The sequence below is a fragment of the Euprymna scolopes genome, chromosome 16, assembly GCF_053919585.1.
Source record: "Euprymna scolopes isolate OS-2025 chromosome 16, ASM5391958v1, whole genome shotgun sequence".
Classification (NCBI taxonomy): domain Eukaryota; kingdom Metazoa; phylum Mollusca; class Cephalopoda; order Sepiida; family Sepiolidae; genus Euprymna; species Euprymna scolopes.
This window is the reverse complement of record NC_136497.1, coordinates 20,333,826-20,390,600: the sequence shown is the minus strand read 5'-3', so window position 1 is coordinate 20,390,600 and position 56,775 is coordinate 20,333,826. Positions and strand designations below refer to the sequence as shown.

Below are 56,775 nucleotides of genomic sequence, written 5' to 3'. Positions count from 1 at the left end.
TGCCTTACCACGCAATACTGACGCTAGTTTATGAGATAACTCGATATTGTTCATTTAATCAAATGAAATAAAAAATTCAATATTTTTAACTGATTACAAAAGTAAAAGATTGGTTGGATGTCAGTTTCTCTAATAATTAATTTCACAGATTGAAAGACCTTATCCTCGTTCACCAGACTTTAGTCCTCTTAATTTCATTTTATATTGTATGCTGAAGGAGTAAGTGTACTCAACAAATTTACAGATCCAATACATGTGACACAAGGAAAATGAAAAAGCCAAAATCGAATTTATTGCATCGGGTTGACAAGTGCTTTGCGAAACATAAATATTCGCATTGCAAATGACGAAACGATATTGAAGATTATCTATACTCCTATAATTTTTTTTTGTGTGTGAATTCATATTAAACCCCTTTTTGTCTATTTATTTCAAAAGAAAATACAAGTTTCTTATATATGGGTCGTGGAATTGAATTCATTTGCAAAAGATCAAGCTAATTTGCATATTCTTTTAAACATTCATTTTAATTAATTTCCAATTTTTTTTTAGTTTTCTTATTCATTTTTAGTTAACTACTAGACCACCCGTGACCCGTTGGGTCAGTACGTTATATTAGCTATGGAATTCATGTATGAGCGTGACACTTGTGGCATAAAGAAAATAGTTTTTTTTTACATAACAGAGGCATTTCTATGAAAGTATATTAAAATGAAAAAAGAATATAGATAAATTTCTATGAGTCGTTCTGTTTATTATAATTGTTATTTTTTTTTAAATTACAGTTACTGAATTATAAGTGGTTGGTCATACTTATAGGTAAATATGCACTGAACAGGTATCATAATCCTTATTATAGTGAAATTCAAATTTTGATATATCATCTTTTAAATGAAATTGTTAGTTGAAAGTACAGAATAATAAAAAAAACACTCTCCACATGTTAATAATGGCTTTTTAAATAGAAAATGAAAATAAAATGTAACTTTTTTCATTTAATTTAAGCAAACATTCAGTACCCATTGTGTAAAGGAAAACACTATTTAATGTAATAGAAATGTGTGCATTTACCGATTCAGCTTTCCGTTTGGAAATGTAAGCAGACGACTTTAAAAAACATGGGAAGAAGAAAAAGAAATTTTTTTGTAATAACGCCCTCTAGTAAAAAGGTCTGCATTAGTTAAGGGGGATAACTCTATCCAGTTTTACATAGCCCCCTTTTTCTCTCTCTCACACATACACGTAACTATTTCTCGCGTACGTAACGAAAACAGAGGGAGTAGGAGTGTTGAAATCTATTAGAGGGAAAGTGAGAGGTGTTTTCTTTCCATAAATTGTATAGGGTAATATTTCATATTATTAATAGATTCATAGATAAATAGATTTTATAATATATATTATAATTATCTATGAATCTATGTATTATTTGTATATATAAATAACTATTTGATCAAATTAAATGAAATTGTTTGTATTTAAAGCGATATAAAAATTCCGGAATTGGAATAACGGATTGAAGACGTTGCTATTTACGTATGCGCAACCGGATGTTGAAAACCGGAAATCTGATTGCAAACATACAAGATCCATAGACTTTTAGTATTATATAGATTACAGGTAATTATATTTATGCAGAGATTCTACTTGCTAAATATTTGCATAAAAAGATTATGGCAAACACAAACCTCTTACTATATATATTTATGTATGCGTACATATATTTGTTTAAAAAAGTTTTCCTACCAAACTCCTCTGTCAGTTTTTAGCATACAGACATGAAACAATATATAAGATATTCGAACCCATGCGAGATTTTACATTTGGGTTTTAGTTGGGGAAAATCGGTGCAAAAGTGTGAAAATTTAAAAAAAAAATGGAATTTTACAGGTGAAGGTCGAACGACGGCATTACGAATATGCATGCATAACGTAATAGCTATTGATTCATGTTTTAATTTTTAACCTTGCAGTAAACATGTCTTCATAGGTCAGGCATAACGTCAAAGGAAAAATTAAATCGTAAGCTAAACGTTTTGGTTTCGATTCTCGATTGTGCTGCATGTGTAGTTTTTTAAAAAAACTTTTTAAATCATTATTATATATTGAGTCCAATATAATCTATATATCTATAAAAGTGAAAGTGTATGTGTGTGTGTCTGTCTGTATACATTTCCCTACACAATAACTCTGTCTGTCTACAGACTCGAAATTTGATATACAGGGTAGTGAAGAATGGGAAAATCTTTGTAATCCGTTTTCGGCCAGAAATTTGGCTGTTAAGGGGTCAAAGTTCAACGATTTGACCTTTGAGAACTACCAAACTCATCCGCCAATTTTGGATAGAAACAATTTAAATTGTAAATATAGGTTCCTTGGACATGGATCTAACTTAGTAACTTGATTTGAGCCCAAAATAATAAATGTCAAGAGGTCATGATACGGATCAAAGTTTTTAAAAATTTGACCTGTGCGGTCTTTACCAAATTACTCAGACAATTTCTGGTCTAAACATTTGAAATTTTATATAAAGGGTATTCAGAGATAGGGCAAGATTTTTAATCGGTTTGGGTCGAAAATTTGAGCTACAAATATATAAATCTATGTATGCATGTCTGCCTAAAACTTTCGACCTAGGAGACGGATTTTCATAAGATCAGTATCGTTTTGAAGCTCGACCCTTCAAACGACAAATACCGAAAAATTGGCTAAAAACATTAATATCTTCATCCTACAACTGGGCACTTTTTTTACAGGGAGGGGTCGCTTTTTTCACCGATATTTTCGAAAGTCATCCCCTCTTTTCGATTGTCTAGCCTTAATTTAAACCTACGTCACTTCCGGTTTGGCGGTGGTCGTAACAGCAAAGACGTCAGATTTTTCCCCGTTCTTTTCCTCCTTCGGGGTACGGGTTCGAGCCTGCTTTCCTACTACCACCTTTTTTTTGCTCAACACACACCTCCAAGCACCCGGGCAACGCCGGGCTGAAATGTTAATATAATATAATATAATATAACATAATAAATACGAAATCTGCATTAATGAAAAAAAATATCTAAGTTAAGCGTATTTTAAGACCGGAAAATGCCAGGCGGCCTGTTATTATTTGGATAAAAACTCTATAAAAACGGTTCCAGGTGAGCATTTTCTGAATATAGCGGTTTCAATCCTACCCAAAGCAGGCCAGAGTATTAGTTGGCCAAAAACGTGGTGAGACAACAGCTATGGAAGGCAGTAATTACTGAGAATACAGTTACAAGAATCAGCATTCCTATCCCGACGTGGTTAATCATCTGAAGAAGGTCAGCGGATGAGTTGGCCGAAACGTGGTGAAACAGCAACTATAAATATGAGGATAATATTCCGCAAAATGTATTTTTACCTAAACTTTACGGACACCTGTACAACAATCTTTGGTTTACGTCATATCAACTCTTTTCGGGCAATTTAATGCAGAATCACAATTTTGGAGACAGATTTAATGTTTAATTCTACTTTTATATTCAAATATTTATTCCTGATGGTTAGTTTGGTTGCTGTTACGGCATATCTACTCTTTTCGAGTTATTTTTAAAAAAAATTTTAAAAATTAATTTTCACCCCAAACAAGGCATAGTGGCACTTTAAAGCAGGGGGCTACTATCAGGGACTTAATTAGCAGGGCCATTATGAAGGGAAATGAGTAGAAAGATGTTTGTTAACATTACATTTGAACTTTTGCATATCAGTGCAGTTGGGAAAGCAGAATCCCGGAAGGGAGTTCTTAAGACCCACAGTTCTGGGGAAGAAACTATTGGAGTAAAAGGCTTTCTTGCACCTAGGGATCTCTACTGTAAAGGGATGAGACTTAGTAGCTTGTCGGGTTTGTCGGGGGTATTTATGTCGAGGAGGTACAAGTGTTTGCAGTTCGTCAGAGCATTCACCATTAAAGTATTTGTAGAACAGGCAGAGGGATGCAACATCTCGTCGATGGGACAGAGGCTGAAGCCTAGATGACAGTTCAGGACCTATCAGGTTGGCGACCCTCTTTTGAACCCTGTCCAGGAGCGAGAGACAAGCAGCAGATGCACCAGCCCATATATGACAACAGTACTCCATACATGGGCGAATGGTGGCCTTATAGAGATATAGGATACTGTTAGGCGTAAGTAGTTTTCTAGCACGGTAGAGGGAGTCAACCTTCCTTGCAGCAGCCTTGGCAATGCTCTCAAGGTATCTATTCCAGTTCATATTCCCTGTAAACGTTAGGCCGAGGAGTTTAAAAGAAGTATTTTCAGACAATGTGTTCTTGGCCATTGCTATTGGTGGTAGAGGAGGTTTCTTGTAGTTATTGAAGGAAACAAGCTTAGTCTTAGCAGCATTGAATGTGACCATCCATTTCTGTCCCCATTATACTACTAATTGGAGGTCATACTCTCGTGTTTCTGCCATGTCCTTGGATATGTATTCATTTGTTTTCCCCTCATATCTGTTATAGAGAGTGGTGTCATCGGCAAATATACCCATCTTTTTATCAGGGAGGTCATTTATGAATATCAGGAATAATAGAGGTTCAAGGATAGACCCCTGAGGTACTTCCGCATTTATGTCATATTTTTAGATGCACGACCGTCGATGATAACTTTGATTTTTCTCTTACTTAAGAAGGATTTAATTACATTATGAATTCTTCCAGTGATTTCATATGATCTAATTTTTCTTAGAAGACCATCGTGCCATATCCTGTCAAAAGCCTTAGATATATAAAGGGCTACTGCTCTACCCTCCCTTGTTTTATCCAATGAACGGTATATACGTTCAGAAACTACAGTTAAGATATCTGCTGTTGAACGGGCTTGCCTGAATCCATATTGTTTGTCAGTCAGGAGTTTAGCAGCTGTTAGGTGCTGGACTAGGGCTTGATTAACTAAAGACTCAAATATTTTGGCGAAAAGCGGGAGGAGGCTAATGGGGCGATAATTTAGTGGGTCAGTTCTTTCACCAGAATTCTTGAAGACTGGTACCACAGAGGCGGTTTTCCAGCAGTCGGGAAAACAAGATTCGTTAAGGCATTTATTGTAAAGTTTGGAGAGAACTGGAGCAACCTCGGCAGAGCACTTTTCAATAGCACAGCCGGGATGAGATCTGGTCCACATACTTTTGAGGTGTCTAGGTTTTTTATAATAGCATGTGCCTGAGAAGGGGTGATTTTTAAATCGTCTAGTGTGGCGTCTGTTCGCAGAGGAAAATCAGGGAGGGAGTGGTGTACCGAGTTCAGTGTGGAGTTTGAGGCAAACTGACTGGCAAGCAGATTAGCCTTATCAGTTGCCGTGCAAGCAACCTCATGATTGTTTGATAGTGGGGGAATAGTTGACTGTCCATTATTTACTACGCTGTTGTAGATTTTCCAAAAATCCCGGGTGCCTAATTTTTGTGCTTCGAAGCGTTTTCTGGTGGTTTCATAGTAATCTGTCTTAGCTGTCTCTATCACTCTCTTACAATTATTTCTAGCTTCTATAAACTTCTGTTTATTTGAGCTGGACTTATGTCGGTTGAATCTGCGGAACGCATGCTGCCTTTGACATATGGCAGCTGCACAAGCAGAAGTAAACAATTTAATGTCGAATCCCAGAATTTTTGGAAAATTTCTTACGCTTCAATTTTTTTTATTTCTTCTATTTTAAGGACAACGATGTTATTAAATATGTAAATAAATGTTCTATGCGTTTGGAGAAAACATGTACTAAAAATAATATGATTATATTTAAACGATATCACTTTACTACAAAAATATGAAGAAAAAATAGACCTATTTTATATTGAGCCGTGAGTGGGCCAAACAAAATACAGGAATAATAATAATAAAAAAGAAAACAAAACAAAAATTATAGAATTTTATATTTATATTATATCCTGAGCGGGTCAAATAAAAATCACTCGAGGGTTCACGGGCCAATGGTTGCAGATCCCTGACATATAAGATACTGCCAAGTCTGCTGCAAAGAAGATGGCATATCACATCTGTCAGTATCGTTTATCTCTATAAGGCAATCATTCGCTTATGCATTGAGTATTGTATCTACATGTGGGATTATGCACTAAACAACAAGTCTCTCTCTCTCTCTCTCTCTCTCTCTCTCTCTCTCTCTCTCAGACAGTGTGAAAAAAGAGCTTCTGACTTTTTTTTCAGTTTTCTTATTTTGTTCAAGCTGTAGATGGGGCATCCTACAATATGCCAAACATTCACCCGCTATCTCATATATTCCAACCTAGAGATCGTTTAAATATTCAAACCGTCCCTGTAAATGTAATTGTTTCAATCCTTCTTGCACTTGGTTAACCGGGTATGTTTATCAACTAGTTTTTAAGATCCTTTTTCATTCGTTCATTTGCTTCTATAATTGCTTGAATAATCGAGATCTTTCTAAGATTCGAGTTCCTTTTCATGTCGTACATGAGACTTTGCTATTTCGTTATCATGGGAGACACCAACTTCTACTAAGGTTGTCCCTTTCTCCTTCTAGTCCAATATCATTGTGTAAAGTTTAATAGCTCTGTTTTCTAGGTACGTATCTGTAAGAATTGCATAGTAATAGTGGATCGGGTATGACTTATTTTCAAATGTCCTTTCTGGTTTATTTTCACCACAGGTCATACATTATTAACTAATTAAATGTGCTTTGATGAATTTTTCTGCACTTATATTCCTCAACGTAAATACTCCGATTAACCTGACAAGTAGTAAAAATTCCACCCCTTCACTGTAAAGGTTCTCAAATGGCTGGAAAATTTCTTCTCTAATAGCTTAATTTCTCGAACCGCTTACTTTTGGAATTCCTTTCCTGCTCTTTGTTTTTCTAAAAGTACCAAAATGCAGAAACTTATATGTAAAGTTAACAAATATCTCGCTGCACAACTCCCCATTTAGGATATCCCCATAAATCTCGTCCATAATTCACAGCATTCCTGGTTCGGGTATTATATGCCTTAATAAATTAAAGCTGAATAAAATGAATAAAAAAAATAAATTCGAGTCTGATGGTAAAGGACACCGGTCTTGTTACGAGGTCTCCACGAAACCATCTTCCTGTTTTATTAATCATCTATAGAAGTAAAAAAGAAATCGCGATTTCTAGGAATGTGTCTCCTTTTATCTCTCTAAGGGAGTGGCCATCATAAATTCCCACATGCCAGTTCTTGGTGGGAGCGACCTCTAACCTGTGTACAAAAGCAACTGCTATTACGTTTGAACAGAAAAGAAAGGCGTTCAAAAAAAAAAAAAAAAAAAGCACCCTTTAATCTGATTCTCCATTCTAACGTTTCTTTAGGTAATTCTTGCATCTTAGACATTTTAGATGCTTATTTTTTACTGTTTAGGGGAAATACCTCGAGGGGGAAGGAGGAGGAGGGGCTACCCTTACAAATCTGGGCGTTGTTAAGCGGAAACGTAACTTTTTAGATTTAAATGTGGCATTTTTTTGTTGTTTTGTTTTGTTTTGTTTGTTCGAACAGGTGGTGTTCGCTGACTGGATCAGCCAGAATATATTTTGAGCGTATTTATTTTTTTAAATAGTTACATTCGCATTATTTATGAACGTTTTGCTTCAATGCTATGACGTCAGTGGAAACAAATAAAAGTGTGATTTGCAAAAATTGCAGTTTCATGCTTACAAATTTCTTTTGTGATTTTTTTTTAAAGAGATAAAATTTCATTTTGTTTTGATTTGTTAAGCTATAAAAGCTAAGTGGTCAATTATAGTCATGGGCAACACAAAGGTTCCATTTTCATTAACTGTTAAAAAGTAGTATTAGGGCGCTTCCCCATTTTTATGATTACTCAACTTGTCCTTGATTCTCCCATTTTAATGTTGAGTGTTTAGCAAAGAGGTAATCAGATACTATTTTTAACCCTTTGGTAGGACTCGACCGAGGATTGAACCCCGGTTATCTCGACTTATTAGCGAACACTTTTACGATTATTTCAAATGGGCCGTTGTTTTGGATTTGTTAAGTTTGTTGAAAAAGAATACTCTTGATGGGCCTTAAATTGTATGGACAGATTTTCTATTCGAAGACGATTCTTGTAATATATAACAGTGATTAGAGCCGGTAGTTTTGCAGTTTGATTAGCTTCAGGTGTAGATCTTCGGCGGAAGACACTTTTTTCAAATATTGCCTGTTGACTATTTAGTTTTTTATTTTTCTTCATTTTTCTGGTAGTATTAACCTCGAGGAGTCAGACTCTTGTAAAAAGAGAAAGAATACAACCGATGTTATTGATGGTTGTTGGTGCACATTTTAAATAGGAGTTTGGTATTTGAAAACATTTTATTAAATTAATGTTCTCAAAGATGTGACCAAACTGCAGTTTAAAATTCGCGACAAAAACCGTCAATAACACCGAAAAGATCAGTGTCTCTCTCCACAAGGTTATGGTCATCTGGGTTTATATTATAAGGAGAATGAAGAAAAAACACTTAAAAAACCAGTCATCTCTGAAAACGTGTCTTAAGCCGAAAGTCTTTAAAAAAAATTAGATTACTCATTTAATAAAATCTATATAATTATAAAACTCAAATGACCTTGTAACGAGAGATGTAACCCACTTTCCGGTTTAAGACATCCGGTTGGGCATGCGCGCATAAACATTAACCCATAACAACGTAAAAAAATAAACACAAATCGCTTCTTTTGAAGATTTTGACCTGCACACTGAAATATTAACGTTATTATTTCGAAATTATTATTTAACATTTAAATTTAAGCCTCTCCTTGCTGGTCGCATTTCTACTTTTCTAACCTCTTTTAGTCGTTTTTATCTTGTTTATCGCTTTAGATTCTTTCTTTAGTTTGTTGATTTGGGTTTCCAGCCTCAATTCCCATCCAGGTTTTGTGGGTCCTTTTTCTTTAAACTTAATACTTATTTTCTTGGCACCTGCATAGATTAAATTGTTTAGATCTGTAATGGTCTCTATTGGGATGTATAGGAGGAGTTTGTTCACCTTCTTTGTTTCAGTTTTTAGTTTTTTCCACTTTTGGTTACTTAAGGATGGGAGCTTTGTTTTTTCCTCGTTCATAAGTTTCTCGATGGTTTCTATTTCAGCTAATTCAGTTTCGTTAGGTTCTGTTGTTTCATAGGTCTCGGTCTCCATGTTCTTGAATCAAAGATTTGCAGCTCTTCTTTCTCTGGAGTTCTTATGTTTGGGTCTTCCTCGAGGTGTGTTTCTTCGATTGTTCCATTATTTATATTTTGTTGTATTTCATTCAGTTCTAGTTTTGAAAGGCAGCCTCTCTTAAGGATAAGTTTCGCTTGGTCTGTGATTCTTTGTTCTGATGTATGGTAGTTACTGGCCATACCCCATAACTCTTTCACCCGTTTGCGATATCCTGGGTCTTTAGGGTGACTTCTGTAATAGCATTTTATTACCAGTCTGTTCTCTCTTTTTGTCAATTTCTTCCTTCGGTTTTTGGGTCGTTGTTGATTGCTTTGGTTCTTCTATGTTTTTTTCTGTCATGTTTTGGTACCTGAACTAAGAGAGGATACTTACGTATTCTGTGTCGGTGTTATTGTTTCTGAAATTAGAAGAGGGGCCAGGCAGGATGACGATCGAATCCCCCATGCTGGCCATCGAGGAGCACCTACCGTTCATGACACCCAGATCTTTCATCTGGGTACCACACTGCGTACTTTTTGTAAGTTGCATATTTCATATTGTGATGTTTATGGCAACACCAAGTCCAGAATTTTTTTATCTGCGGTTCTGTCACAGAGATAGTGTTACCTGTCACATAGGTGAGAGGCATTGTGCACTATCATACATACGTAAAGAACACAAAACGACGGCACGAAGACGAGAAAAAAAAAGTATTTTACTTAGTATAAGTTGTAAGTCCAACGTTGTTTTCTCTAGGGAAGTTTGAAGATAGATCTCCCTTGCTCAATGGTGCATAGCCGTTAGTAATAGCGAGAATTAGTGGTATGAGTCTCAGCCAAAGTCTCCCTCGCACATTGGTAGAAAGTTTTCCTTTTTATATTATCGTGAGAGTAACTTACTAATACACAAATTCAGTAGTAAAGTAAGTGTCAGAGAAAAACTTCTGTACGGTTAAATTAAAGTTACTATAGGAGGTGAAGGTGAGTTGGGTTCTTATACCTTATAAGAAATATTGGTGTCAATGTTACATATATAACCAAATTCATGGCAGTATACAAGGCTATTTAAACATTATTTCTATGGGAGGTTTTAGACTTTTTTTTGCTTTCATGTTTTGTTAGATTAATTTTATACAAAGATGTTACACAAGTTATATTAATAAGAGACAATTTAAAATGCATTAAATAAAATACGTAAACTATATCTTACTTGCTTATTCGGATAGACCAAACAACAGAGAAAAACATCTGCCTGTATAGTTTGAAATATGATCGATCCTAGAATGATTTTTTTTTTGTTTCCCAAGAGGTTCTGGCGTTTTTCTACAAATAATGTAGTAGTTGAGAGTAACACTTCCAAATTATTATTTATTATTCTTATGAAAAAGTAAGATTTATTATTTTGCGATCTAATGTATATACGCATGTAATTTGTTTTGAACATGCACGTGTATGCAAATTAAATAACGACACTGAAAAGAAATAACTTTCTATTAACATTCACGCATATTAAACAGTGTTTTATTCAACATATATTGGGAGGAGACGGGATAAATACATTAGAAAGAGAGATAAGTAGATAGATAGGTTGTTATGTTAATACATATAAATAAAATATGTATGTGTGTGTCTGTGTGAAAATATTTAACCGGTAAACTCTTAAACTTACCACTAAAGTTAACAAGAAATATAAATCATACACCAAAAATGGTTTATAACGAGTAAAATCTTTGTTTGCATGGATTAATAACGCGTACAGTTGGCAAATTGAAATGTTTTAACTTGCCGGCATATTTCTATTACTTTTACGCATGCTCAAATTCATTCATAGCTTGAAGTGTTTTAATTTTAAATATTTCGTGTCTATCTGCTCATAGCTCAAACTGTAGAAAACATAGCTGAAGTTTGATTTTGATGACACCCAAGTCATTCTTTTAACTTTTAAAATCAGTCCTATTTATAATATTCAGTAGGAGATTGGCTCTGTAATACTAAATACGAAGTCCGCATGAATTAAAATATATTTAAGCGTATTTTAAATAGAGTTTGAAAATATGGAGACAGACAAAGAGACAAAAACATTGCCGTTTGTATATTAGATAATATATAATATACAGCACATACGCAAATTTGTTTAGATAAATAATATATATATATTTACTATTATATAAATGTCACATTGTGTGCGCGTGAGAGCTCCCTCCCCATAGGTTCCGAAACGGTTGAGCTTATCTTTTGCAAATTTCACATAAAAGTAATTTATATGTCTAGCAGTGTTCTTAGATATGTTTTGTACAGAAATTCATCTGATAAGTATCGAAAATCGAAAAATAATCCGATCTAAAAATAATCTTTCTTCTCTTATAGATAAAAATAATTTTTCCAGATGAATATTTGACGTTACACCGGTGTAAGCTTGGCTGGTGTAACGTAAAATATTCCTCTGTGGAAATTTTTCTTTTTATCTATAAGAGAAAAAAAACTATTTCCAAGAACGTCGAGCCCAGATATCAGCTGATGTGATATTGTAAACAAACACAGACGGAATTTGATGAACGACATTATCATTATTATTATTTAGAATTGCAATTAGTCCCCCGGGCAAATTATTCCTCATAATATGTAATATTTAATAGAGGATTGGTTCTATAATAATACAAACGCAATCTGCATAAATTAAGATATCATGTTTTTATCGTATTGTACGAGTGGACAACGTCGGGCGGAGCTAGTATATATATATATATATATATATATATATATATATATATATATATATATATATATATATTAATATGTATAAATAAAAAATCAATACGAAAAATATATAAATGTTTATATCTTTTCTGTATTTATTTCCTGTATGTTGACGTATAGGAATACAAAAAGTCTTTTGAAAAAAAAAACAAGAATGTGTCCTTCAAAAGCACATAATTTTCGACGATCCTTCAATCTTCCTCAGTGTGAATATATATATATATATATATATATATACATATGACTCGTTCCAAAAGTAATGCTTCCTATTTTTAACTAAAAAAAAAAAACAGTAGAAGAGCTTAGAAAAAGGGGGTGGCACCATTAAGACGAGCGACTTCTGTGATCTAGAATTAAGCGATGGAGTAGTGACTGTGCATGAGCGTCCGGAGCGCGCATTGTCACTAACATCTCTGTTGTCACTCTGAAATAGACGAAACCATCTCCTAAATGTGCATCACTTGCATCGGCTTCGAAAACGTTCAACATACGCTGGTGAATATAAATCTATTCAATTTTTTCTACATGAAGGAATTCAATGACACATTTCTGCTTCTGACGCACATCCATGAAACGGATTGTTTTCTTCGAGTCTCACACCGTCAATATCTGCTACAGAGAGGTAAACCTTTCAGATCATGAATGCATAAGTTTAGTCATAATATGAATGCAATTTGTAATTCTCTTTGATTCATTTGCGCTGAATAAAAAATAGAAGGCATTGCCTTTGGAACGCCCCCCCCCACATATATATATATATACACACACACATATATATATATATATATATATATATATATATATATATATATATATATATATATATATATATAACATTGCCCTAGAATTTGCCGAGGCATACACTGATATATCCTCGGAAGAAATCAACATCATTAAAAAATGTAGAAAATCAGTTCTAATAACCATTGGATAAAAACTAAAATGAAAAATTCGTTTGATTTGGCGATGGGTGCCAGGGATTTTGAAGAGGCATCAGATCTTGTGGGATTATTCATTCTATATACCCTCACAAGCATATTTGATACTACGGATATCGGCCTATACAGAGATGACGGACTAGCTATAATAAAAAAACTCCAACAAAGTCAAGTGAGATAACTTTAAGAAAATCATACACAAGGAAATGAAAAAAATAGGCATAAAAGCAGATGTATCAGCTAACATAAAAATAATAAACTTCCTGGACGTCACGTTAAATTTGATAAAAACACATATGAACCATACTTAAAAGATAACGCTACTCCAATATACGTAAACCCTAAGTCCAATCACCCACCATCAATTATAAAACAGATTCCTAACTCGATCGTAAGTAGACTCAGTAATAACTCAAGCGATGAAAATGGATTTAACAGGTCAACCAATATCTATGAAACAGCCCTAAAAAATAGTGGATACAAAAATATCGATATCAAATATAAGCAACAAAACACCAATAACTATAATAAAAGTAAAAATAGAAGAAAAAGAACTATAATTTGGTATACGGCCCCATACAATCAAATGTTAAAAACAAAACTTGGCAAGAAATTTCTAGATCTTATTGAAAAACACTTTCGCGCAACCAACCCCTTACACAAGATTCTCAATAAAAATACCTTAAAGTTATCCTACAGTTGTTGCGGAAATTTAGAGATGATAATTAAAGCACATAATAACAAAATATTAAATAAAAACAATGTAAACGACAACAAAATAACCAATAAAAAAGTAGACACCATGACAAAAATAAAACTAACACTAGTAGAAATAATAATAATAATAATAATAATAATCATAATAATAATAATAATAATAATAATAATAATAATAATAATAAACCAACCCCGGACAAGAACAACAATACTATAAATAAAAATACTAATAACGGACAAGATAAATGAAACTGTAGACACCGCACACTTTGCCCACTTCAAAATAAATGTCTAACCAAAAGCGTAGTTTACCAGGCCACAATATTTGCGAAAGAAAACCCGAATAACAAGAAATATTAAGTAGGTATGACTTCCTTAAATTTCGAAACTCGATATTATGACCACAAAAGTACATTCAACAATAAAAAAAAACACCGTATGAAAACAACACTAGCGAATAAATACTGGGAACTCAAGGAAAGCGAACATTCGCCGGTAGTCGAATGGAAAATAATAAGACAAGCTACCACGTGTAGGGACCTAGACGACCCATGTAGATTATGCCTTCATGAAAAACTTGCTATCCTGTACTTTAAAGAACCCCAACATCTATTAAACTGTAGAAGAGAAATAGCAAACAACTGTGTTCACAAGATAAAATTTACTCTAGGATAGCGATACAAAATAGTCAGTTTTAAAACTAACAAAAACAATAGAAAATAAACAAATAAATAAATTAAATAAACATGAATATACATAAACGATCACACATATATGTATGTATATATATGTATATATATGTGCATATATGCATGTACATATATATATATATTTATATATAAACTAACATAAAAAAACACTAACCTAGATTTAAAACAAATCAAGAAACTAAATATCCAGTCTAAATAGAGCACATACAAAGGAACAGGTCAACCAGAGGTCAAATAGGCCTTTGTCCGATAAGTGCATGCTCATTGGCTGATGGGAAGAGCGCGGTGGATACTAGACAGCTGATTGACTAACTAAAATCTCAATAGAAGATGCGTATATAAAAACGACAAACAACCACAAAATTCGCGCAAAAGCATGAAGAGTCTAGAGTGGATGAAACGCGGAATATTCAGTGTAGCTTAATCGCCATATATATTTTATAACTTACAATATATATATATATATATATATATATATATATATATATATATATATATATATAGTCATCCACATACATTATTGTTTCGTTGTATCACAACTCATCAGTGCGGCTAGACTAGAACCTTTCCTTGTCCGGAGATTGAACCCAAAATTATCGCGTTGATAGTCGACACTTATATATATATAGCATACACGCACACACACATATATATAGAGAGAGACAGACAGACAGAGAGGGGGCAGAGAGAGAAAGAGAAGAAAGTGTGACAGATCAACAACACCGAATTCCATCAAGCAACACCTAATATCGGGGACACAGAAGGATTTGTTTGCACAATCTACAACTGTCACAGGCTTAATTCATTTTCTATTTTTTTTTTCTCAAATCACGTAATGCAGCTGGTAACTTTCCGACCATAATCTTTACAATAACTTATTATTGACCTACAAACATCGTGTAAATGATAAAATATTGCAATATATAGAAATACATCAACTTCATGTATATATATATATACGATGTTTGTAGGTCAAATATATATATATATATATATATATATATATATATATATAAAGAAGGAGAGAGAGAGAGAGAGGGGTGAGAGAGAGAGAGAGAGAAAGATATAGAGACAGAGAGAGGCGACTGTTTTGCCGTTTCACATCTAATCAGTGTAGCTTAACACGATGAGTTTTTCAAGCTAAGATTCGAAACCTGATCGCTTGCATATTAATCGTATGCTATGATACTCACCAAACACACACACACACACACATACAGACACACACAAACAGGCACACACGCATATATATTGTTTTATTGTCAGAATAAAGTTTTCGAACTCAATGGATATTAGACGGTTTTAAAATGTATTTTAAAGTTATTAGATATTGAAGCGATTTCCGAAAAAAAAGAAGCAGAATTTAATCTCATATCAATAATTAATTAAAATAATTAAAATACCAGATTAAAGGAAAGTGCTTTGAGAACGAATTCTATCTATTTTCAAGGAGACGTTGATAAACGAAATCAGAATTATTATTATCATCTATATCTTAATACGATAGCGTGTCTGTCATTTCGAGTCTCACGCTTACATCTTTTTTCTTCCGAGTGATTGTCGTTCAATTACTATGACTAGGGCTATGAGAACAGCATATTTTTTTTACTTGTTTTAATTCTCAGGTATATATCCATTGATATATTTTGTTTTTTATGCAGAGTAATGTGATCCGTGGTTGATTAATTGTGTCTGTGTCAGATATATAAGAGAGTAAAAACAACGAAAAGAATATGCTGTTGTCATAGGCATATGTCTTATAATAAATACTTTTGTCAAAAACTCTTCAAAAGTTTTGGTTTTGCTTTCGATTATAGCGGATGGCACTACAGTTATCTATTTTTTTATAAATAATTTTACCAAGAATTCTTTATAACGTTTAGTTTCTATTCAAGCTGATGCACCCAAGTCATATGAATATATATTTTGTTTATTTTTGAGTCACAACTTTATAATATATAAGAAGCGATAGAAGATTGACTCTATAATGATATATATTAAATCTGCATAAATTAAAACATTATATTTAAACGAACACCAACATAAGAAATCAATGAATGATGCTCAACAACGCCACCAACAACGATAACAGCAACAGCAACATAGACTGTTGGACCTTCATGGCATACACTTAATGAATTAGTCAGACATAGACTGAAGCTTATTTATGCAGTGGCGTTTACTGGTTAAAATTTTATTCTATTGTATGTATGTGTCTGTGTTTCACATATGATAAAACAGTTCATTAACATTCAGTTTCTGTAACGCACAGGCAAACAACATACCTCTTTCCGTTGTGTCTTCGTCTCCTCTCATAATTCAAGCTGATCTCCCTCCGAGGAAAACCAAACATAATAGCAGGTTATATCAAATATAACTTTATTCTTGACTTCCTATCGGAGCTGGAAACGTTGTAATTTTCTACATAATGTTAAATTCGCGTTTCTCCCAGCTTCCAAAACGCGGAGATGATATCTTTCGTGTTGACTTGCCCTTCTTTTCCAGTCTCTCTCCCAACTCTAAACTAAACTCATTACGTGTATTACGAAGCTATCTTGATGTGTCATTAACTCCACGTGACCAAGACACAAATCGGATGATCTACCTTCGTCATGTATTTTGTTTATGTTCTAACATTCTTTTTCACCAAGTAAACATTTTTGGGTGCCAATTTAACGTAAATAATTTTATCTGTCAATATTTATTTCGCTTTGAGAACATTCCTTCAGGCATTCTATTTTTTACAAATATTATATGCTCATTCCATGTCAAATCGACAGGTGGTAAGACCATATCCGACACGGATTTTGATATTTCCCAATATCGTCAAGTTTGATATCTTTGTAAAGTTATTTTGATGCTGATTAATATTTACATAAAGACCATGGTCAAAAAGTTAAAAAAAAAATCCATTGATGAAACTGAATTTACTTCATTTGTTTTTGGGTACTTGTGCACTTTTTAAAACATGCTGAAAGAATAACGTTATTTCGGAAGCCATTCTTAACATGTGGAGAGGAGGGTGTTTTGTAACTAATGTGCACTTTCACCTAACAATTTAATAATAAAAAAGAACATATCGTAAAACTTTAAATTAAGCTTTTTCTTTCATAATCTTTATTTCTAAAATATATGATGTATTTTTCATCTCATTTTTTAAAAGTTTATAAGATGTTCCTGTTTCAGTTATTGGATCAACTGAGCTAAGAATATTAGAATATTTCAAAATTGATATATTTGGATGTGATGGATAATAGAAAGATGGAGAGGGTTCATTTGGTTGTAATAATGTCACTTTCACTTTCAATTTAAACAGACTATTCTTATTAGCATATTCTTGTGATATTTTCCTTAAACCTTTTTTGTATTTCTTCTTATGAATTTTAAAGGGGTTGCAGCATCCTTTTTCAAGACTATTCTTACTGGATGAATCCATTTGGACAAAACACTTGAAAACGGATTATATCTAAGAAAGGATAATTATTAAACCTTAGTCCAAAAGTCTGAAAAAAAAATCTGATTGAAATGCAAGAGAAGTTTGCTGCAAGTGAAAAAAGATCACAAAAAAATGTAATTTTTAATCATCAAAAACCTAGACACCTCAAAAGCATGCGAACCAAATCTCATCCAGGCTATGCTAGTAAAACAATGCTCTGCCTAGTTTGCCACAGTCCTCTCTAAATTTTACAACAAAGAATCTTCCTTTCCTGACTGCCAAAAGAATTGACCCATTAAATTATCGCCCTACTTGCCCCCTCTTTCCCCCAAAATATTTGAGGCCATAATCAACCAATCTCTAGTCCACCACCTCACAGATACTAAACTTCTGACCAACCAACAATATGGATTTAAACAAGCCCGGTCTACAGCTGATATCCTAACTGTAATCTCTGAGCCATACACTGGATAAAGCAGGGTAGGGTAGGGTAGGGCGGTAGTTAATTAATTTTTTAAAGATTAAAACTCCATTATTTCAAAATGTTCCGTTACAACATAGATTTAAAAAAAAAGCTGTGTTTCAATTTTATTTTAATATTAAGTTATAATATAAACACAACTCTTGCCATCTATTTCATCACCAGATTAAAGACGATTGAAAAAGTATTATTGTGCGGAAAAGAAACTATTTCAAAGATCACTACGGTTTCTAGTTTGTCCCTTTTTACCAAATAAAGTAAGGAAACCCATAATTAACCAAAAGAACAGTCGTAAATATTTAGTAAAACCGTATTTTATAGTTAATATATAAATGTTTATAATATTACTAATCATTAAACTGTGTAAAACTTAAAACCTTATAAAATTATAACAAAGATTATTTATTAGTTGCCGTTTGAAGAAGATAAAGAAAGGTTTTTAAAAAAGCATTAAGTCGCTTCTGCCGTTCCATATTTCGTAAAGTAAACATAAGTCTGAGGTCACGGGATTATGTACAAAATTCTTCAAAAACGTTTGGAGGTCCCTACAAAACACCCTCCCCTCTGCATGTTAAGAATGGCTTTCGAAATAATAACGTTATTTCAGCACAGTACCTAAAATACATAAGTACAAAAAATAGGCAAAGAAACAAATTCATTTCCGTGTTTACAAAATAGGGTATCGATTTACTATAACGTCGTGACTAAAAAGTGAGTACCCCTTACAAATGTCGAAATATTAACTTTTAATTTTTTTCTTTAATAATCTTGCATATAAGTGTCAATTCAATAATACTCCACTGAAAAATAGCAAGAAACCGAACAGAAACATTTTTAGTAGGAATAACGTTCCTACAGGTTCACCATTTTAATAAAAATATCTATTAAAATTCTACATAAAATTAATTAGAATAGAACTTACATTTTTATGGGAACTGGCAAAATGTCAATCTTGTAGCATGAATTTTCGTGTTTTATCTGTTCCAAGTCAAACTCAACTGGCAAAACGATTTCAATAATATTATTTTTTATTGCTTTTTATCTTCACCAATCCCTCTACTATATATATTGAGAACTTATTTTTATAACAGGCAGTAGTCTCAAGTTTTCACTTACTGAAAAAACAAAGTATTTTAATATCTCTTAGCACTTTCTTGTCAGATTTGTTAATGCTGAAGGACTGGGCAGGAAAAAGGTTATGTTTTATGGGTTTTTTTTCACACAACTAAAATAAATCCACGTCATATTTTTATGTTCTTAGCTTTTATTGTCACTAGTACCTTAAAAATAAATGTTCTACAGATTATGTTCTAATACAAACAAAAGAAATGTTTAACATTTTTGGGAATCGTTTTGTCACATGTTTGAAATACTGCTTTTCATTGGTTTGTCACATATAATTTTTCTGATTCCGATACCTAAAAAAGTTCTAGATTCTGATTAAACTGCCTCAACACTAATTATATGACTATTTTCCATAACAAAATCTGTATTGCATTAAAAAAAAATAATAAAATAAAACAAATGAAGAAAATTCAGTTTCATCAACAGATTTTGTTTTCCTTTTTGACCATTGTCTTTAATATAAATATTAATCAGCATCAAACTTGACCATATTGGGAAATATCAAAATGTTTTATATGAAGTCGCAGGTACTACGTTCCGCCATTTTGAATTTGCCCACTTCTTTAAAACGCTTGTAACGATAGTTTTAGTGAAAGGCCAATCATGAAATTTGGAATATATACTGTCATAAAATAAACAGATCTGTCAAAATTTAAAAGAAATTGAATGAACGGTTTCTGAGATAATTCAGGTTAAAAGTTAAGGTCAAGGTAAACTTTTTTAATTTGACATTGAAAAAAAATATTCCCAGATTAAATTATAGATCTATCCAAGTATTTAAAATGATATATGAATAAACTTTGTAGGTCCATAAACAACATAGACATCGTCTTATAAAGTTGGTCACTTCTTCATAAAAATTGACATTTTTGTAAAAGGTCAAGGTCATATCTTAGGAACCCCTTGACCTTGAGATGTTTAACAAGTGCCATTCAATTCCTTTCATGGAGATCTATAAGTGTAGCGCATTTGAAAAAATCCGTGTCAGACATGGTTTGTGCCCCCCCCCCAAATTTCTCGATTTGACATGGAATGAGCCTATAGCGATCAAAATAATAATCATCCAGCTAACTTGGTGTTGCCCGGTCAATATCTAACAATTGTACCAAATAGAATTGAACTTTAGAAATTATTTTGTTTATGAAAATTCCATAGGTGGCATTTTCTTGGAGGTGGTTGAGGCTGAAGTTTTACAACTGTTAATTGTATGCACCAAGATGCACCAAGATGCAAATGAACTGCAGTTTGTTGTACGAACTTCTATAGGCGACATTTTCTTGGAAGAGGTGAACTGTCACTTTGTAAAACTATTTGATAATTAGTGTAGTACTTTATTATTAAGGCTATGACAATAGAATATTCCTTTCATTATTTTGACTCTAGAGTATATATTAGTTAATATCTTACATGTTTTTACATAGAATGATGTGGTTCTCGAGAGTCAAAACAGTGATAAGGATATTCTTTTGTCATAGCCCTATTTATTATATTTAGCAAAGTATTATATAAAAACAAACTCTCATGAATTTAATTAGTATCTATCATATCTGGTCGTATTCGTTTTGGTTCACCTTCCTCTACATACCTACAATGTCATTCCCTTCCCTCTAGCAGGTGCCACACCTGTTACTTGATATTATAAAATGTCTGCCTGAAATGATCGTATACGCGTTTTCAACATTTCTTTAACGATGAGTAACGTGTTCTATTTAAACGAAGAATTACTGAACGCAATGCCCTGATAGTTTTCTGGTATTTGCTATGACACGTGAGCAAATTTTTATAATGAAGACAAGAGAAAAAGAATTTACAACAATTTCGTTTGGAACGTCTTATTTATTTATTTATTTATTTATTTTTCAGATAAATATTTGGGATTCTGAACAAATCTGTATCACAGTAATACGTGTGTACATTTATTTCTACTTACGTTATCACCTTTCACCCTCATAAAATGAGATCTCTCGATGGCTAAAAGTGAAATGCAAAACGCAGATTAATAAGAAATACTCAATGTTGCTATTGTTACACGTTAAGATTTTACCCATTTCAAAAGAGATCATTTGCGAAAATAGAATTAAACGTTATAAATAGAATCATGCCGTCTCGTCGACTAAATTAGTCTAAAACGCCAGTACATCTAATTGCTGAAAGTTGTTTATAAATAATATGTAACCTCTATTTTAGATATTAATAATTGAATGCTATTCTAGCCATTTTGATATAAAAATGGGTGTGTACACATACGTATAATTATTGTATGTATTAACATATAAAAATGTAGGTAGATAACCAGTAATAATATAATAAATATGTGGGATAGCTACAAACTACATACTGTGTCTTTATAAAGTTTCTCATATATACAGTGGCGGCAAAAAGAAAGTCCGCACTTGTATTTTTTTCAAAAACTGCAAATTTATGCTAAATCTAATTTAACTGTTTAAACAACCTATACCTCATTTGATTCGCCTTTTATTCCTCTATAATTTTACCTGTTCATATTTGACTTTTAATTGAAATATTCTAGTGTTCACGTCAATTTTAAAAAGTAACTTCAAATTGACGAGGCATAAAGAAAGTCCGCAGCAACAAATTCGCTAAAAAAACAGCTTAAATTATCGTCCCTAAATCAGTTTAAAATATACACCAACAAGCAACAAAGCATCTATAATCGTAATTGTTGCTGTTCCAAGTTAAACAACGTAACATTTAGTCCATATGCCATGACTTTCTCTTAGTGATCGTCAGGAGCTCATTAATCCTCATTATCCTTCTGGTTTATCCAATCCAGAAATCGGCTGCAGATTGAAATGTGATAAGAAAACGGTACGAAAGACTGTGCAAAAGCACCAAAATACCGGCAGTGTTCGTGTTGCCCCTAAATGTGGTCGTACAAGAATCACTTCTAACAGGGAATACAATGCTATCAAAATCCACAGCCTAAGAAACAGATTTGAAACGGCTCCCCAAATTCAACAACAGTGCAATCTTGTTAAAAAGTGCTCTCTTTCTATTGTCAAGAAGAGATTAAAGGAATTTAATTTGCGAGGATATGTTGCGAGACGCAAGCCAATGATTTCTGTAAAGAACAGAAAACGCCGTCTGGACTTCGTCAGATGCAATGAAGATCATGACTCTTCATATTGGTCAAAAGTGCTTTTTAGCGACGAAAACAAGTTCAATAAGCAAGGCAGTGATGGTACGCAGTCTGTCCGTCGGAGGAAAGACGAAGAATTTAATCCTAGGTGCTCAGTTTCAACGTTGCAAGGTAGTGGAGGTTCAGTTTTGGGCCTATAGTTCGCTTACAACTTATAGTTCGCTTGCAAGGTCGAATTAATTCGACCAAGTACATCAATACATTGACTGAGCATTTTCTACCCTATCTTGGTCTGAATTTGGATGATAATCTAATCTTCATGCCGGATAATGCTCCCATTCACACAGCTGACAATGTCAAGAGGTTCCTTGAAGTGCATGATATTCCATGTTTTGATTGGCCTGCACAATCTCCAGACCTCAATCCTATCGAAAACGTAAGGCATATTTTTATTACATTTTCACCCCAAATAAGGCAAATTGCCACTTTGGTGTAGGGGAATACTATCAGGGGTAGCAACTACTGGGGTACTATGTAGGGATTTAGGCAGAAAGATGTCGGTTCACGTTACACTTGAACTTCTGCATGTACGTACAGTTGGGGAAGCAGGGACCTGGAATAGAATTCCAGAGTCTTGCGGTTCTGGGGAAGAAACTACTGGATCTTTTACATCTAGGGATCTCTACTGTGTGAGCTGGGATTTAGCTGCCTCTCGGGTTTGTCGAGGGTGTCTACGTCGTGGGGGCACAAGTGTCTGCAGTTCGCCAGAGAATTCACCATTAAAATACTTGTAGAACAGGCAGAGGGATGCAACATTTCGTCGATGGGACAGAGGCTGAAGCTTAGATGCCAGTTCAGGGCCTATCAGATTGGCGTCTCTCTTTTGAACCTTGTCTAGGAGCGAGAGACTAGTAGCAGATGCACCAGCTCAAATGTAACAGCAATACTCCATACATTGGCGAATGGTAGCCTTATAGAGGTACAGGATACTTTCAGGTGTTAGTAGTTTTCTAGCACGGTAGAGAGAGCCTACCTTCTTCGCAGCGGCCTTGGCAATGCTTTCAATGTAATTGTTCCAACTCATGTTTCCTGTGAACGTTAGGCCTAGAAGTTTGAAAGATGTACTCTCAGATAAAGAGTCACTAGCCATTGCTATTGGTGGCAGAGAAGGTTTCTTGTAATTATTGAAGAAAACCTGTTTAGTCTTGGTGGCATTGAATGTGCCCATCTATTTTTGTCCCCATTCCACTACAGATTAGAGGTTATCCTCTAGTGTTTCTGCCATTTCTTTAGATATGTGTCCATTTGTTTTCCTGTCGTGCCTGTTATAGAATGTGGTGTCATCAGCATATATACCCATCTCAGAGGCAATTTTGTCGGGGAGGTAATTTATAAATATTAGGAACAATAGAGGTCCAAGGATAGACCATTGAGGCACTCCCGCATTTATATCATATTGTTTAGATGTACGACCGTCTAGGACAACCTGCATTTTTTTTTTATCTAAGAAGGATTTAATTATGTTAAGTATTCTACCAGTTATACCGTATGATTTAATTTTTCTTAGGAGACCTTCATGCCATACCCTGTCAAAAGCCTTAGATATATCTAGAGCTACCGCTCTGCCCTCCTCCGCTTTGTCCAATGAATGGTATATACGTTCAGATATTACAGTGAGGATGTCTGCTGTGGAACGGGCTTGTCTAAATCCATATTTTTGGTCAGTCAGAAGTTTAGCATCTGTAAGGTGATTGACTAGAGCATGGTTAATTATGGTCTCAAATATTTTAGCACAGCTGGGATGAGATCGGGTCCACATATGCTTTTGAAGTGTCAAGCTTTTTTATGATAGCATGCACCTGAGCAGGGGTGATTTTTAGATTGTCTAGCGTGGCAGCTGTCTGCAAAGGAAAGAGGTAGTGTGTGGTTGGAAGAGTCCAGTGTGGAGTTTGAGGCAAGCCGACTGACAAGTATGTTAGTCTTCTCGGTTGCTGAGCAAACAACCTCGTACTTGTTGTATAGTGGGGGGAATTGTTGATTGCCCATTATTTACTACACTGTTGTAGATTTTTCAGAAGTCACGATTTCCTAATTTTTGTTTTTCGATGCGTTTTTTAGTGGTTTCAGTAAATTCCATCTTAGCTGTCGCTATTTCTTTCTTAACGTTACTTCTATCTTCTATATACTTCTATCTGTTTGAACTGGACTTATGTCGGTTAAATCTGCGGAATACATGCTGCCTTTGAGCAATGGCAGTTGCGCAAGTAGAAGTAAACCATTGGGGAGAGTGGGGATTGCTATCAAAATTTCCGCATGGGAGCATGTGCTTCAATTGCCGTTTTGAACCATTCAGTGGTCTCATTTGCGCTCTGTTCAGCAGGAAGAGAAAAATATTTCCACATGGAGCATCTCTGATAAGATCTCTGGTGGCTTCCCATTAAATCTAGCAACAGCTATGCAATGATAAAATTTCAAATTTGGAAGAACTTTGGACAAAAATTAAAGAAAAGTGAGATGCCCTTTCCCTGGAGTATTGCTGCAGTCTAATTCAAGGAATTCCCAAAAGATTTCAAGCTTTCAAATTCCAGAAGGGCTATGCTACTAAACATTAACTAGTTCATTGTGTTCCTGTTATATGTGTGTTGCATTAATGTTCTAAAGTTACATTCAAATAACAATCTTCCATTGTGCGGACTTTCTTTTTGCCTCCTGAATTTGAATTATTGAGTTATATAATTGAGTTTTAAATTTACATGAACACTAGAATATTTCAATTAAAAGTCAAATATGAACAGGTAAAATTATAGAAAATTACAAGGCCAATCAAATCAGGTATGGTTTGTTTAAACAGTTGCATTAAATTTAGCTTAAATTTGCAGTTTTTGAAAAATTTACAAGTGCGGACTTTATCTTGCCTATATATATATATATATATATATATATATATATATATATATATATATATATATATATATATATATATATATATATATATTAAGGGAATTAGAACAACAGTCTTAAGAGCAGAGTTTATTTTAATGTATTAGTAAATGCATTAATACAATTAAAAGAAAACATTGCTAGTTGTAATGTAGATATATAATAAGCTCGATAGGCACAGAAATTCTAGAGCTATTTTTATATTGAGTAAAATGATTGATAATTTATAATTAAAATTAAAAATCGGTTTCAAAAGGAAGAACAAACCAAATTAATAAATTGTACGATCGTTTCGGACACGATGTTTTTATTGAGATGGATTATACGTCTTGAGCAATAATTTTATCATTGTATTTTATAAAACAAAGTCTCCTCATCAGCAAAAAGAGTGGATGGGGGTTTAAAGACACCAAAAATAAAACTAGCATTTTTTAAGTAAGGCAGATATATCTTTTATTCGTCCGCCTTTAAAGTCCGTAAGTATCATTGTCAATCCATTCATTGGGATGTTGTGTCAATTCTTGAATTTATTTCGCCCTTAACTCATCAGAAGAAAAAGCACTTATCAACTAAATAAATGCATATGGACATGATTACAGAATCCGAAATTTGGGAGAAATTTTTTTTTAATCAATTTGTTACATCGTCTTTGAATTTAAACGTTGTTCGAATATATCGACTACAGCTAATCAGCTTCTTACTTCAAATAATAGTATTAAATCAAATTGAATTGATATTTAAATACAGGATATCGGATGAAATCACTAAAAGCGATCATTGTATTATCTTTGTGAGTGCATCTGCGAAGGAATCTAGATATTGATATTAATAAAAACCGACAAAGTATGATATATATATATATATATATATATATATATATATATATATATATATATATATATAAAATAAGCTTAAAAATGGCATTTTAATTATGCAGATTGCATATGTATTATCATAGAATCAATCTTCAATTGATCATTATATATTAAGGGGACTAATTTGCAAACACACACACACGCGCGCGCATATATATATATATATATATATATATGATAATGATAATAGGTTCATCAAATTCCGTCTGTGTTTGTTTACAATATCATGTCAGCTGATATTTGGATTGAGCGCCCTATTGTTGAGAGTTCATCGTAGAAATTCAAGATCTCTTGCTTGTCATTGGCGTTGGTAGGGCTGTAGCAACACATAACAGTAGTAGCAGGATTACCACTGAAGGTAGCAAGAATTATCCTTTGTGTTATCTTCTCAGCACTGTTCAATGATTTCAATGCTCGAGAGCTAAGCAGAAGTTCTACTCCCCTAATGGTACTATTTGTCGAATTTTTCCATGCTGACGATGATACTAGCGTCCAACTGTGACCAATTTCATGGGACTTTATGTCCATGTCGTTGTGGAAGAAATGGTGCTCTTGAATAAACACAATATCAATATCGTGATCTTTGGATGAAGCAACAAGTTCTGATATTTGAGATGTGGGTTGAAGTGCCCGTACATTAAAGGTGGATATTTTGATGGTATGTTTACATTTTGCTATCCTAGGTTTTGGTGCTGTAGTAAACTTGTCAATAGGTGTGGTCATTGCTGGCACACCAAGTAGCGACCCTTGGTTACCCGTGTAGCAGTCGATGCGGTCTGGAATTCTGGTTTGATTTAGAGTCATATTGAATTTTTCGATAGCTCGGATAATAGCACCTGTGTGAGCTACGCCTACAGGCGAATCGCAGTAGTTTCTGAATTAGACTAATTGAACCTGACCGTGGATCTCATAATGATTTTTCCGCTCAGCGTCTTTTGTGCCCTGCCATTGACTGGTTCTTTAGTTCTTCCGCCAAGGCGCATAACTGTCATGCTGCTCCCCATGACGTTACCAGGACCCTTTAGCCAGTTCAGGTTCTACATCAGTCTTTCGCCATGAGTGTTTCTACATGATTACCGTAGACTATATCCCCATTCTGCCACGATTTAAGTCTGAAGTGAGTGTTTCTTTCATCCGACGATATAGCCTATTGAGCTAATCCTATACTGTTGTAACTTCCGCACGAGCTATGACGTAAGGTTGACATTTGCGGAGATTCAAATACTTTTTAGCATCAGGATCGGTATGCTCTCCGCGGCAATTTTGAAGTAATGAAAAAAAAAATCCTTTACTCACATAAGATGATTCTGTTCAACAAAAGACGCAATCGACGTCCAACTAAATTTGAATATATATATATATATATATATATATATATATATATATATATATATATATATATATATATAGTTCTCTTTCCATGATGGAACAAACCGAAATGGAGAGTAACTATTAACTTTTCTCCTTGAAAACAACCTACAATGCATGAATACTCGTTTTCAGAAAAGACCCGGTAAGCTCTGGACCCATCAATCTCCAAATGGAGACAAGGCATAACTGGACTATCTTTTTATGAATAAGAAGTGGATCAATAGTTGTCATAACTGTGAAGCTTATAGCAGTTTCTATGGTGTGTCTACTGATCATAGGATTGGAACCTCTAAGTTGAAGTTAAGTCTACGAGCGAAAAAACTAAAAAATCATCTAGAAAGCCCTACAACTGGTCAACGTTGTCACACGACAATCTGATCAAACAGAGATTCATATTCGAACTTCGAAACAGATTTGATGCTTTACAAGCACAAAAGCAGGAACCAACTGCTAATACCACCTATGAAAACTTCGTTAGATCACACCAAGAAGCAGCAAAGAAGTGCATACCTCTGAAGCCCAAGATAAAGAAAGGAAATATTTTGGATTTACATATATTTATGAAATTTGTTTGCAGTTTCTATATGTTTATGAAAACATTTTGGAATTTCGAAATATATATTCAAACGCGCGTGCGCACACACACGCATATAACATATATTGACCTAATGGATCACAGACGAAAATATTTTGCATAATTTTGTGCTGAACTATAATTAGAACGTTTTAAAATTATGCTTAAATTTATTTATAAGGTTTCTATAATAGCTTATAATCTGCAATTTAAAAAAAGAGAGAAAATCAACAGAAACGAATAATTTCAATATCACTTATTTTATTGACAAAAATAAATAAATAAATCTCAACAAATCGAAAATATACTTTACTAAAATATATCATCCATTCATTCACATTTGTTCTGCATATATATATATATATATATATATATATATATATATATATATATATATATATATATTATCGAAACGCCAGCGGCATGTAAATTTGTCGTTTAAAACGACAAAGGTATGATTATAATCAGTTCTTTCAATTTAGATATATTTGTTGATGCCTCGTTTATAGCCATTCCAGTCAATTCAAGATCTGTTTGCGTCCATATAAAATTTCAAAAACAAATTGGTATATTTTCTTAAGTATGATCCATTATAAATTATAATCCAATCTATATAAAATACATGTTTATAATAGTTGTGTTTTACTATATTTAATGTATATACATTAATATTTTCAAAATTAAGCTTAATTTATTTGCAACGAATGGCCTGTTACACGGTATAAAAGTTTTACGGATATTTCGAGAATAAACCTCCTTTTTTAGTGTTCTCTATTCTTTGGAAGTGAATATTAATATTTTCGAAATATATCCTAATTGGGTGGGAACGTAATAAGAAGACATATTAATTTAATCTACTGCCACCATAAATTCCGATATAGATAATGAAACGAGGTGTGTTCGCCAATTAAGGTATCACCTCTTTCACCGCATCAATCCAGGACAGGTAATACGAGACTTTGGTGAAGACAGCTAACCCAGTATCACATTTCCATCCATATGACACGATACCGACAAGTACTTGACTGCCGTCAACAGCGCTTTTGCACATCAATGGCCCTCCAGAATCACCCTGAAAAAAGAAAATAGAAATTATATTAGTCGGGGTGGGATCAGAAAAACAAGATTGTGAATATAAATTATAGATGATAACGAGATGTACGTCAGAGGTGTGGATAGACGTCACGTTTGGAATGCGGCAGTGGTTGTTTTGATAATTGCAAGACTGAGATTAAAATGTAAATTGTAAATATTCGATTATTTTTTAAGCTATGTATAATAAAACAAACAATAACGGAATTATGAGACCACTTAAAAGAGAATCTGTGAAAACATCAAAAACAATAGCCGATCAAGGTGAGCAAACGTTCCTTTTCGGCCCCCACCCCCACCCATTAGTCGGAGATTGGGAATTTGGCTGTAACTATGAATGGGAAAGGAATGACGACATTCATTCTACATGCAATAAATTGTAAGTGTAGAAAAGAAAGATTTTAGATATGTGCATACTCGGCGTTGTCTGCGAATCTTTGTGCTAGTGTTGGCACGATGAATCGGAATTAGAATCTGGAATCGGAAAAATTGGGATATTTTTGGTATCGGAATTGGAAAAGTTTTAGCCTAATTTCCGATTCCCAAAAACCTTCTTTTACTTATTTACATTTTTTCCCTTTTTTTTTTTTTTTTTTTTTTTTTTTTCTTAAAACTTGATTTTCAATTGCTGGCAAATTTTTGGATACGACACATAATTAGAAAATATTAAGAAATCTGTCAAATAAAAAAGAAAATGATATCTACATTTAAAAGTAGATGAGGATTCTCTCCAAGGAAACGCTACTTCTCAAAAATGAAATTCTACATTTTCGGGTCAATTTTAGAATCGGAATAGGTAACTGTATCGGAATTGGGAATTTATAACAGAATCGGTAATTGTATCGGAATCAGGAAAATATTCGAACTGTCCCATCATTATATTTTACTTTTATTTTGATTTTATTTTATTTTGAAAAGTTAAATGTAATTACTAACTAGACAAACAGCGGGATCCCACCCCTTCAGAGTTGAGATGCCAGAATAGTTTCTACTTAAATAGAATCGTCGCTTTAATTACGAGACTTTGTAGATTTCTTCCTGTTTTCTGCTTTCCTAACATGCAGAAATATGAAGGTAGTGTGATCAGACATCTCGCTTCTCTACATAGTACCCTTATAGATATAGTCCCAAATATTAGTCCCTTGCGTCCAAGTGACAATATGTCTTATTTGGGGCGAATAAAGAATAAACATATATTAGTGTCGTTCGGTCATTAAATTATTAATCGAACCAAATTCCGATGAAACTAATTTTCAGGTAATGCTATTGATAAAATTATTGATGATGGATAAAGTTTTAGTCTTTGAGGATGTACTAACAATATGAAAGATCGGAATGATTTCTAAAAAGTACTTATTGGCTTGTATTAATGTTAAAAGCAGAAATTGCTACTTTTTTGGTGTAAGCAAAGAATCACCTTCAATTTATAACAATATTTCCCATAATGCATCTTGTCTTCAGAAATATGATATTGAAAGTTACATTGATTAAAATTTAATTTTAAGACGTGTTATAAATTAATAATCGGAAGAGTAATTCAAATCAAACAGATCTCATCATAATGATATTTAGATGATAATGTATTTCAGATTAATGGTGATTCTTTTTTTTTTTTTACCCACGTTCACCCCTAAAAGCATATCGCCACTTGGTCGTAAGGGGCTACTATTTGGAACCATGCATAGGAAAGATTAACAAGATGTTGGTTTATGTTACATTTAAACTTCTGCATATCAGTACAGTCATGGAAGCAGGTAGCAGGAAAAGAAATTCCAAAGCCTAGCTGTTCGAGGGAAGAAACTATTAGAGTGGAAAGCTTTCTGGCATTTAGGGACCTCAACAGTAGAGGGGTGTGATTTTGTTGATAAGCGGGTTTGTAGGGAATATGTACGCCGAGAGGGGGGGCACAAGTGTAACGAGTTCATCAGAGCACATTTTATTAAAATACTTGTAAACCGGCACATGGATGCAATATTGCGGAACAAGAAAGTAAATGCATAAACACGTGGGAATATCAAGTGAACATGTCGACACATAAAAAATGGTTACCTTGCAGGTAGTTTTATCGTTAAGAATTCCGCTTCCAGCACAAACATGCTGCGAGAGGACGATTGGAAGGAGACGCGAACATTTCGATTTCGGCATCAATGGTACATCAGCGCGCATAAGAACATTTGCCGTGGGTTGATTATCTGCAAATTCGTATAACAAAGAAATGTACAGTTTTGTAATTCAGTAATCATTAAAAACAATAATCTCGGTTTATATTCAAAAATGTATTCTTTGTAGATGTATTAATAAAGATTAAATTGGAAATCTCATTTCCTCACCGCTCCTTCTCTCTCTCTCTCTCTCTCTCTCTCTCTCTTAACAGTGTATGGTACACACACACACACACACACACACACACACACACACACACACACACACACACACACACACACACAGATATGTATTTCATAGAAATTCATTGAAGCATTAAGAATTTTTTTAAAAATTCAGTTTAACATTATATAATCAATTCTTAATTGATATTGCAATGTCTTAAGTTATAAATTTATTGTATTTTTACTAGAATATCTTGTCTTTTTCTTTTCCAGTTTTAACAACAAGTCCTTTTACTTTTCCATGTTTAAATCTTAATCATATTACTTTTCATGCTCGTATTTTTCTATGCAATCAATGATTTTTCCAGGCTTTGCTTTGAAATAAAATGTTCTCTTCCTGTTTTACTTGTTACCTGTAAATTATTAGCGACAGTACAGCTGAACGGCGGATCAGGACGGCAGTGAATTTTTAGCGACAGGTTTTTATATACTGTTACGTCATAATCTCCACCGTTTCAAACTGATTTGAGGTAGCGTAACAGATTTGGTTGCTATGGTAACCAACAACCAATCAAAAAAAATCTCTCCGTTCCTTACAGATTCTGAGAATTTTTGAAGACAGTAATTTGAGTATAACTTTTGTTTCACTGGACGGAAATTAACTTTTTTTCAAAGTATATCTGAGAAGGTGATCTATGAAATGTAAAAATTGTTTGAAATTTAGTCGAAAAAGGAGTAAGTGGTGAAGCTTTACAGCAGTTCTAAATGGGTAAAACTAACACGTAACCATATATTCAAACACTGCTGTGTTTGAATTATATATATATATATATATATATATATATATATATATATATATATATATATATATATATCTTTTACAGGGAAATAAGGTAAAAAAAAAACAATAAAAGTGCTCGATATGTTAATAGAGCGGTATATAATTTTTTAATTTTTTATTGAGCCCATAATAAATTTACATTACTGTTTCCATTGGATTTTCACCCCAGGAGATGAGGTAGAGTACCAATTTCATCGGAATTTATAGGTGGAATTTATAGGTGGACTATAAATTCCGATGAAATTGGTACTCTACCTCATCTCCTGGAGTGAAAATCCAATGGAAACAGTAATTTAAATTTATTATGGGCTCAATAAAAAATTAAAAAATTATATATATATATATATATATATATATATATATATATATATATATATATATATATATATATATATATATAATTAAAAAGATGATGAATAAAAGTTACATAGAACTTTATTAAATCATTAGGTCAATAAGGACAGAAATGAGAGGAAATTGTAAAAGAACCCCTTTAGGCCATGGCATTTCGAAGGTAAGTGCTTCTCATCGGAAGAGGAGAAAAACGTAATACAATTGATGTTAGCGGGTGATTTTATACGGGTGGTATCAAACTTTATAGCTAAACAATCAGATGTTTGTTCTTCTCACCCGTGATTTTCTTAACCAATCGCCGAGCTTTCCACAGACAAAATGCGGCTGACTTCTATTTCACCTTTCTTGTTTAGTTGTGGATAGTGGTAAGTCTTCTTATATTTTCTTTATATTTAGATATTATATTGGTATAGGTTTTTCAATTTAATTATATATATATATGTACATTTTACTATCATTATTTATTTATTTAATGATTTTATGTATTATTATTCTACTTTATTATTTGCATACAGCTGTTTGCTATTTTGTTTCTGCAATTTAATAGATGTTGAGGTTCTTAAACGTTAAGGATTTCGAATTTCTCATTCAGACATAATCTATACGAGTTGACTGAATTTCTACATGTCCTGACTTATACTATTTTACACTGGACTATTGGCGAGCGTTCACTTTCTTTAAACTCCCGGTAACGGATTACTTGTACTGTTTTTATTCGACGTTAGTGTTAATGAATGTAATTATCTATTCGTAATATCCAGTTTTAAAATTTAGATAAGTCATACTGACGTAATATTTCTTATTATTCGATTTTTCCTTAGCAAATATGGCTTTTGATTAGACATTTATTATGTAGTGGGCAGAATGCATAAGTTCCTTACTTTCTATATTAAGGGACCCACTAATTTTAGAGCTGTGCTTTAAATGTAGCTTGGCATATAAATACATTTTCGTTTATGTATAGGATTCACTTTCCACCTAATAAACCTATGATTGTAGCTTTAAAAGACGGCTTAATCACAATGTAAGCTAAAATAAAATGAAGTTTTATGCAAGGGAAGTAAAAAAGTGGTATCACCTTTGTGTGAAAATATAGATACCTCTTCTTTATAAAAAAATAATAGGAGTTTTTTTTTTAATTGTAACAATAGTTTTATACAAACATAGATGAACAAATATTTTCTAAATTTAAGTTCATGTAACTATTTTAACTTTTTATTTTATAAAGAAGTCACGAGTTTCAAGGCCCGGAGGCCACTCAAGAATAAGAGTTAATTAGTGTACGGTAGTCAATGGGACAATATCGTAGTAATCGCTAGTAGTGGGAATTTGATAAATTGGATTACTTAAAGGGACGACTCATCAAGAACTTGTTTACGTTGGACTTGAAGACAATCATATTCTTGTCTGCTAGAAAGCAGGGAAACGGAAGAGAGTTCCACATGCGTGCATATTATATTATATTATATTATATTATATATAAATAGGTAGAATGAGATGGTGTAAAATAAACCTGAGTTATCACATGCATATTGCTTGCAAAATATCAAATAAATACTTTAATAATATAGTTTGAGTGAGAATGAAAATTGCTTCAGTATCAAAAGGAAGGAATATATGAAATATACAGTTCGTAAACCATACGTCATCTGATTTGATATTAATGGAGTCAAAAATAACTTACATCCAGTTTTTCCCCATCCGGCAATGGTACATTGACCAACAAATGTTTCATCTTCGTCGGCCATTCGGATCGGCTTTATGCATGGCGTGAAAGACACAGATTTGGCTAAAGTAAGTACAGCTATGTCATGTACTGCAAATGAAATCGAATGAAATGATTAATAAATGAGCATGTCAATAGTCAGCCATTTTAGGTTCAGTTGTATCAACATTTGAGCATTTTAATGTTTTTATGTTTTTAAGGGGATACCATTTGGGATCGTGTCTAACAATGGATCGGTAGGGAGTTGAGCAGCGAGATATCTGTTCACATTACAGTTACAATTCTGCCGATTAATGCAGCCCGGGAAGCAGGAAACAGGGAGAGAATTTCAAAACTAGAAGAAACTATTAAAGTAGAAGACTTTCTGGCATCTAGAGATCTAAACAGGCAAGGGGTGGGATTTTGCTAATTGTCTAGTTAATCGGAGAGTATAGGTCGAGGAAGCGTAAGTGTTATAAGTTTATCAGAGCAAATTTCATTGAAGTACTTGAAAAACAGGAACAGGAATGTAACATGGCGGCGGTGGATACCAGTTGGAGTTCGGCCGATAGTGTTCGAAATTTGATTTGAAAATCTTTCTTTAGACAATTTTTAACGAGTGAAAGACTAGTGGTGGATTTACGGCCGATGTGTTCTCCCGGCTTCTTCACCTGTATGGTTCATGTATTAATTATTATATTTTTTATTATCATATTTTTATTATGCTTTATGTTCGAACTCGTTTACCTATCTTGGGTATTGCTATCAAAACGTTTCGATCGTTTTGATCTCCTGCCTTCTGAATCTTCTTGGAAATCGAAACAAAAAATATTTTCAGTGCTTACACTTTATTGTAATAAAATGCCGAAATTATTTTCAACATCCCTATCATGACATACACATTTAACTTCCTAGCTTTCGCTGGAGGGAGCAAAAAAACCCAAAAAACAAAAAGAACTATACCTCTCCCCGGAAAGTTTGCTTATTCTAACTAAAAGTCTCGCTCACATTTGTTTTTCGATTCCCTCTCGAGCGCTAGCGTAACTGGGAAATTTGTTATTAACGCATTCTTCCAGTCGCCATAATTCAAAATGCAAACACTTAAATGTTTATACTTTTAATTTTCATCTCAACTTTCAAATTATCACAATAATAACAGTCGCATTCCAAACCCGACACCTACCCATACCCCTGACCTACATCTCATTATGATCTAGATCATAGTTTTATTTAATGTTTTTCATTTTCGATTGCTCCAGGGTAACCATGTTACATTTTTTTTTTGTTAGATCGATTTGCTGCCATTTCTTAGGATTAAAATAATAATAATAAAAAAAGATCGGGATGAAATTAGCCATACGTCCAAGAATTGTATTAATTGATTTGGTTGTTTCATTTTTTACGGCATATCAACCGTTTTCCGTTTACTTAATGCCAGATGCTGTAATGTTGGAAAAAAGGTTTTATCCTTCAACTTTTTTTATATCTTCAAAATATTTATTCGCGATGTTTAGTTCGATAAATGTATTTGACTTAAACTTATCTTTATAATTGCAGATTTAGTAATTGTGTAATTTATGCTTCAAGTTCCTCATTAATGGTGTTTGGTGTAGTTGTTTTAAAGAGGAAAATTGTTTTTAGTTTTGAATTCGCAGAACAATATTGGGTTTTGCAAAGGGAAAGGAAAAAACAATAGCATCAATGTTTAGTGCGTTTTAGGTCAGGAAGCCGATATCTTCACACAGGCTGATTCGATAGCACTATACAGAGAACTGTAAATAATAATAAATATTAATTCTCCCGAATGTATGTATGAATATATGAATTTGTTTGTAATTCATTATACCCTGTCCAGGTGTGACCAGGATTACAATGAGGACATGCGTTGACTTCTGAAAACGAAAATTGTATAATATCAAAAAAGGTTGTAGTTAAAATTATATAGAACAGGGTTGTTAGCGAATGAGATGTTTGAAAAAGTCTACCCATATGCCAGGTTGTTAAAAAATAGTCAGTCAAGAACAGATGTGAATGCTATAATAAAACCAAACTTACTTTGATGCCACTTCATATCGCACATGAAATTGCTTACATCACGCCAGACATGCGTGTTTGATAATTATTTTTTTTTAAAGAAGCGTTAAAACATTCAGTTTTATACAAATATTTTTTTATTTTGATATTTCATTGTCTATAATTATCAGTTTTGAAATTGTACATTAAACAAAATAAAATAAAACGTCGTTGTTGAAGGTCATGGGTGACGGTGCGAATTCAGATCTCAAATATTGATGAAAAATTTAATATAAAACTAATATCACACAGTTGGATTCCTCATAGAATGTTAAAAGAGAAGATTACTGTGGGTCTTGATATAGGGCTTTGTTTTCTATTGCGCTATCGTACAGAGAGCTGGATTTATTAGCATCCCTCCGACGCGAGCTGTTATACAAAATCTTTTTTTTTACAAGAGATTCATACATGGCAAAATGATACCAAGATAAATCTCAACTATTATGTTCATTCAGCTGGCAAAAATACTACACCATGATCTTGGACCAAAATATAAGACTCTGCGAGTCACCGGATAGAGAGACTAACAGATAAACAGGAATAGTTCTTAGATAAGTTTTGTACAGAAATTCATCAGATAAATATCGAAAATCGAAAAATCAATTAATTTTTTTTTTCTAATTTACAGGGGGAATATTTTAAGGATGTTCTTCTAGTTTGGCAAACCAAGAGCAGGCTCAAGGCATTTCTCGAACAGTGACGATGAAGAGGCGCCCATAAAGCAAAGTTATACAGACTAAGAGAAATAATAAAATCTCAGCAAATCATTTCTTCTTAAAAAAAATTTATTGTCATCAAGAAATATAGCACAGTGATAGAGCATTCGACTACAGATCGCATTATTCCATGCTCAAGCTCGGGTGTACCTCACTATTTTATTTTAATTTTTTCTTATGAATGAGTTTAATTTACAATAAAAGAAGAGATACCATTTAAAATCGCTGCAAATCATTTCTTCGTTTGCATATTTTAAAACCAAACTTTAACCAGAACTGATGTCTCGTCAACATATATATATATATATATATATATATATATATATATATATATATATATATATATATATATATATGAGGGGTATATGCATATTTCTGTTACATGAAAAAAATAAATCCTTCAAACACGATGCTCGAAAAATAAATTGAAAAGAAAGAAAAAAAAACGAAAAATAAAAAAAAAGAATGCCTAACATTTTAATTTGATCTTTATTTCAGATTTGAAAAGAAAAATAGAACTCTTGTTTCAACACTTCTTTTTATGACATATAGAAAGAGATCATAAGTCATGAACAATTGAATCTAGGCTGGTTTCATGTTATCATTTTAGGTTAGATTAACAATTAACGCTGAAAAATAAGGGGAATATTTGATTTATAATTGTTTTTTTTTTCAGTATCAGCAGATTTTTTTTATTGATTGTTTTTGTCTGTTTAAAAAAATGTTATTAGTAAAAAAAAAAGAAAAAAAAGTAGCGGGAAAACGTATGTCAACAATAGAATCATCGGATTCATACGATATAATAACCGAAATGCAAAAGTTTAAATGTAATGTTAACCAACATCTTGCTACCCAACTCCTCATCCATGTTATTCGCCCATATATCTGGTCTCTATCACTGTGACCTATTGCGTTTCAGTAGTACTATTCTTTGTTTAGAATGAATGGAAATTAAAAAAATAATAATGAAAATAGCGGGAAAAATGTATGTGAAACAAAAAAAAAAACAACAATTGAATGCTTTGATTGTTATTCAACTAAATTCGAACGCTACTTTTCCGTATTAATTGAAAGAAAATCTCTTTAGGGAAAAAGTCCCACCCCAAACAATAAAATGCGTTTTTATTAGCTATGCTTTAATAAAGAGTGCTATGGCCAATATTAGGAACGCTCTGTCTCTTTTTAACTTTTAACTGTAGTAATTTCAATAGAACTACTCTCCTAAACACAAAGACTGTAACCCGTCGGCGTAGGAACACATATGACCCACCAGAACTTGTTAAACTAAAGACTAGAGAATTCATGCGTTTTGTGTATATTTGTATATCCGTAAATAAACTGACAAAATGCCTATTATACTTATTGGTTATTGCTTATTACATAAGCCAACGTCACAGTAACTAATATTCAACCAGATCTATTGTTAATAATAACAAAAGAGAACTGCAAAATGGTCCAAATTAGCTGGTTTCCTTGGCAGACTTGTAGTTCAGCCAATCGTCATAGAAAAGAAGAGAAGCGATAGTCCCGGCATCACGGGATTACCTCAATAGCTTTGGTCTATTAATGACGTGCCACACTGGGAACAATCGCGAATTAAATTGGCTTTATGCGCGCTTCTTCATCGTTACTATTCGAGAAAATACTTGGAGCCTTCTCTTGGTTTGCCAAATTAACGGGACATTCGATGAAACTTCCTTATCTTTGCATATTGGTTTTGAAAAAAGACATGCCATTAATTAACTATTATTTGCTGTTATTGAATATATTTTAATATTAAAAAAAATACAAAATATATTTTGTGAATTTTTGATATAAAGTATTCTGGTTAATTCGAAAAAAAAATAGAAAGTGGTTGATGTTTGAGACAAGTGAGATGACATGAAATGTTTCAACAACAACAACAAAAAAAGAGGTAACACAAGTAATCATTATAAGTGACGTAAGTTACTGAAAATAAATGAATATTACTTACAAACTGTAGTGCCGATATTTTTATAGTGTTTATGCTTGATGAAACGGGCAACTGGGATCCACGTCGGCATTAACCTTTTATCCAGAGAACCAATAAGGATATCGGATGACGTTATATTGCCAGCCCTTAAATAACAACAACATAAGAAACAGAATTATTATTATTATTATTATTATTATTATTATTATTATTATTATTATTATTATTAATAATAATAATAATAATAATAATAATAATAATAATAATAATAATAATAACTGAATTTGTGCTACCAAACAATTATTGTTAAGAATTGTAAATGTCAAATGAATTAAAGGAATAAATTGTAAGATGGTCAACGTCATGAACTTTGGAAAAAAGACTTTTGACATTGATAAATTCATTATATTGCTCTGTAATTATAATAAGCTTCTTATATATATATATATATATATATATATATATATATATATATATATATATATATATATATATATACTCAGAAACACATAAATATATCTACACACGTGTGCGTGGATGCATCCATACACAAGCATATATTTAAGTTACCTACGTCTAAAATTTTAAGTGTTTAGGCATAAAATTCACGGAGGTCAACTCTTTCTACTTTGACCTCTTGGCAGACAAATTTTTGCCCCAAAACTGATTACAGTGCTTGCCGCATGTCTGAATACCCGTTACATATAAATTTTAAATGTTTCGACCCAAAATTGACTTAGTAGTTTGCTAGACACCGCAAAGGTCAAAACTTTTGAACTTTGACCCCTTGGCAGCTTAAATGTTCGACACAAGCCGATTAAAAATCTGGCCCTACTTCTGAATACCCTTTATGTAAAATTTCAAATGTTTAGACCAGAAATTAGCGTATTATTACTTCCCAGTATTTCGATTTTCATTGGAAATATAATGTTTCCATTTTTATCAAACATTTGATATAATCGTTATATTCTTCAGTCGGATTTATAAGAATAACTCAAACTGAAAAGATTTTATAATTTAAATAAATAACTGTAGCAAAATTTTACAAAACTGATTTCATCTTCCGATGAGAAGAAGGATTTTTCTTTAAAGAGTCTAGATTATGAATTTATCTTCTACTTTGTTGCATTTAAATAAAATCTAAGAATAAATTTGTTAACTATATATATATATATATATATATATATATATATATATATATATATGTATATATATATATATACGGATTTGGATTTATATATATATATATATATATGTATATATATATATATATATATATATATATATATATATATATATATATATATATATATATGTATATATATATATACGGATTTGGATTTATATATATATATATATATATATATATATATATATATATATATATACGGTTAATGCAGTTATATAACTATATAGTTTATGCACAGATTACATCGTTGTGGATTCTGTCAATGTTTTATATCCTGCACATATAATATACATTTTTTTTTTTTTTTTTTTACAAAGGCATCACCACATTATCAAGGCCAAGAGGCCACTCAAGGATAAGGGTTAAAGAGTGTACAGTAAAAATTGGACAATATAGTAATCATTAGTAATGAAAATTTGGTAAATTTGATAACTTATATGGAACGACTCATCAAGAACTTATTTACGTTAGACTTGAACACAACCATATTGTAGTTAGCCGGTAAGCAGGAAAACGGAAGACAATTCCACAGGTGTGCAGTTCTAAGAAAGAAGCTTTGTTCATGGAATCTACGTTTAGGTTTAGGCACAGATAAAGAGTGGGGGGAATTATTGATAGTGTTTACAGCTAGACGAGTGTTTCTTGTGAAAGTTTGGCGAGGGGGGACCATAGATTGAAGCTCAGTCGAACACTTTCCATGAAAATAACGATACATAAGAGACAGACTCGCAACATCTCTTCTGTGAGATAGAGGTTGCAAGGAAGAGAAAAGGACATCTCCTACGAGGCTACGAAGTCTATTTTGAACTCTATCAAGGCAGGACAAGTCCTTTCTAGCAGCTCCTGCCTAGATGTGGCAACAGTATTCCATCCTTGGACGTACCTGGCTCTTATATAGATAGAGAATAGCATCAGCAGTGAGATATCTACCGGATCGATAAAAATATCCCACCATTTTTCCAGCGGCCTTGGCAACAGATTTGATGTACGTGTTCCATTTAAGATCAGGAGTAATGGTCAAGCCAAGAAGCTTGTCAAAACTTGAGGCCTCCTGAAGACGAGAGCCATTCATTTCAATTGATGCCAGATGTGGATCAGAATGTTGATGATGTAAAGAGAGAAGCTTGGTTTTAGATGCATTAAAAGTAACCAGCCACTCCTTACCCCATTGTACTACGTGCTCAAGATCAGAGGAGAGAGAATTGGAGAGAACTTGGTCGTTTACTGTCTTAGATGTGCTACCATAAATGGTAGTGTCGTCAGCATAAATGTCTACAAATGATGTAAGGATGTGATTTGGAAGATCATTAATGTAGATCAGGAAAAGAGTTGGGCCCAGGATGGACCCCTGAGGGACACCGGCATTAATACTGTGAGCCTCTGATTTTTGCCCCTCAACTACTACTCTTATGAACCTATCAGAAAGAAATGATTTAATAATTGAGAAGACATTTCCAGCAATACCATAGCTAGAGATCTTATGAAGTAAACCTTTATGCCATACCCTATCAAAGGCCTTAGATATGTCAAGAGCAATTGTCCTAGAAAGGTTGCCTCCGTCGAGAGATTTGCTAATCCTATGAGATATAACTGTAAGCACATCTGCTGTAGATCTAGCAGAACGGAAACCATATTGAGTGTCACTAAGAAGGTTATTTTTGTTGATATGGTTGATTACTTCTGTATTTAACACATATTCCAGCAACTTACTCATGACGCACAGGAGACTTATTGGCCTGTACTGAGAGGGGGATGAGCGATCACCTGAATTCTTAAATACAGGGCATACTGATGAAATTTTCCAGGGTGATGGGAAACTATTCTCCTTAAGACAACGTTTAAACAGTTTTGTAAGTATGGGCGCTAGTTTAGGCTGAAGTTTTTTGAGTACTATAATTGGAATGTCAGGGCCAGTTGCTTTACTGGAATCAAGGTTTTTGATTAGCTTGGCAACTTAACACTTAAAATGATCTCATATATTAATTTATACTGTTGCTCTTGTCACTCTTTAGACAATCAGACATCAATGCGTTACATGTAATGTATATTTGTATAAATCAACAAAACGTATAATTCAACAAAAACGCATAAAGAAGTATTGCACGGTAACAAGAATTATGTCGCTCAAAACGATTCCGAATTGAGTTTTCGTTTTTGAACCCTACAACACGAAATAAATCACTGACATAGCCATTAATCTACGTATAGAACTTTCTAAGATTTTATATATATATATATGTATATATATATATCAAATAAAGTAAATACACATATATATGATATATATATATATATATATATGTATATATATATCAAGTAAAATAGATACACGCATATATATATGATACATATTATGTAAAATAAATACATATATATATAATATATATGACATATATATTAAATAAAACAAATATATATATACATATATACATGAAGCAGAATTTACTTACATGCAATGGGCAGCAGTAAGAACATGTCTATCGTCAATTAGGGCACCTCCGCATCCAAAATGTTTTCCGTTCTTTGACGTGTAGATAAAAACAATGTGTGGAAATTCACAATATCTCGCCTTTCTACCGCCCACAATATGATGCACTTCATCCCCTTGTACACCTAAAAAAGATAAAAAGTTTGTTTCGAAACATTTCTCCCGGCAAAGTTAACGAATATAGAATTTCTCAAAATGACTTTAGATCTAAAAAGACATTTAGACATCAATAAAAAAGGCAAAACAAAAATTGCTAAAGGAGCAGTGCCGATTCAATATGGCCGATTCGAGGCATGCGAGTGTTTTCCATATATGTTATGAGCAATATGCAGTCTATCAGTAATTAATATCGCATTATTCACGGGGTTATCTTGTTAACAGAATTGGGTATAGATAGAAAGCTGGCTGACCTAGAAGAGTAAACCTTAAATGAATTCTTAAATTCTAGTTATAGTTCGTGTGTCGACAAATGACTGTTTAGACGGAGAGAACATTCGTAGTCCTACGAAAGACCATCTTCTATAATATAAATCTCACCTGTCTGTTTAAATGTATGTATGTATTTATGTATGTATGTCTTCTTAAACTTTCGACAGAGGCGACGGATTTTTCCGAGATTTCGTTTTGAAGCTCGACCCTTCGGACGATAAATACCAAACAAATTGGCTAAAAACATTAATTCCTTCACTCTCAACTGGGAACTTTTCTACACGGAGGGATCGCTTTTTTCGTCGATATTTTCGAAAGTCATCCCCTCTTTTCGATTTACTAGCCTTAATTTAAACTTTCGCCACTTCCGGTTTGGCGATAGACGCAACGGCAAAGGCGTCATATTTTTTCCCACGTTCTTTTCTTCCTTCGCGGTACGGGTTCGAGCCTGCCTGCCTACTACCACTTTTGTTTTTGTTTTTGCTCAACACACACCTCCAAATACCCGGGCAATGCCTGGCACCCAGGCTAGTTCTTGATGAGGAGAAGGGGCATTACTCAAATAAATTGAAAACTATATAGTTTGGAATGAACTGTATGTTTATCGAACCATGAAGATGCCTTTAGCAGATACTTTAGCATGATCTACTAAATCAAGTTCTGGACTACAGGGAAGGTGAGGAACTGTTTTTGTCATGACAACGTCTTCTTTTTTATTTTCTATGAGCACTCTTGGGACAATCTTTGCGTAAATCTTCCGCATCTTTTGTTTCTGGCGAAGTATTGTGTGTACAGTTCCCACACTGACATCAGACTGTGTTGTGATTATCTTTATAGACACGGTTCTTATTCATGAATTTTTTTATTTTGTCAATCAACTCTGTTGTTCTGACTTCTTTACCCCTTTCACACCTCTCATCAACACTCACGGACTCCCAGCCTTCCTAGAATCGCTTACCCCACTCAAAAACTGATGCTCGAAAGATAGTCAAAAAAGAGTCTGAAGCATTCCATACGTTTCTCTGGCATTTTTTCTAAGTTTAAAACACAGTTTTATTTTATATCCTTCTTCTAAAGTTTCCTCACGTCCAGCTGTGACAATGAGGCTTTAGTAGGGTGTATTCCAATTCCTGCTGTAGCTGTTTATTTGAAGCTGTAATCATAAAAAGTTGCCAGTCATCTCATAAGATGCATAATAATAACAACATACGCATTTTTCAAAAGTCTACAACAATTTTAAACGCCTGTACAAAAAGTCTGGAAACTTATTGAAGGCACTTCGTAGATGGGAGTAAGGTAATCGTTATTTTTCTGTTCTATTTTGTGATTTCTTTATATTCATCTATACCAAAGCTTTTCACGCCTTTTACTCGGGGACGCATCTATAAGATTACTAAAGTTGAGGCGCATTATTCATTTAAAAACATCAAAAGATTAAAGTGAAAAGAAAAGAAACGTTACATTAGAATTGACTTCTTGTTTTTTTATAACAATATTCAAATTTCATAATCTTATAATTTCATTTGTGCCAAACGTTTTCCTTAACGCGAATCAACATTACGCAGATTTAAAACATACAACACAATGGAAAAAGAAACATCATTATCTCGCATTATTCTCTGCAAAAGAGGTTCACACGGAAAAAATGAGGATGAAATTTACAAAATTTAAAAAAAAATTGTTTTGAGATTGTCTTCTATTCTAGTTTGGAAAGTATACATGCTATTTGGAATAAACCTTCGATTATGTTGGAGTGAATCGAGCATTCTTTCAAGGCGTCTGAGTGCACACATATGCCTAAATATTCTGTTGGATATTTATTTTTATAAACAAGCGTTAGTGCCGTTTCACACACACACACACACACACACACACACACACACACACACACACACCGCATCAGGACATACTACATTCGATCTCAGCCAGATCTTACCTTAGCGTAATTTACTCAAATGAACATTTAAAAATTCATATTTGAAAAATAATTCAATTGCGAAATAAAATTCATCATAATGCATTTGAATTTATTTGTAAACAAGTCGGTCACTTTAACCTTTTGTAAATACAAGAAAAATATATGACTTCGTGTCTCTTCAAAATTTAAAAGGAAATTTTAAGTATTTAACGCGTCAAAAAGGAAATCATTTCTATCTTTAACATTTTTTATCGAATTTTCATGCGAACAATGGCGGATGTGAATATACTGAATCAGGCCCGCGGCGAATGTACGCTGCAGCAAGACAAAATCTAAACGATACGAAATTAACATACCTCTTTTAATATTTTGTATTTATTGTATTTATTTATTATTTTGATTATTAATAACATGATGTCGTTAAAGTAATTGCATACTGAGATAAAATTACTTCAAATAAAAGCATAATGTCATTAAAAAATAATTAAAATAATACTATAATGTCCTATTAAGCACAGAGCTTGTATGTAACGTTGCTCTCGCGAGCAGCAAGTAAATAGAAACATTCATTGAATATTATCATTCCTATTTCTCGCACATTTTTACAGTTTAAATTTAATAATTATTTCTCTCAAACCGTATCAGTCACGATCCGTTTAGATTCCATGGTGGTGTTTTTATTTTAAAGTTTGTGTGTTGAACTAAAGTGATATAGATTATAGTATGAATAAATAAATGTATTATGTATGTATATGCGCCTATTTTACAAGTACTTTACTGAAATGTGCTCAGATGAAATCGTAGCACTTCTGCCCCCCCCCCTCGATGTACATACTTCCGACTAACCCGATAAGCAACAAAATCTCGCCCGTTCACTGTAGATGCTATGAAAGACTCTGATTGTTTCTTCCCTCAGACTGCTAGACTTTGGGATTACCTCCCTGTTTCCTGTTTCCCTGACCGTACTAATCTACTGGAGTTTAAATGTAATGTGAACAGACACACCACTGCTCAACTCTTTACAGCACCTGTTAGACACGATCCCAAATACTAGTCTCTAACGTTACTAATTGCGATATTCACTGCTTGGAGTGAAAAAGAGTTTAAAAATATGAATAATTTCTTATCAAGCCAATAATTTAGTCGCCCAATTGTAAATACATGTCCCAAAATGAGCTAAAACATTTGTTTGTACTTCCCAAAATTAAATAACAACTAAATAATATTTTTTTAAATCTTTTAAATGTACGTAGAATGCTATTTTATTTTACACAACCCTAAATATTCAATCGACCAAATGTTCCTCATCATCACTAACATACGACATTCACGAAAGTTTTCAATAACTTGAAGGATCATTTCGAATGGAATAGCAGCAATTTCAGAACGAATAGCTCGTTTTAATTCTTCAAGATATCGAGGGCGGTGTCTAAATGCGTTATACTTAAAAAAAAAAAAAATCGCAGCGGTTTAGATCCGGTGATCTTATGTGCCAGACAATATCACCACGCAAATCAAATTCATTAGGGTATTCTAAAATTTAAAAAAATTGCATCAATACAGATATAAATGATTTTTGACCTAATTAAAATAAAATGGTATTTTGCGTATATTTAAAAAATTTAAAAAAATTCTTTATTTAATTGTTTTTTTTTGTTTTTTTTTACAAATGTGTCAGATCAATTTGGGACACCCTGTATATGCACGAAACGGCATTTTCCGAGTTTATATGACATCAAGCGACGATCGTTTTAAAGTATAATGTCAGCAACAGTCATAATTAACGCGTTTAAATAAAACTTTATGGAACTGTAAAGATGAACGCTATCTTTTTTTTAATATTCTGTCTGATGACAAAAGCTGCTTATTGGGTCATAGAGTAGTAGTATCGTCTTAGCCCCCGAAACTGAGTTACCATGTTTGGTTTACAGCTTGTGGGAATGGTCTATCGCATGTGCTATCAAGCGTTGTATGATAAAAATATTCTCAACTGTAGAAAAGACTAACAAATTTATGCTATGTTTCTGAAATTTTAAAATGAGGATTGATATGTTTTATTTTGATGAGAGACACCTGAAGAAGATCAACGGTTACATCGGTCGAAAGGTTGTGGAAATAACACTCAAAATAAGAAAAATAGTAAGAATATTCCAAATAATATGAATTTAATCCTATTTAGTTTTAATTGAGAAAACAGATTTTATTTATTATTTTTAAAAAAATATTTGATGACCACTTCTGAGGACAAAGGGACATTTGAACATAAAGGTTCATAAAACGGCTTGGGGTTAGGATTATGGTTATTAAAGGATCAATGAGACGACATGATTGTAGCTGAGAAATTAAAACTACTCAGCATATATATATATATGCTGAGTATTATATATATATATATGTGTGTGTATATATATATGCTGAGTATTATATATATATATATATATATATATATATATATATATATATATATATATATAGTTTAATGCGTGAGAGGAAAAGAGAGAGTTCAATTCCACAAGAGGAGACTTATCTGGATAATGCCAAGCTCAACAATTATTATTGGAGCTTATACAATAGGACAACAAGAATATGAAATGAAGTCACAAAACTATATATTGGTAGATATAGAATGGATAAAAAAATATTACTTAATCAATATTACAACCTTGCATACCCCCCCCCCAAAAAAAAAATTATAAGCGATTTTATAGCCGCCTTTTGCCGTTTAGGTTGCACCTGTCAAAAATGCCACTCCATAGATAATAGACACCTCACAAACCGTTAAAATAAATAACCACGCAGCCACAATATACTCCTAATTTAACCCTAAAACATATACCCCTTAAACTCAACACTATGTTAAAGACCATATAAAATCTTATGTATCATACTATATATAACAAGCTTCTCTTTATTTATTTAGAATTCAATAAAGCTTACCCCAACATTCTATAATTCCTCTTAATCTTTGTCGTCCCTAATGAATCCTACGCTATACGCCGCATCTTCCCCATGCTACCTAGCACCTTCTCTACTCTTCTGATGAGAAGCATTAGGCTTCGAAATGCCCTGGCATGAAGAGTCTCTTCTATCCCCAAATTTTTCTTGTATTCCATTATTCAATAAATGATCCCTTCTATATCTACCAATATATAGTTTTGTGACTTCATTTCATACTTTTGTTTTCTCATTATATATATATATATATATATATATATATATATATATATATATATATATATATATATATGTGTGTGTGTGTGTGTGTGTGTGTGTGTGTGTGTGTGTGTGTGTGTGTGTGTGTGTGTGTGTGTGTGTGTGTATGTGTGTGTGTGTGTGAGTGTTTGATCAACACTGCTGGGGAGCCATGATGTAATATAATGTTTTGTTTTTAAATCCCCGAAACAGTGTTTCATGGTAAACAACTGATGATCACTTGAAAAATAAATTATTGGTATTATAGTAAATTCGAGAGCGAGTTGATGCATTGATTGCAGGTGATTAAATAACTTACTGACTAGATGGTTTTCTAACGAATGATAAAAAATGTTTTTTTGTATAGTTTTAAAGGTTGAAAACTTCAAAGACTATATATATATATATATATATATATATATATATATATATATATATATATATATATATATCAAACGATAGAAATAAAGTTTTAGAAAGATCAAAATGTTGTTATTTAATTTATTTTACAAGGGGGTCACCGCTTATCAAGGCCCAGAGGCCACTTGAGATAAGGATAATTTGTAATGAGGGAATTGGATAGGATTTGATTATTTAAGAGCACAACTCAACAAGAATTTGTTTATATTGGACTTGACAGCGACCATGTTTTAGTCAGCTGGTAAGCAGTCTCAAGGTATTAGGTTCCACAGACGAGCAATTCTAAGGAAAAAAACTCATGAAATTTTCATGTGTCTTTTGGCAAAGACAGAGAGTAAGGAAATTGTTGGCGCTTATTCAGTATAAGAACGAAAATCGATAATCGAATATTGAATTTCAATTAAAACCAATTGTATCTACTTAATTATCATGTCGAAATTAGTTACATATCCAAGAATTGGGAAAAATGAAAAAATAGGAAATTAATTTTTAATGAAATTTTTTCGAAGACATTGCAAGTTATACTTTAATAATAAACAGGTTCCAAACTCTGGGTTACTTCTCTTGTTTAAGTTACATTTTGAAATAATAATGACGGATCAATGAATCGTGAAAATACAAGTTTTATGTAACAAAGCAGTAATGTGTTACTAATTGTGACACGACAAGTAAATAACATTTCTTTTAGTTGAAAATTACACAGACATTAAGTAGATAACATTAGTTTTTAATAGAAATTCAATTTTGATACTTTCGATTTTCGTTTCTGTTTCGAACAGGCACCAAATTGTTGATAGTGGTTGTAGCTAGACGAGTAGTTTTTAAAAGAAATTAGAAATTACTCACTTAAAGCAGACGCCAAAATGGCGCTGATCAAACACAACAGCTGAAACATCTTTGTTGTTAAATGATGAGTTCAAATACTATTTTTAAAATGTTGTAATTGTTCTTATATAATAGCCTAGCGTTGCCACAGCGAAGAACACACACACACACACAGAATGGCATTCGTTTACATTCACAGAAAAACATCTGTTTGCGTGTGTGTGTGTGTGTGTGTGTGTGTGTGTGTGTGTGTGTGTAGATGAACGCGTATTGATTTGTGTAGGCAATAATTAACACATCGCATGAGAAATCGACAGCAATGGCGGACGCCACTTATAACGCTTATCTCGAATCGCATCTGCTTTTTCCTACATTCACGACGCCGATTGGTTGGAAGAAAGTTAAGGAAATATACACTCCTACAAAGTAATATTCCACTCGCTTACATAATTATCTTACATCAAATAATAACATATTTTTCCTGTCATAATTCTCTATTCTCGATATCCGAACATCTCCTCAGCATCAATAAGTTATCGTTATTTTATCCACACACACACACACACACACACACACACACACACACACACACACACATACACACACACACACACACACACACACACACACACACACACACACACACACACACACACACACAGAGCAATTGTACGGTTCAATTAGTGTATATATATATTCTAAAGTGTTTTCTTCTCACAGTGGCCAAATGAAACGAAAAATGCAGTCATTTGCTAAAATTGTTGGCTATAAAATAATGCTTACTATTCTTGATGCGATGTGAATTTATATTGTTACTCATGAAATAGGCTACTATTATTATGTACTCATTTGGAGTTTTCACACAGGCCATCATCAAAGATTTCTGTCTGTCAACAACCTGTTGCGTTCGTTGGAATCTGGTGACAACAAGTCTCCTCAGATTTCTAGTACTCCTTCGATAATCTCTGCAAATCAATCTGTGTTATCACAACAGTCATTTACCATTGATTTCTCACTGGCACCGACCATTGTTTTTTATTGAAATCTGAGTAGCAATACGCCTTCACACAGTCCTAAGACTCTTTGCATTCATCAAGTGGAGATATAGTTAATGCTTTTTTTCCTAGATCTTCCCATACACCTGGCCCATCACGACTATTTGGTGTAAGATCAAAGATGCTTATACTATTTTTTATGGTTTCATAGTTTCTAGTGTACTGTTTTTCCCACTTGATCGTGTTTTTTCTGCAATTCTTTGTAGTCTTTTGAGGGAATTATTATTATTATTATTATTATTATTATTACTATTATTATTATTATTATTATTGTTATTATTATTATTATTATTATTGTTATTATTATTATTATTATTATTATTATTATTATTATTATTATTATTATTATTATTATTGGCTCACAAGAAGCTTTCACACATGTCAACAGAGATCTCTCCTTGACAATAACCTGCGGTGTTCCCTGGAATTTAAGAGACAAGCCTCCCTAGGTTTCCAGTTCTCTCCATCTCCAAATGAATTTGCGTTGTGGCAACAACCTCTTACCATTGATTTATCGCTGGCATCGGCCATTGGAATTTGAGTGACAATAAGCCTCCCCAAGGTCCCAGTTCTCTTGGCACTTGTCCAGCGGAGGTCTGGTCAATGCACTCTTCTTCGTCTTTCCATCCTCCTTGACGCTTCTCGGCTATTTGGTATAACTTTGGGGGGGAATGATGGGGCAATAGAAGGGAATGAGGTGGATAGCGAGCTTTAATGTTCTTGGTTCCATGTAACGCTTCTTCATGTTTTATCTCTGTAGCAGTTTGTCTGGCCCGCTCATGTGGCTCGTGTTCTCCGCATTCAAACGTTTTCTTTAATGTTTCAACTGTTTTCATTATTGTTATTCGTTGTATTTTTCCAGCCATTTCTGCAATTCCAATTTCCCGCTATTCTTTTTTTCCAACTTTTCCGAATTGTTCCTAGTGCTCCTACTATTATAGGTATTATCCTGATTTTCTTCATCATCCATATCCCTTTAAGCTCTCTGGCTAGCTCTGTATATTTGCTTCGTTTCTTCTTTTCTTTGATATTCACCTTGTGGTCAGCTGAAACACCAAAGTCTACGATTTGACAAGATTTTTCTTTGTTAATTCTTACAACACCCAGTCTTCTTTCTTGGATGGGTTTATCTGTTTGGATGTCCATGTCTCATAGGATTGTGTGAGCTTCGTTTTCAAGTACTGTTGCCGGTTTATGCTTGTATCATTTATCTGTCCGTTGGAGATGTAGTTGTTTGCATAATTCCCAGTGTACTGCCCTCCCTACTTGCATCTTCTTGCATTCCTTTTGAGCCAGTTTGCTGCGTTCGCTTACTATATGGTTTATCATTTCGTCCCTTTGTCCGCAGAGTCTGCATTTGCTGTTTTCTTGTGTTTTGTCAATCTTTGCTTTGATATGGTTGATTCTTATCTTCTGCTGCAGTTATTAGGGATTCAGTTTCTCGGTTTAAGTGTCCTTTTCGCATCAATATCCTTTTCTGATCTTTTGTCATCCTCATGAATCTGATGTGTAGTTTTTCTCTTCTGATTTTTTTTTCTCGTCTCATGTTTTGTCTCTCTGTTTTCTGTTTCCTCGTTTTTCTTTCAGTGTTTCTCGCTGCCATGATTATCCTTTCAGTGTTTTGCATTATGTATTTTTCTAATTCCTTTTTTGTGTTATTCACAAAGTCTTCTATACAAACTAGTCATCTCCCACCTTCTTTCCTTTTCACGTAGATTTGGTCAACATCGTCCTTTGGGTGAAGTGCATTGTGCATGGTCATGAGTTTCCTGATGTTCTGATCGAGCTGTCTCAATTCTCCTTTAGTCCACCCTATGAACAGTCAAGAGTATCTTACTAGTGATACTGACCATTTTATTAGGTTTCTGCTATATAATTTAGTTTCTCGGAGTTTTCTTTTTCTCCTGAGGTATTCCTTTCCAATTCTCTCTTTCATTTCTGTTGCTTTGATGGTGTTTATTTCCAGAACTCCCAAGTATTTATAGGCGTCTTGTTCCCCTAGGGTCCTCATCTCTATTTGGTTGGCTAGTTCCATACCTTCTGCCGTCTCTAATTTTCTCTTTCTTATAACTAATAGTACGCATTTCTCCATGCCAAACTCTATTTGTATATCCTAACTGAAGATCCTGGTAGAGTTTATTAGTGTCTCTAGTTCATTTTTAGTCCTTGCAAAACGTTTCAGGTTGTCCATGTACATCAGGTGGTTTATTTTTTCCTCTGTATTAGATAACTTGTATCCAGCTTGGTACTTTCTTAGTATACTGTTCAGGGGCATCACGGCTTTGATGAACAGTAATGGTGATAGTGAATCTCCTTGAAATATGCTTCTTTGTATGTTAATTTCTGTTATGTGTTGCCCATCAGCTGTCAGTTCCAGTCTCCGTCTTCTCACTGCATTTTCAATCACGTTGATGATCTTGCTTAGTATTTTATTCAGTTTTAAGCATTCTATTATCCAGGCTTGGGGGATCCTGTCGTACGCTTTTCTGTAGTCAATCAATGCCATGGCTGAATTCTTTCTCATTCTTTTTACCTCCTTTAAGAGCTTTTGATTTATGTATAGCAGATGTTCTTCTTTTTCCTTTCTGGCATTCTTTCTGTTCCTAGGGGAAAAGTCCACGGTTATTCAGGGAGCAGTAGATTTGTTTTCTCAGATTTTGTTGTTGTTATTATTATTATTATTATTATTATTATTATTATTATTATTATTTGTACTCACTAGGAGTTCTCACACAAGTCATCATTAGAAATTACTTAATGATATTAACAGGTGGTGTTCCCTAGAGCCAAGATGACAACAAGTTTCCCCAGAATTCCAGTACTCTCCACTTTTTCGATAATTTATGCAAATGAATTCGACGTTATCATAAGAGCCGCATCCACATTAGTAGAGGAAAAGTTTATAAATGATTGTAACTAATGGTAATATTTTGACGGTACCCAACGACACTTAATAACATTTGCATCGTCGGGTTTTCATTAAGCGCCACTGTTTTAAATAAACCGAGTCGTAGTTCAATAAGTATTTATCAAAATTAACCATAGACGAGAAGCGTACATAGAAGAAAAAAATTAATTCAAAAGTTATTAAAAAATATATTATGCTTTAACTAGGGCTATGACAATAGCATATTCTTTTCATTGTTTTTACTCTTGAGTATATATCTGACACAGCTGGGCACAATTAATCAACCGAGGACCATATCATTTTACATAAAAACAAATAAGATATCAATGGATATATTCCTGAAAGTCAAAACAAGGAAAAGAATATGCCGTTGTCATATCCCTAGTTATAACTGTAGAATTTAATAAACTGTAAATGGTGGCTTACTGTAACACCCGATTAAACTGATTAACAGATTATGTATTTCGTCCTTTCTATGTAATCCAATATGCAATCAAATAAAAGCATCTCAGTAATTTATATTATACATGGGGTTTTGCTGCCACATTCTGGCAGGTGCGCTAATCATTCGTCTCTCTCTTTTCTCTCTCTCTCTCTCTCTCTCTCTCTCTCTCTCTCTCTCTCTCTATATATATATATATATATATATATATATATATATATATATATATATATATATCAGACAGGATGCAAAATAGAGTCTCTAACCTTAAAGGTCCGGCAATGTTTGTCAACTTCTAACCCCTTTTTACGTCACCACAGTGTTACAATCCTGTATTCGTTTTACGACTACTTCCACGAATTGTGTTCCGATGAGCGTACCTCACTTGCACCAGTACAACTTTAATAAACGCCGATTAACTAAACTAGTAGCATAATCCCACTCCTTCATTGTAGAGGTCCTCAGATACCGGCAAACTTTCTATTCTAATACATTCTTTCCTTGAACTGCTTGCGTTTAGAGTAACGGGAAGGAAGTTTCATAAATAGAAAGTAAACGATGTTCCCATTAATTTGTATTTATATAAGTAAATAAATTAAGAATTTAAATGTCAATACTACAGAGATATTAAAGTAAACGGGTTTATTTGTCCAAGGTATACATCGTATTATGTACGCGGGTTTATAAGAAAAATTCTGCTAGTTTAACATAAATATAATGTTTAATACTACTGAAAGGGTTAACGAGATGGATAATTACATTTTCATGCGTCTTATGTCGAGCTCGGGAATTTTTCAGCCGAAGTCAAGAAACGTAACTCGTTATTTAATCCACGTCAGTAGCATGCTTTCGTCTTGTTAGCCAATTCCTAAGCAATTCATAATTGTATTCTGAGTATCGCCCGCACTGAAGATTGAACCTTCAACCCCAGCCCCCAGAATTATCACTAACCACTGATTTGACCTAGTACTTTATGGGTCAGATAATATTTTATATAGGTATAATAAATGTTTTTTCTGCTTTCTATGCTTCTTTCAGCGTTGTAAACTTGTTCATTTTTACATTTAATTGAATATCGGACATATTCTTCGGTGATGGCGTGTACTCTACGAACAAAATGTCCCAAAACGATAAATGTCTGGTTAAAAATAACTGTAGCTATCCGGTGTTTCCATGGATGAAAAAATGCTTGTTTATTTATTTATTTGTATGTACATGTATTTTTTTAAACTTAAGTGAAAAAAAAAAAGTTTTATTGTAAGGGAGACAATTATTTTTATATTCTTCAATGAATACTGAATTATTCTCCTTACTGTTTTATAGTTTCTCAATTGGATAAAGTAAATTTTGAAACCAATTGTTGCGAAGTAAGTCATTATATTGACAATAACATTTCATCATTAAAATTATTATTTACTCATTCAAGCACGTGTGATTAAAACATGACTGACAATTCGTATTATTTGGATTCATCGGACTATTGTTCTCAACTTGAATATTGTTTTCACAACGTTTCGGTCGATGTTACATCCGATCTTCTTCAGGTGTATCTTCGACAAAACCTCGGGAATATTTCTGTCAAACTCTGGAATTGGGGAGAAATTTCGAACGAAACCCTTTATTTACTTCACGGGGGTAGCGTGAACTTGTTCCGTCAGCTATGACTGGATAGCGGTCCTAAGTAATTCGCAATTGTATTTTTCGGTCGCCCACACTGAGAATTGAACCTTCAAGAGAATACTATTTTACAATTGATTTTTCCGAGTACTGTAAGCACTGCGCCACGTATCCTTGCGACGAAGAAGATGGGAGGATACATAGACAGAAACGTCGTGAAAATTACACTCAGGATGAGAACAGTAGTCGATGAATCCAAATAATAGAAATAACCATCTCAGAAATATTTGTTAGTTTAGTTTTATGTACTATGCTTATTGTTCAGAACAAGTCATTTTTCTAGAGTGAATAGAAACTGTTACGACATTCATCAGCACTTTCATTTCCCAAAAGTTATCAAGTGTGATGTAAACTCGGTTGTTATTAGAAAAATATTTAAAAAATATAGTGGTGATTGTATTAGGTGATGCCAATGAATGGTTAAACAATTTTAAAACATTTCAGAACTGATGCACTCATGACCCATGAGTATAAAAAAGAAGGGCGAGGGAAAATAACAAGCTGTTTTTCCTAAGCGTTGATTGTTCCAGGTTGTTTAGTTCACAAAGCTGATTTAAAAATTCTCAAAGTAAATATATCTACATTTTTATAAAGTAATAGGGTTCGTGTGTTTATGTCTGTGTGTACAGCTCTCCACCATCAACGAAATATAAAGGAGGTAAGAGGGTAGATCTCTCCTGGTAGAGAAACATTAGAACCCATTTTAGGATGTTTCTGTTATAGGAGATATAAGAATCTTTGCCTAATTTCTTTATATACTATTCTACAAACCACCCCCATATCGAATGACTTATGCTCATTTGCATATCACATTATATTAAATCTCTTTAACTAATTACCTCGACCTTATTACATATTGGAAATATTCTAATCATTTCAACTGTACTATTTACAAAATCTATTTAACATTTAATCTATCTTCTATCTTCTATCTATCTATATCTATATCTATCTTCTATATATCTATAAAAACAGAGATGTATGTGTGCCACAGACGATTTCTGATTGGTTAATCCA

At 33.2% G+C, this 56,775-nt stretch overlaps 2 protein-coding genes across 2 annotated transcripts in view; both read right to left on the bottom strand.

Moving 5' to 3' along the window:
• LOC145296306 (trypsin-1-like) overlaps window positions 1-9,127 on the bottom strand; it is a 41,749-nt gene extending 32,622 nt beyond the window's left edge. The window contains exon 1 of the mRNA XM_080142505.1: window positions 8,776-9,127. Within this exon, the coding sequence (XP_079998631.1) occupies window positions 8,776-9,127 (352 nt within the window). The remainder of the gene's footprint in view (window positions 1-8,775) is intronic.
• Window positions 9,128-28,397: 19,270 nt separating this feature from the next.
• Window positions 28,398-49,821, bottom strand: LOC145296246 (mast cell protease 1A-like). The gene is made up of 6 exons (XM_080142459.1): window positions 49,698-49,821; window positions 42,855-43,017; window positions 39,237-39,361; window positions 34,452-34,583; window positions 31,295-31,437; window positions 28,398-29,225 (listed from the first exon to the last, which is right to left on the bottom strand). Exons 1-6 carry the CDS (start codon window positions 49,744-49,746, stop codon window positions 29,061-29,063), a joined length of 777 nt encoding a protein of 258 aa, XP_079998585.1. The 5' UTR covers window positions 49,747-49,821; the 3' UTR covers window positions 28,398-29,060.
• Between the last annotated feature and the right edge of the window lie 6,954 nt (window positions 49,822-56,775).

Coding starts and splice junctions, on each gene's coding strand:
- LOC145296246 (XM_080142459.1), bottom strand. CDS start 49,746: ATGTTTCAGCTGTTGTGTTTGATCAGCGCCATTTTGGCGTCTGCTTTA. Junction 31,438..34,451: donor CGGATGGGGAAAAACTGGAT/GTAAGTTATTTT, acceptor ACGAATTTGCAG/ATAATCAACCCACGGCAAAT. Junction 29,226..31,294: donor ACGATAAAACTACCTGCAAG/GTAACCATTTTT, acceptor TTCTTTTTTCAG/GGTGATTCTGGAGGGCCATT.